This window comes from Thalia democratica, chromosome 9, assembly GCF_965202585.1.
Source record: "Thalia democratica chromosome 9, ktThaDemo2.hap1.1, whole genome shotgun sequence".
NCBI lineage: Eukaryota > Metazoa > Chordata > Thaliacea > Salpida > Salpidae > Thalia > Thalia democratica.
The window spans coordinates 27,434,511-27,506,599 of record NC_139173.1 but is presented as its reverse complement, the minus strand read 5'-3'; the positions used below and the strand labels follow the sequence as shown (position 1 = coordinate 27,506,599).

The window sequence follows — 72,089 nt, the reverse complement described above, 5'->3', positions numbered from 1 at the left end:
TCAAAATAATTTTTTATAAATAGTTTGTTTTAATTGTAGCTTAAATTAACGGCGAGAATGCAAGTAAAATATACAATTCTAATTAGCACAGTAAGTAGTATAAGCGATTTTTATGTTATCAATCTATTTGAATCAAGATTCATTGGAGTGCTTTTTTAAAATGAGCTAAACTGTTTCGTTTTAATCTGCTTTAAACTGCCTTTAGACTTGCACTACTATCTGATCTATTCACTTTCGTTAAAACTAAACTTGTTTGCCTTTCTGATTCAGTCGTATTTTAATGACAGTTTACTATGCAAATTAATCTGTATAATAAAAAAAAGTTTTCAAGTAATCTGACGCATGACTTCGCTTGGTGTTTAAACTACAGTTTTCAAAATATCAAATAGTTAAATTGTTATTTGTAGTTTTAAGTTTTGTATAAATTAAGTAGTACTAACAAGTTGTGTAAACTTTTGAAAAAAAATTACAAAATCTATTGATGTTCTTTTTCAGAAATGAGATATAACAAGGGTTAGTTGCAATATATTTTCCTTTGTACCTGAAATAAATTATCTAAAAACGTTTTGGGGTTCAAATTATTATATAAAAAAAGTAATATGTATATAAGTTATCTATATGTTAAAATCAAATTAGCAATATTTTAACACCGAAGTTTCTAATTTAAGTAAAGTTATCAAAATTATTTTCGGATTAATTTAACTAAAAACAGTGAAAATTTTAAACAGATAACAGACTTACACAACAGATAATAGATTTACATTATAAATTAAAGTCTATACAAATGCTATAAAATGTAATTATTTTTTACTTGAAAATCTTAAAACTAATATGAATGTTACGTTACTATATTATATGTTTTCACTTTTTTGTCCAAATAAAAAATGGGCTGTTTGTAATTATAATATCTACCTGAAAATTTTTATCTTTAATTGAAACTAGTTGTAGAATTTTAAGCAAAATATTATTGCAAATTTCTTTTGTAGTTTTTAAAGTATAACTTTAAAAATAATTTATTACCGATCGAGGGTAAGGGTAACTTAATCGTATATATTTTTTACTGTAATTTTAAAGTTAGGCAAACTTTTAGTAAAAAGCTAAACATTTGAAACTTTGAAAAAAATATCTATTAAAAACACTATGTACAAATGCTTAACGATTTTTTAAAAGTTAATAGTAACACTTACCAAAATGCTGTTTTTCTTTAAAAATATCTTCAAAGACGGTTTTAAACTTTTTTCGCATCTAAATTTTAAGTGTTACCTGATAAATTATAATTCTTACTACAATGTAAAAAAATGTAAACTTTAAAAGGCTCACTTTCAGAGAATAAAAAAATGTTTACTAGTTACTACCTCTGATATTTGAATACATATTATAGAGATATTTTAGACATTCAAACAAATTAAGACAAAAAACGATTATTAATAAAATATGAATGAACTTTGCGTTTTAAAATGTTTACTTGTCTGTAAAATGAAATTTAAAATTACTTATTTAATTGCACTACTGTAGGAAATGTATCATAAATAAAATTAGTTACAGCATTTTATTATAAATGTTGTTAAATAAACAGTGACTATTATTAAAGCAAAATTATCATTAGTTTGATAATGTAAATTGTGCTTTTAACAGTACCCACCAACTGACTAAAACCAGACTGTCATCTAACAACAGTTGTCTTACTAATATCATGTAACAACATGAAATGAACAAAAGTACAATTGATCAGGTCGTACTTAAATTCAATTTATATTGTTGTATGATAAAAACAAGCTAGAAAAAAATAACATCTGAATAGTGTTAAAATATTTTCAACAGAAACGTTATAGAATTAAAACACAAAGATAACAGATTTTAAATATCAAGATATTAAAATCATAGATGCAATCATTAAAAATTATATAAATACACTCTTAAGATTAATCAACAAAATTATTTGTTCAAAGATGTTCACATATAACAGTGTATAAGACTTTTGTAAGAAAGAAACAGATAACTTAAACAGTAAAATTTTCAAAATGTCGTTGCTTGAACTTCAACATTTCTCTTTCATCAGTTTGAAGAATTTTTTAAAGATCATGATACCAAGAAGTCATAGCTTAAATTTTTGAACAATTTATAAGTACAACTATAAGAAGAACAATACAACTTTTCTTATAAATTTTCAACAGAGAGAAAAATTTATAAAGATGTTGATAAATATATAAGGAAACACACATATGTTCAACAAACAAACTAAATTGTTTAAAGAAATTGAACATACATTATCCAAAAGCTTACAATATTAAAGATACTTTCCCTACAATTCTTTTATTATACGTTTATAGTTATTTTAATATGCCTTTGACTCATTCTTATCTATATTACTTAATACTTTTTTTTATTGTATAAGATTTAAGAAAAAGTAAATTAAATAATCATAAACTGTACATGTTATCAACACAACAGCTCTCAAACATATGACTCAAGTGTGAAGAAAATTTTCTCCAATCTTTTAATCTATTGTTTACGTCACAAATAAAAACACAAACTCGTAAGTTACGCGGTCCTGATAGCCAGCCGAAAATGTATGCAATTTTTTCTTGCTTTTTTATAATTATTTAAAAGCTGATGTTTTACTTCTGGCTGAAAAGTACTTTTTCTTTTTAAACATGTCAAAAATAATTGTTTTTATCTTGTTAGACACGTATTTTTATGCAAAAATATGAGAAAACAACATGGTACTTGAATAAAATAGTACACTTTTATTGTTTGTTGTTATGTCTAAAATAATAAAAAACTTATTTAACTTGTCGTGTTCTTCTTTTACACAGATATTAGCCTTATAAAATATTTAAAATTTATTTTGTTATACAGTCAGTTGTACCTTTGAATTACGATATATACTTTGAATATTTCATTAGCATACTCTAGTATCAGACTACAAGCCTTCGGTAGACTGAGACCCGGGGTTCGTTCTTATTTAAGCTTGTCAATCAGGTAACATTTGAAGGATTACGTTAGTATTTTTTTTGCATTAACAAAAAATTAGTCTGGATAAATTGAAAAAAAAAAGAGTTTGAGGTCTTTTATTTTCTTATATATTTAAAAAGTTTCATGTAGTAGCATGGATTCTATGTTTTTTTTTTAACACTGTAACTTGTTTTTTCTTTTTATGTTAGTGCCTTTCAGTTTAAGTGGCTTAGGTTTTTATGCCTACGTCCTTCGTATGACAATAAACTTCAATAATAGTAATAATTACAACAGAATAACAGTTACTAGAACACAGTTTATTATGAGAAAATAAAACAATCAAATAATAGTGTTTCAAAATGTTTAAACTATGTCGGAGAAAATTTATAAAATCTTATTCTGTAAAAAAAAGCTTAAAAACCCTTTCAAAACAAGTTGGAAAAGTTCTGGTAATAGAAAACCATTTGAGTGGCTGCCAGGTGTAGTTTAAAAGTTTTCCGTTTTCTTGCGATACCGAATGACAGGGTCTTTGTTCGGAGACAGAGCTCCCATCATGAAGCGATCTTGTTTCTGGAAAATCTCCTGTGAAGGCGTGACAAGTTCGAAATCGATCTTTTTAATAAAAAGAATGATCGCTTGCTTCAATTCAGTCATCGCCCAGAATCTTCCAGGACATTTGCTGAAAAAAAGTTAGAATTAAAAAAAGTTAAATTGCATAACAGACACATTAGTAGGAATCAGTTTCAATTGTAACAACATTTACAACTTAGAAGATTATTTTTAATTTTATTTATTCTTACTTAACGTTAATTCCAACAATTTTGCTTTTATATTTTTCATTCAGGAGTAAAAAAAAATGTTTATTATTGAAAAGCCAGATTTACAAAAAAAAAACTCACGGGCTGGACTTATTAAAAAAGCTTTGGCGGGTCGCTTAACTTGAAAAAATAAACTACCTACGTAAAGAAGATGTCTAGTTTCATTTTAATATAATGATTATTTAATAGGCACTAGTGTTTAAAGAAAACTAATATAAGGACGCGATTTATGTTATTAAACGTTTGTTTTGTTTGTGAAGCAAATTTTGTTTTCAAGTTAAAAATTATGTCAAGGGCCTAATATGTCTGCTTGACGGCCCTGATCCTACTTTTGGGCCGCACTTGGTTAAACCTAACATAATAAGTTAAAATAATTATTTGTACACTTCTAATTAAACTTTTTTTGATGTGCTTTAACCCCTTAAGCTTTGCTAAAACATTTTAATTTTTTAGTTTATACTCTAATCTTTTCGCAACATTCGACTTAGCTTTGTTATATCAAAAATTACAATAGTATAATTAAACTGTTTGAAGCAAAAAACTATAAGTGTTTAATCAAAGTTATTGATCATATTTCAAAGCAAAAAAAAAAAGATTTCAAGTTTGCAGGTTAAATTACAGTCATCAAACGATAGTACTAGAGTAAGCAGAAGTTGGTAAAGTTTAAAATATGAAATAAAATGTTGGTTTTAAATAAGCGAAAAAAGGCATATTTATAATAACTATTTTTAAATCTTCATTTCAAAACAACCTTAAATTGTTTTTATTTAAAGTTTCAAGCAACTTACGTTGGTCCCATACCAAATGGTTGTAAATATCTCTGAAGTTTTCTTCCTCCCTTGTAAAAATTAGTCTTTTCACTTCCATCTTTGTTCAAAAAGCGGTCAAACTGGAAACTTTCAGGCTGTTCATAAACTTCTTCGTCAAAATAAAGCAGTCTGAATGCCAGCATTACCATATCGTCTTTTCGTATTCTAAAAAATATCAAAGTTTAGGTAAGTACTTTATATTTAAACTATCAGAAAAAAAAGTCAATAAGCTTTTAAAAACAGACAGGCTTCAGAGCATACCAATTTACGACATAAATTCCAACAAAACAGTTTTACTATTTAACATTCAACCTTTTAGATTCACCAGTAGATGCGATTTTTATGCTTGTAGATTCATTTGCTTGCCTTGGAGAAGCAGAACTCATGCTCAACCTCATCGCCTCGTAACTTATGCTATCTGATTGTATTTCACAATTTTTAAATAAAGTTTTCTTTAAGTATTTTATATTCGGTAGTTGCACTTGTTAGCAGTATCAATATCTCTATTGATAAAGTATAAAGTTAATAAAAAGTTTAAAAGTTAATGAGACCGAAATTAATTTCCATAAAAACTATTTAATCAACATTAACATTTAGCTCAAAACAAAAATATAACCAACTTAAAACAGTCATTTCGTCTAACTCTTTGCGTGAAAATTTCAAATCTGTTTTGTTGTATTTGCTTATTATCCTTTCTATTTCTTCTTTTGCACTTTTCAAAGCGTTTTCATGTGAAATCATGTAGAATATGGACCAAAATACATTTAAGTTTGTGTTACCCTAAAAATATTATAAGTTAACTTGTTTACCTAAAATGTTGGTAACTTACCGCTCTAAATACAGTTAAAACAAGAAAAATTTACTAAAAATAAATTTGTGTACAACCGATAACATAAGTTGTAGTATGATATTAAGACATATTTATAACTTGTTTTTTCAAATTTTTAATCAGTAAACAAAGTTTTGCCCCATGAGCTCATCAATTTAGTACTAACATTAAAATCTAGGAAGATATGTTTAACATTCTGATCTTTCTAGATTTTAATGCTAGTACTGATGAGCTCATTGAGCAAAAACTTGTGTACTGATTAATTTTTTTGAACGAACAAAATGTATTGATTATCCTTTTTAAGTAAAGATCTCTGTGTATTTTCTAAACATCTAATATGGCTTTTTTAAATACTTAAAACGAGCTAATAAAAGCGTGTCTTTCAAATTTTACTACCAACATAGCGAATTATGTTTATATCCGAGTTGGTACAGTTTTTATAAATTAATTTCAAATGTAAGAATAATAATTTAACTTAATGATAGTTTTAAGCATAACAATCAATTAGAGTACACACATTAAAAGTTGCATACCTTACTCTTGTTAGGATTTTGTTATTTTTAATCAGTTTAAACATTAATACTTGTTACTATAGGTTCGATTGTTAAAAAACAATTAGAGGTCTCTACTTTACCAAAGACAACAAACATGCATTTTGCTTTTTGTATGATATATAATCTTATGAAAACATAAAAAAGTATACATGCTCCTACTTTTTTTTGAATGATGAAAGTTTCCCGCTCAAATTGGAACTCGATGAAATTTCTGTGTGCTAACAATAAAAAAAACTGTTCCATAGGAAACTAAATCATTAAAAACTAACTCCGGCAGCCCACAAAAGGCCAAGCATGTTTTTGGTTGCATCCGAATCGCTTCCATCATAACTTGTCGTGTTAACAATCGTTTCTTCAACGAACTTCGCTGTTCCGGTCCTCTTCTCTACTTCTTTCACATTCAGAAAATCCCAGCAGCGCTTCCTGGCCTCTAAGAATCCCTTAAATCGATTCGTGTTAAGTTAAAGTCCTTCAAATGATGCTTTTAGAAAGCACTACTAGTTTGATGGTAAATAAAATCAAAATGAAAATTCTATTCGACATCAGTAATGTCAATCGCAATCTAAGCTTTGTAAGTTTGTATTTGATTGTCATGTAAAAACAAAAAAAATACTTATCTGATACTTTTATGTTTTATCTAAGTTTTTAGCTGGATTGTATCACTTTGAGTACGAAGTAAAAAAAAACTACCGACTTTGCACATTGAATGGGGATAGCCTTTTGCAAGAAGCGGAACAAATTTATCAAAAGTTTGAAAATCCCTCATTAGCTTCTCCTTGTTTTCACTCACTGTGGGTCTACCGAACCTGCAGTAAGGCAATATTGTGTTTAAAACATTTAAAAACAGTTGTTATGTCTAGATATTTAAAAAAAAATTATTTATTTTAGAAAAAGCAGTTTTATTTACTGACTGAATTTTCATTTGTTAGTTAATGTAAAAAGATATAATTTTCAGTTTAAATGTGAATACAGAAACGTCGTAGGTAGAATGAAGTTTTATTTAAAAAAATACTGAAGTAATTGCATTAATTTTCAAATAATCTTCACATCCATATTATTAACGACTTACACGAGTGAATAGCATAAATAAATGTTTTTATATACAGTTCGTAACTTTTAAAGTCTTTTTTTTTCTGGGTTTTTAATAACCTTAGTTGTTGTATATTGTAAGTATATAAATATTTTGAAACATAACAACTTACAAAGTATTAGTAAACGATAGGGTATCTTTAAAAAATATTCAAAGAATGTACAATTTTTTATACTTTTCAAAACTTAAGTTCGTTTATATTCATAACATTTTAGTTGCTAACTTTTGTATGTATAGAGTTTCAAAAAATTGTTGTTTTAGAAAATGCAATTTTATTTACTGACTGAGTTTTCATTTGTTAGCTTATATAAAACAAATCAGTTTAATTGTTGAATATATAATATTGAAAAATGTAAATTAATTTTCTCAATGTAAAACTGAAGTAAACAAAGGGTTTTTAACTAAACTTTGTATTAAAACGAAATTAATTATAATCATGATAAAGCAAGTTATGAATGCAGCTAAACAAGTTCTAGCGGAACTAAACTTTATACTGTTTTGCGCTTTAAAGTTCAATATTAGACGCTTGTCGATCTAAGCGCAAAAGCTAATGTATTTTAAAACAGCTAGATTTAGAAAAATTAAATCATGTCTACTGAGGAGAGTTCCAAATATATAGCTTTTTATTTTAATTTTTTCATCAAAACACGCATAAAATATTTAATCTGAACAGTATCATTTTCTACAAACTCAGTTTTAAAAGAATTAAACTGTCAATTTGTTTTAATTGCGTTAAAGAATTAGTAATCTATTTATACTTACTCTAAACAAAATAAAAACTGCAATAACCAGGTTCGTTTTTTTTAATTTTCTTAAAACAAAAAATAGTCGAGATTTTAAACCTTTAAAAATAAAATATTCTCAATAATGTAAATAAGCAAGTTCTAATTAGCACTCAACTTTTGAAACAAGCAGACGAGTTTTTTTAGATAAGCTCTAATAAATGACCTTTAAAATGTTTAATCAAAGTAACGTAGTAACAATTTCAGTTAAAAACCTACAAAGTAGTTAAATTTTCCCAGCAATTGTTTAACAGCTCACGACTTGTATTTATTTTCTAAATTGAAATAGTTACACTTTTATCTCGAAAAGGTGATACTGGCTGCCTTGCTAAGTTTTCAATTTCGCCCTATTGAAGTTCCCAAAATGGCTGTATTTTCTAGTTCTAAAATTCAATAACATTATTCTATCTTTTGAGAATTGGTTTTGTAAACAAAATGCATAAACATATTTCCTATATTTTCATAGAAGCTTGTGTCAATGGAGTAATTTTTTGTCTGATCTGATGAGACAAATGGACATGCAGTGCTGAAATCTGCATCATTATTATCTAAAAGTTAGTTGACAATTTATACTAGTCCTAATTAGTTGACAATTTATACTAATCCTATCTAAAATTATATATTTTTTGTGTAAGTAGCCAATCATTGTATGATCTGTTCTCATGTTTGCCACACACCTGGGCTACTCAAGTTAATTCAGACTACTTGAAAAATTTAGGAAGTTGTAATTTTTTCAGTTTTCTTAAGTTACTTAAGTTAATTATAACAATCTAAAATTGTATTTGTACAGAATATTTTTTTTTATTCAACTGATTATTTTTCTTTTCAAAGATATATATTTAAAGCTTGTTTTTCATTATTTATGTCTTTAAATTCTTCATAATATTTACTACCTAAAATTCTAATACTTTTAAGAAAGTCATTGTGTTTAAAGAATACTTTGACAGTGATAATGCTTCCAAATAAGTTTTTTTTTTTTTTGAAAAGTATTTTATAACAAGACATACCTCTTGTTTTACTAAACTGATCTAAAAGTTTACAACATCATGTTTTATAAATAGTTGTATAGTTACAGGGTGGTCATTTTGTTTGAGACCTGAAAAGTTAGAAAAAAACTTTATAGTTTTTGAAAGTTTTAAAATCTAAAAATAAAAAGTTTTATAGGTTTAATATAAAGCAGATAGGAAATTAACTTATATATTCAATAAAATCACCACGTGTCTTATAAAGTAGAAAATATCATGCAACACTGAAAGTGCAATACTTTTCAAGAACTTATATATTTTCAAACTAAATTATTTTTCTAGTTGTTCTATCATACGAATAATGAAGAAAACTTGTAATTGAATGAATGTATATAAGCAAAACTGTATAAAACTTTTCAAAAAACCATTAGCCACCTTAATTGTTTATAATGTACTTAATTAAGTTTGTTTGCAAAATGGTAAAGTAGGATCAGACTTAATATAACATTAGAGCTGTATTAAGTCTTACACATCATTTAACAACTGCAGTTTTTATTATCAATCAGCTAAGTTTTTTCAAATGCTCTAGCATGGTATTATTTTAAATATTTTCTTAATAGTAGTTGTTTCAAAACTGTAAGTTAAGATGTTTAAAAATAGTTTCTTCTGTTCGAATACACCTTTTTTAACCTTATTTGTGCACAGAAAATTACAGTAAAATTTATTCCATGCAAATTGGAATATCAAAAAAATATTTTATTAATCTCGAAAAACTGCATTTTTTGAATTTCAAAATATATGCTGGGTGGCCACACACTCAGGCCTATAACAGATAGTTTAGAACTAAAATAACAGAACTAAAATATTTAGGGGTTGTTTAAAGCATTTTGTAAACTCAGTCTTATTAAGTCAGTGTTTTTTAATATCTAATAAATATTAACACTTTTGTTTACATTTTGAGATACTCTTGCTTGAACCACATTCTTTTTAAAAATACTTACTGTAAAATTTTAAAATAAAGTAATATTGTGACCACAGGTACAGCACTGAGATGCGTGGAGCCGTACCGATGAACAGTGTTTCGACCAAACATAATTCACTTGCATCCAAACTAAGACGTGTGGCCCTCAGTTGCTCTACTTGGGCAGAAATGGTCAGTTCTAGTTTATACAATTATAACAGGGTGGCCTGGAATTTAAACAATCATATATGTATAAAAATTGAAATTTGATATCATTAATTTTAATTAATTTATTAAAATGTTTTTTAAACTTGTTAGAGTTTTAAATGTTACTAAGCAGATAATATGCAGCTTAAAAGCAACTTTTGTTAAATTTACTATTATCTACCAAGAATTCATATTTTTTTATACTTATAAGAAAATATTTGAACAAGTTTTTAACAAACCAGTAGCCACCTTGTCAAAACAATAAATTTCGTAATTTTTAAATCTTCTTGACAAAACTTAAGTTTATATGTATGAATATTTATAAAAATGAAATAAAAAGGTTGTATGTACGAATGTATTTTCATAAATTATGAAGATAGTAAGATGTTTTGTTCAGTTTAAAGTAGTCAGGGTTGCCACTTTACCTGGACAAACCTGGAAATACCTGAAATTGAGAATTTTTTTAAATAACCTGGAATTTCGATCAGAAAACCTGGAAAAACCTGAAATTTATAATAGTTTTAACATTTACAGTAGTAAAATTTTGATTTGATACAAAAAATCTATAATTAAGAATTTTTGTCATCATAAATTTTTTTTTTTTTTTAAAAACAAATTTTAAGTAACTTTACAGTGAACTTTCAATATTTTTTTACTATGTAACACAGTTTCTTCAATAGAAATTAATTTAAAACTAAAAATAGACCCAAAAATAAGTACTTTTGAAAACCTGGAAGTAATTTAGAAACCTGGAAAAAATTTTGAAAAACTAGTGGCAACCCTGTGTAGTACAACTTGTAACAATTTAACCTCATTGTTTATTTATAGATTATATGTTTTTTAACAAGAATTTTATAACTTTAAATGCCTACTAAATGAACATCATGAATACATGTTACTAAATATGTACTGTTATTTGTTACGGTGGAAAGTAAGTAGTTTTATTTTAGGTTTTTAGTTAATTAATGGGTTGTATCTATTTGCCATAGAAAATAAAAAATGAATAAGGGTTCGTGGTTTTTTGTTGTTAAGTTATACGAAAAAATTATTTAAGTGAAATGTTTATTATATTTTTGTTTAAATTTATCAGGGTTACCCAGAAACCTTGATTTGACAACTAAGGCAAATACAAAAACCTTGAAATTTTTGAAAAAACATGGAATTTCAACAACAACCACTAAAAAACTAGGATATTTAACAATTTAAAAATTGAAAAAAATGAAATTTAGACTCGATACGTATACAATAGCACTTTTTGGTTTAGATTGCAATTTTGTATATTTTAAAACAAATTTAAAGTAAAATTAAATGGTTTTTTTATTATTTTCATCCTATTAAACTTTTTTTTACCTTAAATTTAGTTTAATGCTAAAAATGGACAAAAAAATAGCATTTTCAAAAACTTAGAAAAAAATAAAAGTTTGAAGGAAGTGTTTGATTTAGAAAAGTCAGGAAATTTTTCTTAGCTTGATCTGTGGCAACCCTGATAAGTTGAATTATTAAGTAACAACTGATAACAGCTGAATATAAATACATGAGTTAACTGTAGTGTAATCTAAAGTTTGTTTCTAGTTAGTCAGCTTTTAACAAAATATTTTTTCAAACAGAATCTCCAGCTAAAGCCTGTCTCAACAACAAGTGCGGCACATTGGAGAAACTTTCAGGAGGGAGGAGTTATCGAGAACGGCGGAGGAGGAGAGAGAAGCATCAGCGCGGAGTGCACCGGAGATATTTAACTAAATCTTTGAATAAAAAAAGTGCTTCTAAATTATGTCTATTTTCTCATTATTACGTGAATTAAATCTAACAAATCTACATTTATTTTTAGTATAGTAAAGTATTTCATTTCATTAGTAATTTGCATTAATAATAAGCCTATTGAGCACAATAACTTTTTACAGTGATTACTAAGGTGTACGAACATTTCGGTTATCGTACACCGCTTAAATACAATTAAAGTCTTTCCCATAAAAAATATATAAATAATTTAATTTTACTTATGACCGAAAAATGTGCTTTTACAAGATTATAATAAGATAACAAAGTATTGAAAGTTGATTAGTTTTCATCCAATTATCAACGTCTTAATTAAGAATGGCTGTCCTTTCTAAAGATTTGTTTAATGAAGCCTCAGTATTGAAAACTGTCCGGTTTTCGTTCAAAAAGATTTTAATTTGATGATAATAACAAAAACACGGTTTTAATAATGAAAATTATGGTGACCATAAAATGGTTGTTAGACTAATAAATTCCGTTACACTACTCACATTGTTAATTTAACTTATGGAACAAAATTTAGTTATTTCATCCTATGAGTTGAAAATCATCATTAACAAACTTAATGTAGTTCACGGCAGTTTAAATAGACAACGTATAAAAATTTAAGTATTGCTAATGATATAAGCCTGTCACTTATAAATAATGGTTTACGGTTTTATTTGATGTTTAAAACTGTCCTATAATTAGTCAAAAAATCAATAATATTCACACTATATGCCATGCAGACATGTTAAAATGCTCAAAGTTACTATGGTAATTCAGCAATGATGCTTATAAACTTTGGTTTGTTTTAAGTTAGTAATTTCACGCTCAAGTACACAAAGCAGTGCTTTTTAACATGTTTGATGCCATGTACCAAGTTTGATATTAGTCAATGTATTATATTACTGTATTTTGGTCCTAGGTGTATACGTAATTAGTAAACTTTGGATTATTCATGATTATGTTGCAAAAATCATATTTTACACTGATCGCTGGATACGAAGTTATCATGTAAGATACGTTTTCTTGTAATATATATACTCATCTTCATACCAAATCAAAGTATAAGCAACAAATATAAATTTATTACTGTCTGTTTCAATTACTTAAGGTTCTATTACTTATTTAATTACGCAAGGTCCTGTATCACAGAGTGTACTTGATTTAACCGGCGTAAGCATAACGACGGGGCCTAAAGAACCAATTTCAAAATATCGGTAAAGTCCGGAGCCAGGACACCGAAGGTGTCCGCCAGCGTAGGACTTTACCGATATTTTGAAATTGGTTCGCTACCTATAAGTTTCTAATTTAAATCAAATATATAAAAATTTTCACATTAGGGGATTTTAGAAAAATATGTAACGTTCCCACTAAACGTTAAACAAGACTTCCATAAAGCGTTAAACCTAAAAATTAGTTACAGAGTTTATTATAAATGTTGTAAAATAAAAACAGTGACTATTATTAAAGCGAAATTATCATTAGTTTGATAATGTAAATTGTGCTTTTAACAGTACCCACCAACTGACTAAAACCAGACTGTCATCTAACAACAGTTGTCTTACTAATATCATGTAACAACATGAAATGAACAAAAGTACAATTGATCAGGTCGTACTTAAATTCAATTTATATTGTTTCATGATAAAAACAAGCTAGAAAAAAATAACATCTGAATAGTGCTAAACTATTTTCAACAGAAACTTTATAGAAATAAAACATAAAGATAACAGATTTCAAACATCAAGATATCAAAATCGTAGATGCAATCATTAAAAATTATATAAATGCAGATTTATAAACAAACAAAGTTATTTGTTCAAAGATGTTATAACAGTGTATAAGACTTTTGTAAGAAGGAAGCAGATAACTTAAACAGTAAAATTTTCAAAATGTCGTTGGTTGAACTTCAACATTTCTCTTTCATCAATTTGAACAATTTTTTAAAAATCATTAATACCAAGAAGTCATAGCTTAAATTTTTGAACAATTTATAAGTACAACTATAAGAAGAACAATACAACTTTTCTTATAAATTTTCAACAGAGAGAAAAATTTATAAAGATGTTGATAAATATATAAGGAAACACACATATGTTCAACAAACAAACTAAATTGTTTAAAGAAATTGAACATACATTATCCTAAAGCTTACAATATTAAAGATACTTTCCCTACAATTCTTTCATTATCTGTTTATAGTTATTTTAATATGCCTTTGACTCATTCTTATCTATATTACTTAATACTTTTTTTTGTTGTATAAGATTTAAGAAAAAGTAAAAAAAATAATCATAAACTGAACATGTTACCAACACAACAGCTCTTAAATATATGACTCAAGTGTGAAAAAAAATTTCTCCAATATATTAATCTATTGTTTACGTCACAAATAAAAACATAAATTCGTAAGTTACGCGGTACTGATAGCCCGCCGAAAATGTATGCAAATTTTTCTTGCTTTTTTATAAGTATTTAAAAGCTGATGTTTTACTTCTGGCTAGAAAGTACTTTTTCTTTTTAAACATGTCAAAAATAATTGTTTTTATCTTGTTAGACACGTATTTTTATGCAAAAATATGAGAAAACAACATGGTACTTAAATAAAATGGTACACTTCTATTGTTATGTCTCAAATGATAAAAAACTTATTTAACTTGTCGTGTTCTTCTTTTACACAGATATTAGCCTTATAAAATATTTAAAAGTTATTTTGTTATACAGTCAGTTGTACCTTTGAATTACGATATATACTTTGAATATTTCATTAGCATACTCTAGTATCAGACTACAAGCCTTCGGTAGACTGAGACCCGGGGTTCGTTCTTATTTAAGCTTGTCAGTCAGGTAACATTTGAAGGATTACGTTAGTATTTTTTTTGCATTAACAAAAAATTAGTCTGGATAAATTGAAAAAAAAAAGAGTTTGAGGTCTTTTATTTTCTTATATATTTAAAAAGTTTCATGTAGTAGCATGGATTCTATGTTTTTTTTTAACACTGTAACTTGTTTTTTCTTTTTATGTTAGTGCCTTTCAGTTTAAGTGGCTTAGGTTTTTATGCCTACGTCCTTCGTATGACAATAAACTTCAATAGTAGTAATAATTACAACAAAATAACAGTTACTAGAACACTGTTTATTATGAGAAAATAAAACAATCAAATAATAGTGTTTCAAAATGTTTAAACTATGTCAGAGAAAATTGATAAAATCTTATTCTGTAAAAAAAAGCTTAAAAACCCTTTCAAAACAAGTTGGAAAAGTTCTGGTAATAGAAAACCATTTGAGTGGCTGCCAGGTGTAGTTTAAAAGTTTTCCGTTTTCTTGCGATACCGAATGACAGGGTCTTTGTTCGGAGACAGAGCTCCCATCATGAAGCGATCTTGTTTCTGGAAAATCTCCTGTGAAGGCGTGACAAGTTCGAAATCGATCTTTTTAATAAAAAGAATGATCGCCTGCTTCAATTCAGTCAACGCCCAGAATCTTCCAGGACATTTGCTGAAAAAAAGTTGGGATTAAAATAAAAAATAAACTGCATAAAGACACATTAGGAGTCAGTTTTAATTGTAACAACATTTACAATTTAAAATATTTCTTTTAATTTTACTTATTTTAAGTTAACTTCAATTCCCACATTTTTGCTTTTATATTTTTCATTCAGGAGTAAAAAATATTTTATATTGGAAAGCCAGATTTACAAAAAAAACTTACGGGCTGGACTTATTAAAAAAGCTTTGGCGGGTCGCTTAACTTGAAAAATTAAACTACAAGCGTAAAAAAGATGTCTAGTTTCATTTTAATATAATGATTATTTAATAGGCACTAATGTTTAAAGAGAACTAATATAAGGACGTTATTTATGTTAATAAACGTTTGTTTTGTTCGTGAATCAAATTTTGTTTTCAAGTTAAAAATTATGTCAAGGGCCTAATATGTCTGCTTGACGGCCCTGATACTTTTGGGCCGCACTTGCTTAACCCTAACATATTTAAATTAAAATAATCATTTGTACACTTCTTTTTAAACTTTTTTTGATGTACTTTAACCCCTTAAGCTTTGCTAAAACGTTTAAAACATTTTAATTTTTTTGTTTATACTCGAATCTTTTCGCAACATTTGACTTAGCTTTGTTATATCAAAAATTAAAATAGTATGATTAAACTGTTTGAAGCAAAAAACTATAAGTGTTTAATCAAAGTTATTGATCATATTTTAAAGCAAAAAAAAAGATTTCAAGTTTGCAGGTTAAATTACAGTCATCAAACGATAGTACTTGAGTAAGCAGAAGTTGGTAAAGTTTAAAAATATAAAATAAAGTGTCAGTTTTAAATAACCGAAAAAAGGCATAATTATAATAACTACTTTTAAATCTTCATTTCAAAACAACCTTAAATTGTTTTTATTTAAAGTTTCAAGCAACTTACGTTGGTCCCATACCAAATGGTTGTAAATATCTCTGAAGTTTTCTTCCTCCCTTGTAAAAATTAGTCTTCTCACTTCCATCTTTGTTCAAAAAGCGGTCAAACTGGAAACTTTCAGGCTGTTCATAAACCTCTTCGTCAAAATAAAGCAGTCTGAATGCCAGCATTACCATATCGTCTTTTCGTATTCTTAAAAATATCAAAGTTTAGGTAAGTACTTTATATTTAAACTATCAGAAAAAAAAGTCAATAAGCTTTTAGAAACAGACAGGCTTCAGAGCATACCAATTTACGACATAAATTTCAACAAAACAGTTTTACTGTTTAACATTCAACCTTTTAGATTCACCAGTAGATGCAATTTTTATGCTTGTAGGTTCATTTGCTTGCCTTGGAGAAGCAGAACTCATGCTCAACCTCATCGCCTCGTAACTTATGCTATCTGATTGTATTTCACAATTTTTAAATAAAGTTTTCTTTAAGTATTTTATATTCGGTAGTTGCACTTGTTAGCAGTATCAATATCTCTATTGATAAAGTATAAAGTTAATAAAAAGTTTAAAAGTTAATGAGACCGAAATTAATTTCCATAAAAACTATTTAATCAACATTAACATTTAGCTCAAAACAAAAATATAACCAACTTAAAACAGTCATTTCGTCTAACTCTTTGCGTGAAAATTTCAAATCTGTTTTGTTGTATTTGCTTATTATCCTTTCTATTTCTTCTTTTGCACTTTTCAAAGCGTTTTCATGTGAAATCATGTAGAATATGGACCAAAATACATTTAAGTTTGTATTACCCTAAAAATATTATAAGTTAACTTGTTTACCTAAAATGTTGGTAACTTACCGCTCTAAATACAGTTAAAACAAGAAAAATTTACTAAAAATAAATTTGTGTATACAACCGATAACATAAGTTGTAGTATGATATTAAGACATATTTATAACTTGTTTTTTCAAATTTTTAATCAGTAAACAAAGTTTCGCCCCATGAGCTCATCAGTATAGTACTAACATTAAAATCTAGGATGATATGTTTAACATTCTGATCTTTCTAGATTTTAATGCTAGTACTGATCAGCTCATTGAGCAAAAACTTGTTTACTGATTAAATTTTTTGAACGAACAAAATGTATTGATTATCCTTTTTAAGTAAAGATCTCTGTGTATTTTCTAAACATCTAATATGGCTTTTTTAAATACTTAAAACGAGCTAATAAAAGCGTGTCTTTCAAATTTTACTACCAACATAGCGAATTATGCTTATATCCGAGTTGGTACAGTTTTTATAAATTAATTTCAAATGTAAGAATAATAATTAAACTTAATAAAATTTTTTCGCATAACTATTAATTAGAGTACACACGTTAAAAGTTGCATACCTTACTCTTGTTAGGATTTTGTTATTTTTAATCAATTTATAAACTAATACTTGTTACTATAGGTTCGACTGTTAAAAAAAACAATTAGAGGTCTCTACTTTACCAGAGACAAAAAAACTTGCATTTTGCTATTTTTATGATATAATCTTATGAAAACATAAAAAAAGTATACATGCTCCTACTTTTTTTTCCTTACTTGAGTATGTTTGAATAATGAAAGTTTCCCGCTCAAATTGCAACTCGATGAAATTTCTGTGTGCTAACAATAAAAAAAAACTGTTCCATAGGAAACTAAATCATTAAAAACTAACTCCGGCAGCCCACAAAAGGCCAAGCATGTTTTTGGTCGCATCCGAATCGCTTCCATCATAACTTGTCGTGTTAACAATCGTGTCTTCAACGAACTTCGCTGTTCCGGTCCTCTTCTCTACTTCTTTCACATTCAGAAAATCCCAGCAGCGCTTCCTGGCCTCTAAGAATCCCTTAAATCGATTCGTGTTAGGTTAAAGTCCTTCAAATGATGCTTTTAGAAAGCACTACTAGTTTGATAGTAAATAAAATCAAAATGAAAATTCTATTTGACATCAGTAATGTCAATCGCAATCTAAGCTTTGGAAGTTTGTATTTGATTGTCAAGTAAAAACAAATAAATTACTTATCTGATACTTTTATGTTTTATCTAAGTTTTTAGCCGGATTGTATCACTTTGAGTACGAAGTAAAAAAAAACTACCGACTTTGCACATTGAATGGGGATAGCCTTTTGCAAGAAGCGGAACAAATTTATCAAAAGTTTGAAAATCTCTCATTAGCTTCTCCTTGTTTTCACTCACTGTTGATCTACCGAACCTGCAGTAAGGCAATATTGTGTTTAAAACATTTAAAAACAGTTGTTATGTCTAGGTATTTAAAAAAAAAAATATTTTTGAAAATGCAGTTTTATTTACTCACTGAATTTTCATTTGTTAGTTTATGTAAAAAGAGATAATTTTCAGTTTAAATGTGAATACAGAAACGTCGTAGGTAGAATGAAGTTTTATTTAAAAAAATACTGAAGTAATTGCTTTAATTTTCAAATAATCTTCACATCTATATTATTAACGACTTATACGAGTAAATAGCATAAATAAATGTTTTTATATACAGTTCGTAACTTTTAAAGTCTTTTTTTTCTGGGTTTTTAATAACCTTAGTTATTGTATATTGTAAGTATATAAATATTTTGAAACATAACAGCTTACAAAGTATTAGTAAATGATAGGGTATCTTTAAACAATATTCAAAGAATGTACAATTTGTTATACTTTTCAAAACTTAAGTTTGTTTATATTCATAACATTTTAGTTGTTAACTTTTGTATGTATAGAGTTTCAAAAAGACGAAGTAAAAAAATAACTTACATAACATCTATTTGAGAGAAAAACATTATTCTAAATAACATTTCAAACAAGCCATCTTCTACCCAATCTTCAGGTACTTCTCTTTCTAATGTTTCTTTCAAAGCTTTCATCGTGTTTTGCTGTAACTCTTCTAAGTTTTCATCCTGTGTAAGGTTTTTTTTTGATGATTTTTTAGTGTTTGCTTAATAAAGAAAAAAATAATCGAGATTTTGAATCATCTTTACTTGTGCTCTTTTTGTAACCACCATATAATCACATGACTTTTAAAAAATTAAAAACACAAAAACTGAGATAAATGTACTTTTTACCTGCATATTCTTTCTTATAGATACGGAGTTGCTTTTTGTTTGGTGGTCTAAATCGAACATTTTTTTCATGGGTTTGACAAAAAACTTTTTGAAACACAAATTTTTGCTCTCCTTAGCAACCGCTTGAAAGCTGAAAGGATCGGCCAAAAAGTGCAAATATCGGCCACCTGTGAAAAGTTTGTACACAAATTCAGTTAGAAAAGTAAGAGTAACAATTTCTAATTAGTATGACTTATGTTTGGAAAAATTAAAAACTTTTCATTAAAATCAGTTTTTAAACTAACCCATATATACTGTGAAAATTTCTCCGTATTTCTTGTGACATTTCTTTAAAAACTCCATAGGGTTTCGTTTAAACTCAAGCCCAGATCCTGTTAAAGTTTTTGTTAAGCACATTTTGTTTTTTTAAAAGTAAAACATATTTAAGATGAATAAAAAGCTAAACTGATGATTTTACGTTACTGCCACAAAATTGTGTGTTTAAAGTACTAGTAAAGTACACTATCCATTAATAAATTTCAATATATATGTATGAATAGTATTATATTGGTATGAAAAATAAGTTTACAGTTTAAATGTAAAACAAACCTATAAAAGGAATTATGTACGGGACAATAGGGGGTTCATCTTTTCCAGCTCTTCTTTTTAATAGAACGGAATAAATAAATATTGTTATCAACAATAACAAAACACTCACAACATAAGTTGTACTTAGTATCATTTCAGTTGACTTTGAAAATTTTAAAATTTAAACTCTAAAAGTATTATTTTAAACTTACATAAAAATCAATGCGTAGTACTTAATCAAAATTGACGAAATAAAACGAGATTTTCCAAAATATTGATAAAAATTAAGTGTTCAATAAAAGTGTTATTGAAATTGTATATCTAAACTAGAAAAACCATTGTACTTCTTTTGACACAAACTATGCAATCAAAATACAATTTTCAGTACAATCAATCTTGTTTTGTTTTCAATTACTCAAGTAAAGCTTTATAAAATTCTATGACTAAGTGATTTTAAAGAACTTCTATAAAGTAAGCAAATGTTTAATTAGATACTCAACAATTATGCAATTTATTTTGATTAAAACAAAACTTGAAAAAATGCTATTTTTTTGAAACAAAGTGTAAATAAATAGCTTAAAATTGAGCATACAATAAGCATTGAAGCATGCAAAAGCTAAAAAGTTCTTATAAAACTTGAATAATAAAAGATGGTTTAAAAACTTGCATACACTTAGTCTAAAAATTTATAACTATTTCTTATCATCTCTTATTAATATAAGTAAACAGTTGTCACTGGAAACATGAACTTAAAAATACTACCCATATAATTTTTTCTTGATTTTGCCAAACTAATAGTACTACTATTATAACTTTCCTTTGGAATGCGATTTAAGTGCTACCATCAGGTTTGCAACTCGTTTTTTCAAAATTTTTTCCAGGTTTTCCAAATTTTTTCCAGGTTTTTAAAATTACACATTATTGGGTCTATTTTGAGTTTAAAGCTAATTTCTAAATAAAAACTGTGTTAAATACTATATAAACATTAAAAACATACTTTAAAGTTACTTCAGGTGTGTTTTTTGAAAAAAATTTAATATGATGACAAAAAAATCTTAAGTATATGATAAATTTTTTGTGTCAAATAGAAACTTTACTACTTAAAATGATAAAATTATTAAGAATTCCAGGTTTTCCTGGGTATTTTAATCAAAACTCCAGGTTTTTCCAAGTTATTTTTGCCTAAATTGTCGAATTTAAGGTTTTTCCAGGTTTCTAGGTAAAGTTGCAACCCTGTACTATCCGTTTTTATAAAATGTTTTAACATGTAAATATTTTCTCTAGTTATTGAATATCAGTAATCAACAGCCTTTAATGAGGTTCGGAACAGATTGCCAAAATTTTTTTTATGTGCCAAAAACAAAAGAAAAGACAAATATTTTCTCGGGCCACATTATTTAATTTTTTCAAATTTTTTCCAGGTTTCTAAAAGTACACATTATTGGGTCTACTTTTTGTTTTAAGCTAATTTTTAAATAAGAAACTGTGTTAAATCGTATAAAAACATTGAAAAGATACTGTAAAGTTACTTTAAATATTAAAAAAAAAATCTTTATAATGACAAAAAAATTTTATTTTTATGATAAATGTTTTGTGTAAACTCGAAATTTTACTACTTAAAATGTTATAATTATTAAGAATTCCAGGTTTTGCAGGGTTTTTAGATCAAAATTCTAGGTTTTTTCAGGTTTATTTTTAAAATTTTGAAAATTCCAGGTTTTCAGGTAAACTGGCAACCCTGTACTATCCGTTTTTTATAAAATGTTTTAACATGTAAATATTTTCTTTAGTTATTGTTTATCAATGATCAACAGCTTTTAATGAGCTTCGGAACAGATTGCTGAAAAGAATTTTTATGTGCCAAAAAAAAAAAAGACAAATGTTTTCTCGGGCCACATTATTTAAAATCTGTTTATGTAAAATTGCAAAACAAAACTAAGAAACCAAATCAAGTAAACACATACTAGGCAACAGTTTACTCACAATCAAAAAAAATAAAAATAAGTTAACATAATAAAACTTAAAATTTCTTCCACAGGCTACATTGGCTACTTTTTCTAGTTGAAAATCACTTGGTGAGCAAAAAAAAATTATTTGCACATCTTTTTTTTGGTAAACCCTTATTCTACATCAGGGGTAGTCAGGCAGTTGGTGCTCGCAGGGCAGGCAAACAAGTTTCAAAAATCTTTGCGGGCCGCAGTTTTAGTTTTAGTGACATTTAAATAATCTTTTGGTTTTAGTTTATGTTATTTATTCAGTTTATTATTTTAATTAGCTTTTAGCTACACATAGAGTATAAACTATGTATTTAAATAAAAAAAAGTTTGGAATCAAATTTACATTAACTAATATAATTAAGTCTTAATAAACTATGTACTACTTTACACGGTTAATAAGTTTAACTTAATATTTCATCATTTTACTTGCAACCTAACTTTCTATAAAAACCAAGCTCGAATTACTTTATGGGTCACATAACAAAATAAAACTATAACTAAACAATCATTAACAAGTAAATGTACTTCAAACTAAAATAATAAACAAGCTATTAATTTAAAAATAACTTATTAAATGTTTTTTTTATATCTTTAAAAATCTCTAATCTTCCTTAGGTGAATTAGTTATTTTTTGTGTTTGTCTTAATATTATAAAAACATCAATTATCTTCAAAAAAATCATCAAAGTTATTAATTTATACTCATACTGTTTGGAGTACTTTTCTATATGCATGAAAATTTGTGTTCAATTAGTTTATATTCAACTTGTTTGCTGAAAAAAATTAAATATGCTCCAAAAAATATAAATTTAAAATAAAATATTTGTAGATTTTTTTGAAAATAGTTGTTTTTATATAAATTTACTATTTAAGTTGATAGATTAAATAAAACATTCAGTTTTTACCACATAAATTATATGCTGTCATCAATTATTCAATTATACGTTATAAAACAAAAATAAATTAACAAACCCCAAAAACTTTATAAGTTTCAGCCACAATAAAGTACTTTTTTTTATAAGCACTAACTTTTTTTCTAGTTTATTTTGTGAAAAATGTTTTTCCTGTGTTATACAAACATTACATAAAATATTTGTGCTATTTTTAACCCTTAGAAAGAATGTAAACACTTCCAGGGTTGTCAAATATTTTAAAGAAAATTTTCCCATGTTTTTAAATTCTTTCCAGGTTTTTGAAAATACCATTGTTTGGGTCTACTTGAAGTATAAAATTAAGTTTAAGGTAACATAAAAACTGCTTTAAACAATATAGCAAAATTAAAATGATGATGTTAAGCTACTTTAAATGAATTTTTAAATAAAAAAAATTATATGGTAGATTTTTTGTGTATATTAGAAGTTTCATTACTTTACATATAAAAATTGGTTAAAATTCAAGATTTTTTTAAATTCTCAAATTCCAGGTTTTAGTAGCCGAATTGTCAAATTCAAAGTTTTTCCAGTGTTTAAGGTATTTTGTCAACACTGATTGTTCACACTTATAAATTGATACAAATAATATTTCAAACTATAGCAGCTGCAAGACTTATATTGTAAAATATGTTATAATTATTACCATAACTGTGAGTTTAACAAAACACAAATCATAAGTTTTGTTTACCACTCTTCAAAGCAAAAATTCTTTGAATGATTGCCAAAAACTAGCCTGACGATGCAGATTTAGATTCTATATTAAAAAAAGCAATTTAAGCTAAATACTGAAAAAAAATTCCTCAATTGGCCTAAGATTTTAAGTCTTTAAACTACCCTGACTTAGTCCAAGTTTATGGCAATGTTAAGTTGCTTAACTGCTTGAAATTGAACTATTTTGATCAATAACTTGTGAACTTAATAAGTTCGAAATCAATAAATAAAATATTTTTTAAATAGGTAGTTACAAAAAATATAAATTATGTATATTAGTGTGCAAAGCAAAGAAATAAATTTGATTTGCAAAAAGTTTTAGTTTGACAAAAAAAATTGTATACCTATCAATGTACATATCAAAAAAAGTTTTAATTTCTGCATATATGCTATTTTAAATGTGTTTGTAAACACTAATATTTTTTAATTAGAAAACTAATAATATAAGTATATGAATAAACTTCACTTTATTTAACTTAAGTATTGAAAAAAAATGGTTTAAAAAATGGTTTTAAACATCTGTGTACATCGGTGTGCATAGTAACTAATTTAAAATGCGCACAAAACTTCTAAAAAATCAAAATGTGTCAAAAGCAGAATAAACTAAGCTTTTTTTTCATTATGTTTTTAAACGTTTTTGTGCACACATAGTGATAACTTAGTGTGATAAAACATTTATAAAAAAACTTAGGTATTAATTACATGTTAAACAAAATACCTAAACTGTAAAGAATGACATTTTAGTTAGATACTGTGCATTACTAATATAATGTACACAATAGAAAACATTTGCATTTGGTTTATTTACTAAATCGGTATTATATAAACAACTAGCTGGATCCAAGCTTCTTTTTTCAGCTAATAACTTGCTGGTGTGATATAGAAGTTGTTGCTAAACTGATAAAAAGATTACTTGTAAAATGCTAATCTGTCTTTTTGTCAATTTTAAGTCAAAGCAAATGTTATACAGGGACTTAAAACGATTTTAATCAGTTTAAACCAAATAACCAAAAATAAAATTCACCTAAATTTTAATTTTGCTGAGCGGGCCATATTTACATGCTCGCAGGCCGCAAAATTTATTCTCGCGGGCCGCATTCCATTCAAAAAAAAGAGATCGCGGGCCGCAGTTTGCCAACCCCTGCTACATCTAAATGTTGTGAAAGTGAACTACTGCTTTCGCTTGACTTAGATTGTACCTTTGAGTTTATTGCTCCTCATATACACAGTAAGAAAGATCTTATTATAATTTTTCTGTAAGTGATACTAAATATATACACTTTACATTGTGTTACTTTTTCCAAATAAAAGCCTACTGTATACAGTATTGAAAGTGATTGGCTGGATGCAGTAGAAAAGTTTACTTAGCTGTTATTGTAAGTTCAAACGCCCTAGTTCTAGTTGAAAAAAGCTAAAAACTAGTTGTTTACTAGTGTTTAATTGAAAATAAGTTAATAAATCACTAACACAACTGTTTTTTATGACTTAGCAGTCTTGACTCTTAATCTTACTATGTTTAAATAAAACTGTACAGTTAAACTTTTTATCAGCTTTAAACATATCAAATAAACAAATATAAAATCAAACTATATTACTTATTCCTTGCAAACATAAATTGAATCAAAATAAACTTTTTAAAGAACTTTAGATGTTTTTAACTACCTTTTAAGTCTCATTTAAATCAGTTAAATGTTTGTTACTGTCTAAAGTCTGGTGTAACTTGTTGAATGATTACATGCTAAAAATACTAAACTTTTTGCTGTGTTCACTAATGTTCAACATTACTTACATTTTTACAGCAAAATAAGTTTTGTAAAAAATCTTTAAGTGCTTACTTAAGTCATTCAAATTAAGCCAAAATATGTTATAGACTCACTTTTGCCGTTAGACAAAAATAATTTTGATTAAAAAAACAAATATCACAACCAGAAATAAATACTGGCCGTTATTCCATCAAAATATTTTTATTTTTACTGGCTGTTACAAAAAAAACAAATATCTGAATTTTATAATTAAATAGTAACAATGTAAGGAAAACTATCAATAACAATAATTTAATTACTTAATTTACTTAATTTAATTTAATTACCTAGGCTAATAATATAATTTAATTACTTATTAACTTACTTAACTTATTAATTACATTTTTGTTTAAGCAATGTTTACTTTGAAAATTAACTAGAAGAAAAAAGAAAGCTACATACAGTTATTATTATTATTATTATTGCTACATTAATTTTAAAGCTTAACTAAAATTTATACTTTACCTTAAATTCAATCTTAATAATAATATTTGTTTTGTTTAGTTTTGTAAGTAAAAATTTTGAAAAAAAAAAACTTTTTATTTTAATTTAATTGTTTATATGCTATTTTCCATGACTGTTACATATCTTTTTAGATTTATTTAAGCACTGACGAGATCTTTGACCAAAACTTAGTTTGTAAAATAAATTCTTGAAAGAATAGATTTATTATTTTTCCTCCAGTAGTTAAGATCTCTTTATTTGTATTCTTCAAACCGAAACAGATAATATAACAATAGCTTAAATGAAAATAAACTAAATGATGCAATACGGTAATGTGAACGGGTCTAAATTGCATGAAGACAAAATCGCACAAGGTTACTAAGTTGCACGAGGGAACAAGATTGCACGAAAACGATTTTGCACCAAGTATCAATTTTGAACTAGTTACATTTTTGCACTAAAGTAAAAAAACAAAAATAAAACAGAAAAAAAAACTACTAAAAAACTATAAAAAAAAAATTACTAACCGAGGGTGAGGGGTAGGGGTAACAATGATAGTAAAAACAGAATTATTACATAAACAAAATTAAAAAAAAAAACTACCGACCGAGGGTAAGGATAAGGGGTAACAGTTATAGTAAAAAAAATAAAAATAACTTACCGACCGAGAGTAAGGGTTAGAGGTAACATTGATAGTTAAATAAAAAATAAAACAAAATTAGTTAAAGAACTAAAAATTAAATAAAAAATAAATTAACCCGTGCTAAGATTTCTCCGTCCAAAAGTGACCCTTCGTGCAAAAGTATCTTCGTGCAATTTTGTACGCTCGTGCAAATTTGACAGCTACCAAATAATACATTTCCTAAAACGCTATTGGATACGTAACTCAAACCACATGTGTATGTATTGCTATTTAAATTAAATAATATTTAAAAGTTTTAGTAAATATCGACATGTTATATTTAAATATAAGTAATTATAATTATAATAAAAGTATTTTGTCTCATTTATTTTCAATTATGAATAAGTATAAATTTATTTATACTTTAGGTATAATTTTTTTAATACAAATACTAAATGTTTTAAAGCTTTATTATGAGCAGTAATAAAACTTTTATCTCAACTTTCAACTGCCCCACAGACAAAAATAGTTGTAATAAAACTAAGAAGTGAACTTTATTTAATTTATTTTAAGAGTCTGCAAACCAAAACGACCAAGAATCTTCTGTGTTTAAACAACAAACACGTTTTATACAGCTTACATCTATTATATAAGCAATCAGAAATAAAGATGTTTAAAAGAAATATATCGGCTCAACTGGTATTTCATTTAAAACTAGATGGAAACAAAACAAACACACTGTCAAAAAAATCTCGAGCATTATTATAATTTTCAAACTATATTAAATAAAATTGAGTATTTAGAAACTGGATAGCATATTATCCATAAAGTTAATAATTCAATACTATGAAAAGTGGAAAATTGTTCAAACCGCAAAGTAGAAAATTGTTATTGCCGAAACGGATAGAGTAAATCATTGAATATTAGAAAAGGAATAGCTACTGTGTTTACTCACTTTAAGTTTATTTACTTTTAATTGCCAATTATTCTTTTGTTTTCGTGCTTTGGTTTGTGCATGTTTTTCAATCCATTGTTCTATTAGGTTTCTGATATGTAGTATTAAGTTTAAAAACCATTATTTTTTCCATTAATTTAGTTTTCTTCTGATAAACTTCATTAAAAATTTTAACGAGTTTTATACATATATTTGTCATTGTAGTACTGTTTATTAAACGACAAAAAAAAAGGTCAAAATGTTTGGTTCTAGGACCTTGTGTAAGAAAGAACCTTTCGGTTATCGAGTCGTACACTATATTGATGCAGTTTAACGTCATAGTCTATGACATAATATATGTATTACTTATTAATTTTTTTTTCATAACTGTTCATTGCTATCACACTTTCTTACTACTTTTTGATTAATAGTTTGCTGTTGTAATCGTTTATATCTGTACTTCAAATTTACTTATTGTAACTTTTAGGTTCTGATGAGCGACCTCTAGGAAAATCTTTGCTAATTTCGTGATGTTGTTTTACAAAACTATTAAATATACTTATAACAAAAAATCAAATTTATAATTGTACGGTTTATAGTTCTTTTAAGTTTTTTTTATTATATTCTCACTGCTATATTTTTTAGAAAAGTGTTTTAACATTAATTTAGTATAGTAAATAAACAATAAAGATTAATACATTTCTATTCTTAAAATTATAAACTCACCTATATAAAACACTGAGTTATAATTTAGTTGGTTCAATACAGAAGTCTTTAAAAAAAATTGTTTTTTATTTCCTTCAATTTCTACAGATTAGAAGCAATTTGTGTCACTTAAATTTCAAAACAGTATTTAAACAAATTAACTGTTTAAGCTTGTAACCGTTATGTTGTTCGGTAAACCAAAGATTTAGTTTGTAGTAGTTTTTACCTACAATGAGTTGACAAAATTTAATTCAATAAAAGTAAAATGTTTCAAACGATTTCAATCAAGAGTATTGTGCTAATTGTTTGTATCATGATAACCAAATTTGCTGTAAACATGCTCTAATAGCAACTATTTAATGAACACAAAAACACAATCTTTGTTGAGCCTTTCCTTTATTGCAGTTTTGTTGCAAAACCAAGAATAAAAAACTGTTAAACATCACGAAAAAAATATATAGGACGTTTGCCTTTGCAACACCCAATTTTTCTAAAGTCTAATTTTCCGTTTCCACCGCGTTTTAGTTCTCAAAGTCCCTTCTAACCTCTTCAATGATCCTCGCCCGCTCCTTCGAGATACAGTTCATGTAGAAGCCCGCTTTCCGCCGAATTTTGAAGCAGAGCTCGTACCAGTAGTCGTAGTGGACTTCGTACGAGAAACCTGCGAGGATTGCGGATTTATTAAATTGTTTGTTGGCGTTTATTTTAACACTCGTTTGTTATGCCTAGTCTGTGTAAAGTAGCCTTAAGTTTCATTTAGTTATAAGTTAAGTTAAAGAGTAATAATAATAATTAAGTTTAAGTTAATCATGATTTATAGTTGGGATCTAAAGTATTCTTTACTATCACCGTAAAGTTTTACTTTAATTTATTAAAGAAAAATTTGATGTGTTAAGTTAATTAACTTAATTCTATATATTTATATATGTAGATAATAAAGTGATTATTTAAACTACAAAATCACTTTCTATAGAGCCCACTTGAAGAAATTTTAAATAATTTTAGTTGTTTTTTTTTGTATAACTTTTGCATTTCTGTTTGCCAAAGTGTTTTTTGATTTAAATTGAGCTGAGCTGAAGATTTAAGACAATTTTTCATTGTCTTTATGAAACATATGTTCTGGAACTTTTGTAATTGCATTTTTCTAATAAATTATATACATATGATATAGTTTAAAAGATGATCAAAAGTATACACGACTTAATACCTATAAACTTCAACTATTCATTAAAGAGCATACCAATAAGTAGTAGTAATAAAGAGTTCAAAATTGAATGTACGAAAAAGTAGATAAACTGATAACTAAAATGAGATGGAAGGCATTCCATTTAAGGAATGAAAAAGCAGAAGCTAAAATTTCAGATTATGACGGCTTATTTCCAACAAAAAACGAGCTCCCGGAATAAACTCTTAACTAAATTTGAAAATGACCTTTACGAGTTAATAAATAATTTAAAATTTCGTGTATACCAAAAATAGTTTATCCGAAAATTTAAAAAAGACTTAAAAGAAATAAGATCCACCATTTTTTTTTGCTTTTGCAGATAAATCTCACAGCTGATACAAAATTAGTCTGGATAAATATAAACAATTAATTTTAGAAAATATTACATCTACATACAAAAAATCGGAAAATAGTCTCATCGAAAAAATTAATAATGAAGCAAAAAAAACAGTTATGAAGAACAAAATAAAAGGTAAGATTCCCAAGCTATCACAACACCACTGTTACATCACTTTAAAAGATCATAAACTAAACTTCCCAAACAAATTAAGGTGTAGAATAATTAGTCCGGCGAAAACTTTTATTGGTAAACCTGCTAAAACAAATTTAGATAAGTTTAGATAAATTTATAGATATAAACGATTAAGGGTCTAGTCTTATGAAACATATGTGCCAGTATTTTTAAAGTCGTAATTTTTCAATAAATTATTTAAAATCCCTTTAAGTGGGCTCAGTAAAAGGTGTTCAAGTTTGAATAACACTATTATTCTATATATATGTATATATACATATAGAATATATAGTATGCATATATATACATAGATTTATAATATAAAAAACAACTAATTTTCGTATCGTTTACTCAGTTTCAATGTTTAACGCATATCTTCAAAACGAAATAAAGTACATAGCAAAATTTTTAAAGAATAACACAAAAAAAACATTATAAAATTTAAAATAAAGTTGACTAATTTTAGTTAGCCTATTTTTAAAAACAACTTATGTAAAGTCACCTTCTTTTTGCTTTGTTTGTTCTTGTTTTTGGTTTTATTTTACTGTCATTTTTTGTTATTAATTAGTGTTTTTTTTTTTTTTTAATAGATGTTTTGATTGTTTTGATTGTGGAGGCAGGGTTGCTGCCTTTCTTTTCTTTTATTTAATAATAAAACCCTTTAATCTTTTCGATTACGTACTTTGTTGTTTTTACTCGTTTAAGAATAGAAGCGTACTAATCTTTATGTTGATTTACCGTACGAAATTAATGTTAATACACTTTTTTTCAAACTATGAAAACAACTGAAAAAAAATTATAAACCGTACAACTATAAACTTAATTTTTTGTTATAAATATATTAAATAGTTTTACTAAAAAACAAGTCATGAAATTAGCAACACTTTGCCTAGAGGACGCTCATCAGAACCTAAAAGTGACAATAAGTAAAATTTATAAACAAATATAAACAATTACAACAGCAAACTAATAACCAAAAAGTATTAAGAAAGTGTGATATTAATGAAAAGTTATGAAAAACAACAAATAAGTAATACATATAGAACTACAATGATAAATAAATGTGTAAAACTCGATAAAGTTTTTAATGAAGCTTAATCAGAAGAAAACTTAATTGATAGATAAAACAATGGTTTTAAACTTATTGATACACAACAGAAACCTAATAGAACAATGGATTAAAAAATATGCACAAATCAAAACAAAAGAATAAATGGTAGTTAAAAATAAATAAACCTAAAGTGACAAAACACATTAGCTAGTTCTTTTCTGATATTTGATGATTTACTCTATCCGTTTCGGCAATAACAATTTTCTCTGCATTGCGGCTTGAACAATTGTCTGCTTTTCTTAGTATTGAACTATTAACTTTATGGATAATGTGCTTTTCAATTTCGAAATACTCAATGTTATTTAAGCTTGACAAAGCTGTTGCTCGATTTTTTTTTTTACACTATGTTTGTTTTGTTTCCATCTAGTTTTAAATGAAACACCAGTTGAGCCGATATATTTTCTTGAAACTTCTATTTATTTCTGGTTATTGCTATTTAAAATGGTAGCTGTATAAAATGTGTTTACTGTTTAAAAATAAACAAAACTTGCTGATTTTGTTTACAGATTCTTAAAGTAAACAAAACAAAATTCACTTCTTAGTTTTTTTTACAACTTTTTTGTCAGTGAGGAAGTTGAAAATTGAGATAATAGTTTTTTTACAGCTAATAAAAAAGTTTGAAATAATTTAGTATTTGAATTAAAATTATTATACCTGAAGTATAACTAAAAGTATACTTATTTATAACTGAAAACAAATGAGACAGAAGAATAATTACTTTTATTTAAATATTACATGTTGATATTTACTAAAACTTTTAAAACGTATTTAATTTAAATAGCACTACATATACATGTGGTTTAAGTTACAAAGCCAATGGTGTTTTAGGAAATGTGTTATTTAGTTTGTTTTGGTTAAAGTTGTCCTTATTGATAATTTTCCTAACATTGTTACTATTTATTTACAAAATTCAGATATTTGTTTTTTGTCTAACGGCAAAAGTGAATCTATAAACATTTATTTTGCATACTTTGGGTGAATTAAGTAAGCAATTAAAGATCGTTTACAAAACTTATTTTACTGTAAAAATGTAAGTACTTATAACATTAGTAAACACAGCAAATAGTTTACTATTTTTAGCATGTGATTATTTAACAAGTAACACCAGACTTTAGACAATAACAAACATTTAACATTTATTTGATTTAAATAAGGCTAAAAAAGTCTAAAGTTGTTTTTAAATTATTTTTCTGTTCAATTTATGTTTGCAAGAAATAAGTAATAAAGTTTTATTTTTAACTTTTTTATTCAATAAGTTTAAAGCTGATAAAAAAATTTAAACTATACAGTTTTGTTTAAATATAGTAAGATTAAGACTACAAAGTCACAAAAAAATTACTGTTTTAAAATTTACTTATAGTGATTTTTGAGCTTATTTTCAATTAGACATTAGTAAATTTAAAGTTTGTTTAACTAGAACTAGGGCATTTGAACTTACAATAACAGCCAAGTAAACTTTTCTACTGCATCCAGCCAATCACTTTCAATAATGTATACAGTAGGCTTTTATTTGGAAAAAGTAAACAATTTAATATATATATACATTGTATCGCTTACAGAAAAATTACAATTATATCCTTCTTACTGTGTATATAAGATGCAAGTAAGCTTAAAAATTCAATCTAAGTCAAGCGAAAACAGTAGTTCACTTTCACAACATTTAGATGTAGAACAAGGGTCGGCCATAAAATATTTCCAAATAATTTTTTTTTGCTTGACATTTGCTTTTCAGCTAAAAAAAGTAGCTAATGCCGTAGAAGTAATTTGAAATTTTATTATATTAACTTAAAAATATATTTTTTTATTGTGAGTAAACTGTTGCCTAGTATGTGCTTACTTCATTTGGTTTGTTAGTTTTGTTTTGAATTTTTAAATAAATAAATTTTAAATAATGTGTCCCGAGAAAACATTTGTCTTTTTTTTTTTGGCGCGTAAAAAAACTTTTGGCAATCTGTTCCGAACATCATTAAAGGCAGTTGATCACTGATAAACAATAACTAGAGAAAATATTTACATGTTAAAACAAATTATAAAAACCGATAGTAGCATTTAAGGCGCATTCCAAAGGAAAGTTTTAAAAGTATTATTAATAGTTTGGCAAATCTAGAAAAATTATATGGTTAGTATTTTTAAGCTCATGTTTCCGGTGACAGCTATGTACTTATACTAATAAGAACTGATAAGAAATAGTTATAACTTTTTAGACTAATTGTATGCAAGTTTTTAAACCATCTTATACCATACAAAGTTTTATAAGCATTTTTTTAGCTTTTGCATGCTTCAATGCTTATGGTATGCGCAATTTTTAAAACTATTTGTTTACACTTTGTTTCAAAAAAATTTTCAAGTTTTGTTTTATTCAAAATAAATTGCATAATTGTTGAGTATCGAATTACACATTTGCTTACTTCATAGAAATTCTTTAAAATCACTTAGTCATATAATTTTATAAAGCTTTACTTGAGTATTTAGAAACAAAACAAGATTGATTGTACTGCAAATTGTATTTTTTTAATGGAAAGTTTGTATCAAAAGAAGTAGAATAGTTTTCTTTGTTTAGATATACAACTTATTTTAACACTTTTATTGAACACTTAATTTTTTTAAATATTTTAGAGAATCTTGTTTTATTTCGTCAACTTTGATTAAGTACTACGCATTGAATTTTATGTAAGTTTGAAAAAATACTTTTAGAGTTTAAAATTTAAAATTTTTAAAGTCAACTGAAATGATACTAAGTACAACTTATGTTGTGAGTGTTTTATTGTTGTTGATAACAATATTTATTTATTCCGTTCTATTAAAAAGAAGAGCTGGAAAAGATGAACCCCCTATTGTCCCGTACATAATTCCTTTTATAGGTTTGTTTTACATTTAAACTGTAAACTTATTTTTCATACCAATGTAATACTATTCATACATATATATTGAAATTTATTAATGGATAGTATACTTTACTAGTGCTTTAAACACACATTTTTGTGGCAGTAACGTAAAATCATCAGTATAGCTTCTTATTCATCTTAAATATGTTTTACTTTAAAAAAACAAAATGTGCTTAACAAAAACTGTAACAGGATCTGGGCTTGAGTTTAAACGAAACCCTATGGAATTTTTAAAGAAATGTCACAAGAAGTATGGAGAAATTTTCACAGTATATATGGGTTAATTCAAAAGTTGATTTTAATGAAAGTTTTTTAATTTTTTCTCACATAAGTCATATTAACTGAAGAAATTATTAATTGTAGTTTCTATTTGAATTTGAGTGCAAACTTTTCACAGGTGGTCGATATTTGCACTTTTTGGCCGATCCCTTCAGCTTTCAGGCGGTTGCTAAGGAGAGCAAAAGTTTGTGCTTCAGGAAGTTTTCCGTTAAACCCTTGAAAAAATTGTTCGATATCGACGACGGAGCAAAAACAGAAAATAACTCCGTATCAATAAGAAAAAACTTGCAGGTAGAAAAGTACATTTGTCTCAGTTTTTGTGTTCTAAAGTTTTAGTTTCAAAAAACGCATTTGATCATGTGGTTGTTACAAAAAGAGCACAAGTAGAGATGATTTGAAAAACTCGATATTTTTTATATTTAGTAGCCAAAAACTTGAAAATATATTATTTTTAATCTTAAACAGGGAGAAAACTTAGAAGAGTTACAAAAAAACATGATGGATACTTTGAAAGAAACATTAGAAAGAGAAGTATCTGAGGATTGGGTGGAAGATGGCTTGTTTGAAATGTTATTTAGAATAATGTTTTTCGCCCAAATTGATGTTATGTGAGTTTGTTTTGTTATTTCGTCTTTTTGAAACTCTATACATACAAAAGTTAGCAACTAAAATGTTTTAAATATAAACGAGCTTACTTATTAAAAAGAATAACAAATTGTTTTTACATTCTTTGAATATTTTCTAAAGATACCCTATCATTTACTATTACTTTGTAAGCTCTAATGATTCAAAATATTTTTATACTTACAATATACAATAATTAAAGTTACTTATAAAACCCAAAAAAAAAGACTTTAAAAGTTACGAACTGTATATAAAAACATTTATTTATGCTATTTACTCGTATAAGTCGTCAATAATAAAGACATTAAGATTATTCAAAAGTATTTTAAACTTTAAACAACTATTTCAGTATTTATTTGAATAAAAGTTTACTCGACCTACGACGTTTCTCTGTTCAAATATAAATTTAAAATTATCTTTTTTTACATAAACTAACAAATGAAAGTTCAGTAAGTAAATAAAACTGCATTTTCTAAAACAACTATTTTTTGAAGTATCTAGACATAACAACTGTTTTTAAACGTTTTAAATAAAATATTGTCCTACTGCAGGTACGGTAGATCAGCAGTGAGTGAAAACAAAGAGAAGCTAATGAGAGATTTTCAAACTTTTGATGAAAATATTCCGCTTCTCGCAAAAGGCTATCCCTATTCGATGTGCAAAGTTGGTGAATTTAAACTTTGTGGTTGTTATTAAACAACTTAGCTTAAAAATTAAACAAAACAAAAAGTATAAGATAAGTAATTTTTTTGTTTTTAATTGGCAATTAAAAACAAACTTACAAAGCTTAGATTGTGATTAACATTACTGATGTCAAATAGAATTTCCATTGTGACTTTTTTTTACTATTAAGCCAGTAGTGCTTTCTAAATGCATCATTTGAAGGACTTTAACTTAACACGAATCGATTTAAGGGATTCTTAGAGGCCAGGAAGCGCTGCTGGGATTTTCTGAATGTGAAGGAAGTAGAGAAGAGGACCGGAACAGCGAGGTTCGTTGAAGACACGATTGTTAACACGACAAGTTATGGAGGAAGCGATTCGGATGCAACCAAAAATTTACTCGGTATTTTGTGGGCTGCCGGAGTTAGTTTTAAGTGATTTAATTTCCTATGTTTTTTTGTTGTTAGAACACAGAAATTTCATCGAGTTGCAATTTGTACGGGAAACTTTCATTATTCAAAAAAAGTAGGAGCATGTATACTTTTTTTATGTTTTCATAAGACTATATCATAAAAATAGCAAAATGCATGTTTGTTGTCTCTGGTAAAGTAGAGACATCTAATTGTTTTTTAACAATCGAACCTATAGTAACAAGTATTAGTGTTTAAAATGATTAAAAATAACAAAGTCCTAACAAGAGTAAGGTATGCATCTTTTAACGTGTGTACTTTAATCATATACTATGGTTAGAACTATCTTTAAATCAAACTATTAATCTTACATTTTTAATTAATTTAAAAAAACTGTATCGATTAGGATATAATCATAACTCGCTAATTATGTTGGTAGTAAAATTTGAAAGACACGCTTTGACTAGCTCGTTTTAGTATTAAAAAAAACCATACTAAATGTTTAGATGTTTTAAAAAATACACAGAGATCTCTACTTCAAAAGGAGAATCAATACATTTTGTTCATTCAAAAGTTTAATCAGTAAACAAGTTTTTGCTCAATGAGTTCATCAGTACTAGCATTAAAATCTAGAAAAATCAGAATGTTAAACATATCTTTCTCGATTTTAATGTTAGTATTAAATTGATAAGCTCATTGGGCGAAACTTTGTCTACTAGTTAGAAATTTAAAACAATAAATTATAAAAATGTCATAATATCATATTACAACTTATGAATGACGTATACACGAATTTATTTTTTAACATTATTTAATATAGAGCGATAAGTTATCAAAATTTTTAGGGTAACACAAACACAATAGTATTTTGGTCCATATTCTACATGATTTCACATGAAAACGCTTTGAAAAGTGCAAAACAAGAAATAGAAAGGATAATAAGCAAACACAATAAAACTGATTTGAAGTTTTCACGCGAAGAATTAGACGAAATGAATGTTTTAAGTTGGTTAAGTTTTTGTTTTGAGCTAAAGGTTAAAGTTGATTAAATAGTTTTTATGAAAATTAATTTCGGTCACATTAGTTTTTGAAGTTTTTAGGAACTTTATACTTTATAAGAGATATTGATACTGCTTAGAAGTGTAACTACCGAATATAAGAAACTTAAAGAAAACTTTTTTTTTAATTGTGAAATACAATCAGATAGCATATGTAACGAAACGATGAGGTTAACAATGAGTTCTACATCTTCAAGGCAAGCAGTTGAATCTACAACCATAAAAATTGCATCTACTTGTGAATCTAAAAGGTTAAATGTTAAATAGTAAAATTGTATTGTTGAAATTTATGTCGTAAATTGGTATGCTCTGAAGCTTGTCTGTTTCAAAGAACTAATTGACATTTTTGTTTTCTAATAGTTTAAATATAAAGTGCTTACCTAAACTTGGATATTTTTAGAATACGAAAAGACGATATGGTAATGCTGGCATTCAGACTGCTTTATTTTGACGAAGAAGTTTATAAACAGCCTGAAAGTTTCCAGTTTGATCGCTTTTTGAACGAAGTTGGAAGTGAGAAGACTAATTTTTACAAGGGAGGAAGACAGCTTCAGAGATATATACAACCATTTGGTATGGGACCAACGTAAGTTGCTTGAAACTTTAAATAAAAACTATTTAAAGTTGTTTTGAATTGAAAATTTAAAAATTGTCATTATAAATATGGTTTTTTCGCTTATTTAAAACCAACACTTTATTTTATATTTTTAAACTTTAACAATTTCTGCTTACTCAAATACTATCGTTTGATGACTGTAATTTAACCTGCGAATTTACAATCTTTTGTTTTGCTTTAAATTGTGAATAACAACTTTAATTAAAAACTTAAAGTGTTTTGCTTAAAACAATTTAAATTTTTCAATTTATCTTTAATTTTTGATATAACAAAGCTAAGTCAAGTGTTGCGAAAAGATTAGAGTATAAACAAAAATACTAAAATGTTTTAAACGTTTTAGCAAAGCTTAAGGGGTTAAAGTACATCAAGATAAGTTTAATTAGAAGTGTACAAATGATTAATTTAACTTATTATGTTAGGGTTGAGCAATAAGGCCCAAAAGTAGGATCAGGGCCGTCAAGCAGACATATTAGGCCCTTGACATAATATTCAATTCAAAAACAAATTTTGCTTCACAAACAAGACAAACGTTTAATAACATAAATCGCGTCCTTATATTAGTTTTCTTTAAACACTAGTGCCTTACAAATAATCATTATATTAAAATGAAACTAAACATCTTCTTTACGTTTGTAGTTTAATTTTTCAAGTTAAGCGACCCGCCAAAGCTTTTTTAATAAGTCCAGCACGTGAGTTTTTTTTTTGTAAATCTGACTTTCCAATAATAAACATATTTTACTCCTGAATGAAAAATATAAAATCAAAATTGTTGGAATTGACGTTAACTAAAAGTAATCTTTTAAGTTGTAAATGTTGTTACAATTAAAACTGATTCCTACTAATTGTCTACTATGCAATTTAATTTTTTTTAATTCTAATTTTTTTCAGCAAATGTCTTGGTAGATTCTGGGCGATGACTGAATTGAAGCAAGCGATCATTCTTTTTGTCACAAAGATCGATTTCGAACTTGTCACACCTTCGCAGGAGATTTTCGTGAAACAAGATCGCTTCATGATGGGAGCTCTGTCTCCGAACAAAGACCCTGTCATTCGGTATCGCAAGAAAACAGAAAACTTTTAAACTACACCTGGTAGCCACTCAAACGATTTTCTATTACCAGTACTTTCCTAACTTGTTTTGAAAGATTTTTAAGCTTTATTTTACAGAACAAAATTTTTATAAATTTTCTCCGACATAGTTTAAACATTTTGAAACACTAGTATTTGATTGTTTTATTTTCTCATAATAAACTGTGTTCTAGTAACTGTTATTTTGTTGTAATTATTACTTTTATTGAAGTTTATTGTCGAAAAAAGGACGTAGAAATAAAAATCTAAGCCACTTAAACTGAAAGACACTGTAACCTATGGAAATAGGTACCTTTAATAATAAACCTAACTTGTACTAAATGCTTATATTCAATAATGCTTAGGGCTACTCTTTTAAAAACTAAGCATGACATGAGTCAACATATTTTATATAAAGAACAATTGCAAACACTAACAAATATATAAATAACATCAAACTTAAAAAATCCTTTATATGTGGTCAAAACGTTTACACAAGATTTAATCTAGCAAGAACATACTTTAAGAATGTATAAAACAAAATAATATTTAACTACTTACAATATAAAAAACAAATAACACTAATAAAAAAACACTTTATAAAACACAAGAAAACAATATAAATGTTTATTCTTTATTATCACATTTACTTCAGCAGGCTGTGGCTAGAATCCCCCCACTACTTTCTGTGGCTGATTTATACATCAGCGTTCTTAACTTTTTTTAACATTACATCAGTATTTTCTGGTCTGCATTTTATTTTCTCCTTTTGTCAATTGTATTAAACTTGCATCAGTATAAAACTTGACCATGAAAGTTTTCTCTTAACCGCATCAATGAACTTTTAGCTCAAAACTTCCAACCAAATCTAAACAGTAATCAAGTGCAACTTGATATCCTGTTACAACACTAACATAAAAAGAAAAAACAAGTTACAGTGTTAAAACAAACATAAAACCCCACACAAGGCACAAACTGAAAAAACTCAAACTTTTACAACCAAAGTATTCAACGATTCCAAAGACACTAATCTCCAATTATACATTCCAAAACAACAGTTCTTTGAAACAAGCATCTCTTCTCAAAATTCTTCAGAACCTGGCTCAAAATTCTAGGAACCATCTTGAAGACATAAGTCAACCACTCTTCATCAAATAAGAAATTAAATCATTTTCAACTTTAGACTTAAAACTCTATCTTGCAGAACATTGATCTCAACAACTATTCGCGATTCATCATGTCTTCAAAGGCAAATTCAGTCAAAAATCCCTTCAAACATGTGGCAGCAACAACTCACAAGTCTAGCTTACAAATCAACTGAACATCCAATAACTTTAGAATCTAAAGCCAGAGCACATTAACAATAGACCGGCCAAAAAATCAAAATTAAAAATTACTTAAGATCTATAAGGGGAAGGTGTTGCTTACAAATCAAGTTATCAGTAAACTACATACCATATACCAAATCAAAGGTTAAAGAGATGAAAAAAATAACTACTTATAAATTTTACTAGTAAATATTTTATTTAAATCAATTTTTTTTAACTTTAATCGAAAGTGTTCAAGATTTTTGCAAGATACTAGTTCATTTGGAAGTTCGTTCCACATTTTTACCGAACGATAGAAAAAATATTTTTGTCAACTAACATTGTTGAAATGATATTTGCATGTATATTTTCTATTATTACTTCTGAGTGAGTAATCATTTTTATAAAGTTAAAAAAAAAATTTTGGGAATCAGTAGTACTTTCATTGTAAATTAGTTAAAAAAAAGTTTAGGAATCAATAGTATTTCATTGTAAATTAGTTTAAAAAAGTAATGAAATCAATTTCAAGTCTTCTGTACTCTTAAAGTTTTTATATTAAGCTTTGTTAGTCTGTCTATGTAAGACGTATATGAAATGTAGCACCGATTAAAGATTGATCTCGTAAATTTTTTCGAACAGATTCTAGTTGGTTGATGTCTTTTATAGAACATGGAGGCCATAAAGGTGTATTGTATTCCATCTTAGAACGGATGTAAACAAGGTACATTTTTTAAGAATTTCCATATCCGTAGATATAATGCTTTTTAGAATTTAAAAAGATAAAATTGATTAAGTACGGTAAATATAGTTAATGTGATGGTTCCATTTTAATTTACCTGAAATAAAAATTCCAAGGCCTTTAAACACTTCAGTTTTAGGTAAGATTATATTGTTTATTTTAAAGCCAAAAGTAGGAATAAGTATACTTAATGAATGTTGTTGTAACCAAATGACGTGTGTGTTTTCCAGAAGCGTTGTTTTATCTTTTAATTATTTAAGTTTTAGCATGACTAGTGGTTGTAATTGATTTGCCTTCTTTAATCTGTCATGCATTTAGTCGGAAAAAGTTAATTGCATAAAATAATTAAAAAGGCCATAAGAAATTAAAAAGGCTTTTTTTTTGCTCTTCATCTGCAACTCAAGAATATCTAGTGTAAGTATCAAAATTTTAAAATCGCCCCCAGTGTATCGTACACAGGGTACCGTCGGTACCGCCCACTTCGGAAACCCTGATCTAAACACAAAACTACACAGCCTTCCTTAAAGTGAGCAAAATAGGTTGCATAACATTTTTCTAAAGAGATTTAGATGGCTGTTTCTTAAATAACTGAGCATTTAAAACATCTTTGTTTTTAAGACTGATCATATTAGCGTTTTTTAACAGGTCGTATGCAATTAGAGACAATTAAAATATATTTCTAACTGTTCTAGCTATAAAAGGCCAACCAATCTAGCATACAATCATTTTAAGTAAGTTACTTAAGTTACACACTTTTCATAAAATCTAAGATATAAAGTAGGAGTGTCAATCTTATGTATTTTATTTAAATTAAGTCTATAAACTTTTAAAAGCCTTATAACTCAATAAAACAAGCATTTTTGTAAAATAAAAAGAACAGATTATTGTACATATTATGTACAATATTAACTACTATTTAGTAGACTTATTTTATAAAAGTATAATTTTTTTATTAAGTTATATCATCTTTCATTGGGTAAGTTATCTAAGTAAAAATCTAAATATAGTTTTAACAATGTCATAAACTGAGAAATTGTAATAAATTATTATAAAACCATAATAGTCGAATTCTTGAAACTTCAAAATTTAGAATTTAAGCATCACATGAAAACAGATGTGATTATTTTAATTTGTGATTATTATATAGCTACATTTATACTAATTAAATAATAGCTGCACATAGTTAGTGTATTAAAGTACTTTTCTAAAAGTGTTTACAATATATAAATTTTTTTAAACAAAAATGCAAGTTAAACGGAAAATTATTTCTAAAAGGCAACCGGAATTTTTTTTAGTTTTACGCAAAAAAACTACTTTTACCCATTAAAACGTAGGTGTTATTAGTAACTTTAATCTTATTTGCCAATGTTGTTTTTTATGATACAAACTTTTTAAAGTTGCAGGAAAAAATAACACACATTTTTTTATTTTTCAGCTAGGTTAATAACACACATTTTTTAATTCTTATGTACTATTTATGACTAAAAAATGCATAATGAATACTTTTTATTTTTAAACTGTTAATAAACTAAGAAACATTTTAGTTAGCTAAACGTTCAAAAACATATAGTACTAAAGTTTTCAACTCACTCAACTTCAAAGACATCTATAGAAAAATTATATTTTAAATATTATTTTGCTTTTAGGCAACCTAAAAGAAGCTTTTACACAATAAATCTTGACGCAATGATCAAAAACAATCATCCTTTTACGTAAGCTACACGTGCAAAAACAAACGTATATTGATATTAGAAACTGAAAATTGATTACAAGAGTGTAAGCTAACAATAATTACTTAACCGTGTGACGGATTTAGCAGAAAGTCATTTCGAATAAATGGGCGTGAATCCTCTACAGAAGTCACTTTGGTGTACTATGATGTTCTCTTACGCTAAAAAATTAGTTATGCTAACCTTTACTAGCAGTTACTTTATATATGCTAGGTATTTGTTAGAGAAAAAGGAAATTAAGTTTGCTTTAGTGTTAGGTTCAAGCTTGTTGAGTTTTTGTTTTAAATACAGGTTTTTTTGAGCTTTGTTAAGAAGGACAAAAAAAATTAAGTTAAATACGGTGTAAACTTTAATTACCAAAAATATGTCATAAAGGTTATATTTGGTTGAAAAATTCATACTTGGTTTGAAGTTTTCACAAACTAAAATTTTTTTTAAAGTATGTGTACATTAACAAATTTTAGTAAGTATATGTAGCAATTTAAACGCTAATGTTGTTTTGCACACAAGCGATCACTTTTATTTATTTGATAAGCGGTTTAAAAGTTACGAAGTGAGTTGGATTAGTATTTATTTTAATATATGGTATTTTATAGTTTACCTTCATTAAATAATCTGATTTTAAATGGTTTAATTATAAATATTGTTGTGAAAATTAATATTTAAAGTTGCATAGTAAAAATTGAGGTTTAAAGTACAACAAAAGCAAAAACTGAAAATCGTCGGAAATAAATAAAGTTCTTTTTTAATTACCTTTAAGCTTTTTGTAAACTAGAGAAAAGTTACTCTTTTGTTAAGAAATATTTTTCTAAGAAAATAGTAAAGTATCTTAGAAAAATAACGTAAACTCAAAAATAATAAATAAACATTTAATGCATACAAAAACTATTTTGTTTTATACTATCAATTGAATGAAATTCCATTCGAACATTATAGTTTTTGTAAAAATATTAATCACATGCAAATAAATTAAACAAACAAGTTTTTGAACCAACACCACGCTAACAGTTTCGAGAAAAGCTCTTAGATTTTTGTATATCACTGTTTAATTTTATGTTATTTTAAATTTCATTAAACTAGGTACAGCCTTAATTCTGTTCCTAAAACTTGAATTTAGTTTTGAAACTTTTCTTAGGTCGACAAAAATAAGTTTTTATTGTAGTACTAATTTTTCTATGGTGTATGGTTTCATTTATACAATTCTAAAACGTAGAACTCTGTTTTTAATTGCTGGAATTACTCACAAAGTGTTTAACAAATTAAATATATCATAACTAAAATTTAGATAATCTTGTTCTAAATTTTCAAAAGTTTTTAATCAAACTATTATTATTAATTTGCATATTCGTCAAACCTTATATTTGAAATATTTGATAAAATAAAGTTTGTATATATTTGAAAGCGACTTTTTTCACCAATAAGGTCTTAGCTGCAATAAGTTTAAATAATGCATTGCCTGACTAATTAATTATCTGTTTCGTTTTCTCAAAGTTACTTTTCACCTTTTTTAAATACTCGAAACAGCTTAAGTCTAAAAGCTTTATGAAAAAATTTCATATACTTGTTGTTAAGTTGTTAACTTTGAATGCATTATGAAAGTATAGTTATTTACATGAAAATAAAACACAGTTAATCAATTAGAGTCTAAATACTTTTTGGTTTTCAAAAGCTATTTAAAGAAATCAAACTTTTTTAACAAACTTTTTGTATTTCTATCAGATTACTTTAAATGCATATATAAAAGGTACTTTAAAAGTAAACGTAAAATTTATTTTAGCTTATGTAAATCAAGTTTGTGAAGGTGTTTGTGATGAATATTTTTATAAAATTTCTGTGACAGTTTTATTTTTGCAAGTAGTCACTACTAATTTGACTTAAATTAACTCTACAGTAGTTAAGATACTTAATCATTGTTTTAGATTAAACTATGCTTTTACAAGTTCAAAAGTTACAGATAGTTGTTAAGGTACTAGTCAGTTAGGAAAGATCGCATAAGTTTTTACATATGAGACAAAATATAAAAAATTATATCAAAATTACTTAGATACACCTACAAATGTTTTAGTGTAAAAATTTAAAGTAAACACACTTAATTACAGCGCTTTACTTTTTACCCAGAATAATTTATTATACTGTGTTAAAACTAAAAACTGTAGAATACTTTTTGTTTTGATTTTTAAAAGAACTTGAACAGTTCAGTTTCTAAAACTTATTCTGGAATTTATAGCTCTAGTTTTATTATGCTGCACATAATTAGAAAAAGCATTTCTACTAAAACAAAAATGTTAACCATCATACGTCATAATAAGCAGTATAAAATTAAAACAATAATTTATTCGAGTTTAACGATCAATTCAAACGAAATGGGTTGTAAAAAAGAAACAAGCAGAGCCGTCATAGGATTGGTGTCCTCTATATTTTTAATCGTCCTTATCACCTTGGTCCTCGTTTTCTGGGTCGTCCCGTACGCCACGCAGGAGGCGGCGCCGTCCGCGGACCAGGTGCTCGAGGTACAGGGCAAGGACAAGGAGAACTGCAACTACACGGGGGAGTTCACCAGGGACCGGGAAGGCAGCGACTTCGCGCACTGGGGGGAAGGGGAGATATGCGTCGCCGACGATCTGGTCGTTTTCACCGGCAACCTGGCCGTCGGCCCCGACTACTACCTCTATTACGTCACAAAGTACGTCGAGACGCGGCAGGAGTTCAACGAGATCAAGGCGGAAAGCGTCAGGGGCGACCAGATCAAGGGCTTCAAGGGGTTCATTCAGATGATTCCGAAGAAGGTTGCTGAAGACTTGGAAAAGTTTCCCGCCCTGGTGGTGTGGTGCGAACAGTACGGCGTGTACATCACTTCGACGAAGTTGACCAAAAACGCAAAGTTGACAAAGAAAGAGTAGGACCGGGAAAGGAACGATTTGCCAAGTTCATTATTCATTGTCTAGATACTTTTTTATATAAAGTTTCTAAAAAGAGAACACCAGTTCATATCTTTTTTTTGTTGCTAACAACTTTCTATTAACTTTGTCCTGTCAAAACAATTGTAAGTGTTGAAGTTATTAAGCAGTTTTAAAAAGATAGTTTTAAAAAGTTAGACAAAGTTTTAAAAGGATGTGTATTAAATCGAACATAATCATGTTTAAATTTGTTAATATAAGTTTTGGTTAATACTTAATAATAAAATAAAAAACTTAAAAAAGTTAGCAACAACCGGTATTAGAGTAAGCAATATATGTTATTAAACTTTCATTAGAAATAGTACAAGACAAAAAATGGAAAAAATCATAGTTTTGATATTATTAGTCAAAGTGACAACTATAAAAATATGAAGAGTTAATAAAAAGAATATTAATAATGTTCAAACTTTACGAAATTGATTTATAAAATCAAGAAAAAAACACGCGCCAATATATTAGTATATAACAAGGTCAAACTGGTCAAGCTGACATTCTTTGCTTTTTTATTTCATTTATTATTCTCAGTGACGTCACAATGAACACCATCGTCAGCGGCACGTGCGCCAGTTTTTGTCGAGGCGCTTTCATTGGGAGAACGGTTGCAAAACGAGACAGTTTTAAAAGTAAAAAAAAATCGTCGCGAATTTATAAATGTTTACCAGAACTGACAGCCAATCGTTCCGTTTGAGTTTTGTTTATCGAGCAATCAGATTATGTCATTCTTTGATAGTTTGAAAAAAAATTGTTCGTAAAAGTTGTTTAACTTAAAGCAGAAATTTTGTTAACTATAGTTTAATGTAGTTTTTAGATAGATAATAGTTTTTGTTTTTGTTTCTAACAAGCAGTTTTTTCATTTACAATATAAATAGTAATGACCTGTTTAATAAGTTTGTATCACAAATGTTTTTTTTTTTGAAATTCACATCGAAATATGTTTTAAAATTTTTATTTTTTAGACCATTTATGATTTAGAACGTTAACTTGTTGTTTATATACAACATCTACAACTTTATTGTGAAACAAGGCAAAAGTATTCTACCATTATTAATATTTCATTAAATTACAAACAACAAAGTGTTCAATGAAGGTTACCAATGACAAGTAAATTTAACATGAACATAAAGTTGTAATTATTTAGAAATTTTACTATTAAAGCTTACTATTTGTCAACGCAGAAAATTTCAACCCTTTGTTGCTTTTTCGCGTGTTATTATACAAACTAAATTGCCCAACCAAACCGTTCCAAGTTGAGTCAATATTTTCATAACCACCGAACAATGCAAGTGGGACCAAACAATACCGAACAAAAAGAAAAAGTCAAAGCGAACAAAAGTTGTAGAAAAACGACAATCACACATGAAATAAAGAGCAACACTTTTGTAAAAGTTATACTATGTTGCCACCTTTATTTAAAACTATTCACTTTTAAACGAAAGCTTTTCGGTATTTGAGATTTGTTTACTCAGTTTCTTTGTTTGTGCATTAGGAGAAAAAACGGAATTTTGATGTTCTGTAAACAAACTTTAGAGTTTGATAAAAAATATATAAAACAAAGTTTTAAAGTATTGTACTTAACGAAGTTTAAAAAAGTTATTGATAATTATAGATATGCTATAAATTTCGTTCAAGTTTTGTTGTATCTGTTTTTAAAACTTATATTAGTAAGACTGTAAAAAAGCTTGTGAAAAGGTTAAATAATAAAAAAATACTACTAAATTGCGAAACTAATAAGAAAAAAACAATTTCTTCGGAGCTTTTTAATTATTTTTTATTAACTTTTAAACTTGTTAATCAGTCAATAACCATTTTTTTAAGTCAAAAAATAAAAATTATTTATTATTCAAGGCAATTATTTTTTCTAACCATAATCAATCGAAAGTTATATGCCCACCTTTGGCATCTTTAAGCTTAACATGAATAATTTTAAAAGGCAGATAATGAGAGAGAAGTTCATAAATATTTATCAACAGAACTTGAAAATACATTTTAAAGCTTTTATGAGCTTAGGAAGGCAGCTAACATCATTAAGATTGAATAAATAAAGCACTTTTTAAAAACTTATTTAAAATAATAAAAATAAATTATAGAAACAGTTTTAAAGTATTTTTTAAAATATAAACCTCATAGTTAAGTAAAATAAGCTAATAAGTATATTTGACTACTTATGTTTTAAAAATAAACAAAAGTTTTGCAAATTTCTTGAGCTTAAAAAGCTAAATACTTAAAAACCTAAATTCAGTAGATTGTTTATTTTTAATAAAATCCAAGCAATGAACCAAGAAAATCATTTAAACAAACGTTTTTTTATTGAAGACTCAAAAAAATAGTTCATTTTTAAAAGAAAAACTAACGTTTTCTCTAAAGCAAATCGAGCACCAAAATAGCTCAATTTTTTTCTTGTGACGTCACACGAAAACGCGAAGCGAAATTAAATCAGATTGGATGAGGAGAGCGCTCTTCTGAGAGGGGGGATCTGAACCTTCTATATAAAGCATTTAATTGGATGAGCAAAACTGTCACGTGACTCGAATTAACCCGCCGCATTTTCCGTCTGCCTGCAGACAACGATTCGGATTGATAATTTCGCGCGTTGACAAATGCGACAGATTTCGACCTTTGCGCGACCCCGGCGACTTGCGTTTGCATGCAAACGAGATTAAATTGATCGAGTCATTATTTGAAATTTGCATGGAAGATATTGGTATAAATACAGTGCAGTTGTTTATGACGATGAGCAGTAAATTAAATTTGGTGTTTTTTGTAGCATATTTTTAGTTAGGTTGTGTTGTTTTTGAAGTGTTTACATTTGTTTTCTAGGTATTTTATTAGTAGTTGTAAACTTTTTAGTGCATAAGCTAAAAACAGTTCGGTTTTATTTTTAGTAGGTTTTAGGTTAAGGTGTCTTTTTAGTAAAGCAGCAAAGTTTTCTGGAGCTGACTTTTAGCACAATTTAATTGCATGCTTAATTATTTTTGGTTTTCGTTGTGAAATTGATTTAAGTTTTAAACTTCTTAAACGCTTTGACGTCAAGACAAAGTTTCTAAACAGTCAAAATAAAAATAAAATAATGCTTTTTCAATGAAATTATTACTACTTTTTATTACAGTAGTAATAATTTTTGTAGGTTATAAGTATGAGAGAAAACACATTACAGTTTACTGTTTTGTGAAACTTGAAAATATTTACATATTATAGTTTATGGTTGTTACTTAACAAAGATCAAACAAAAATGTTAACTTACATACAAGTTTACATACAAGTTACAACAACAAACCGTGTCAGCTCACGCTCCTCAGAGAGGAACAAAAAAAAAATTGAACCGAGCAACTCGAATTTTTACCAACCAGTTACTAGCGGCGGTTGAAATGTAGCAACAAACTTGTCTACTCCCCATGCTAGAGTGTGTCTGCGTGCAAAACAAGCCAAAACAAAAATCAATAAACATTCTCTTGATTTATAAGATTTTAACGCTGCGGCAAGTTTTTTTTCCACCAGTTTCGACTGCTGAAAGCGTCAGTCACAGCCGGGTTCCGAGAAAGTTTAAACGAGTTTTTGTTTCTAAAGATAAAAATACAACTGTTTAGTTGTATTATTTTAAACTTGTATTTCTTTATCTTTGTGTCATTTGCATGCGCGCCAATGCTAGTCACTTTGCGCTTTATAACCAATAGTTAAAGCAGAAACATTAAAAATGTTAATTTGTTCGTTTCAAAATTTGAAAAGAAATACTGAGTAAACAATAACGTAGTAAAAGCGAACAAAGAAGCAATATGAGAAACTAAAGCAATTGTTTAACAATAAAAAGAACATTCTCTCTTTTGATAAATGTGCATTGTTGAACTTTTGCAACTGAGTTTAACATACCTCCCTAGCTAATTTAATTTTTACAAGATATTTAATTACCATTAAAACTCCCGAGACTCCATCTCATGACTTATTGTATTTCCTGCTGGTAATAATTTTTATTTTGTAAGAAAAACTGTTTCATAGTTCGTTCACTTTCACAGTTTGTTTTTAGAGTGACTTTTTATTTGATGCTAGGCATTTTTTTTCTTTTTGTTTAATTGGCCTTAACTTTTTCCATAGTCTTCAATGAAACTTTTTACCTAAATTACTTATCAAAAAAAGTATACTTGAAATTTAATAAAATTACAAATACATTATTTTTTTAGTTTTGAATCACGTTATTATAAGCTTAGATTTTATCAGTTCCAGGCACAGTGCCTTAAATTTTTTTAGAATATTTATCATTGCCGTACAAGTGTTGGAAACTAAAAAACAGACTTGTCTAATGAAGACTTTTAATTTTTGACATATTTTAAATTAAACAGATGTTGTATGAAACTTAAAAAATTGAATTTATAAAAAATATAGAACGAAAAAAAAAGATTAATCTAACTGTTATAATAGTATGAAAAAGCTTAGATATTTTGTTTGAGATTTGTTATTAAGTTTACATTTTTTAATTTTAAATTTGTTGCAAAATATTTTTATAAATTTTATTTTTGAAATTCAATTTTATTTTTTTGTTAAAGCTGTTAAAAAATTTTGTTTTTAAGGTCACTTATAAAACTACGTGTCTAAGTAATCGATTAATTTAAAAGTATATGTTAAACTAGTCAATACTTATTAATAAAAGCATTTGAAACTATTTGTTTGAGTCAAGTAGGCTGTAGTTTAATTTGTTTGAGCTCACCGTTTAAAACTAAAACTAGTATCGATCTTTTAAGTTAAATGCCAAATTGCATATACTAAATAAAGGTAAAAAAAATAACAAAAATTAGCTTCTTTTAGAGAAATTTTTAAGACACTTAGCAAGAATACATTAATAGCATTCTTTATCAATCATAATTGGTTCAAAAATAGCAACATAACTATAAAAAAAACTGTTTAAACAGCATCAATTAATTTCACTTTACATGAAAACAGCAGTTGGCAACGAGCATGTTGACAACACAGGCCAAATGGAGCGGAAACTCGAAAATGCAACGGAAATTTCGGCAGGCAATTGTTTGTTTTTTGTTGCTGATGATAGTTCACACGTCGTCGGAGAAAACTAATTATCAGAAAAATCAAGCATTCCAACCTGAATGTGTTCTCGATGGGTTTCCTGGAGTTTATTTCAACTATTCAGTGAAACAAATTCTAAAACAGTATATGGAAGATGGAGTTGATAAGCATGTTGAGGTATTTATTGCAAATTTTCAAAACTATTGTCTGTTTGAGATTTTTTGATTGTCAATTGGTTAGATAGTTATCTCAAGTATAAAATCTTTGATGTAAACAAAAAAATGTCAGAGAAAAATTATATATACATTTTTAACTTTCAAAAGTAGTTTGTTAACTAATTTAAAAAACAAATTTATTATTTTTGACAAGTTAAAACAACACAAATAAAAAAAGCTAATGTTTACACAAAATATATAAATATATTAAATTAAAAAAAAGCTAATGTTTTTTTTTTAATTTAATATATTTATATATTTTGTGTCAGGTGATTAGAGGGTTACATATTTCAGCAAGTCTTTAATAATTTTCACCAGTTTTGATTATTGTTAATTTTTAGATTAAGTTTTAAATTGGTAAATGCATTTTTTTTTTGTTTTCTCAAATATAAAACTAACTATTTATCTCTCACAATACTAAAAAAATTTCTAGTTACAAAGTAAAAAAAATTGTGTAAAACGAATTTTGGAATATAAGAGTCCGTTAAGCTAAAAAAGTATTAGTACAACAAGCATCTTTAAGTTTTTGACATTTTCTAAATGTTTAGAATTTCTAAAAGATGCTAAAACAACATCTTCTAAATTTATCTTATAAATTTTTTTGCTTCGAAATACTTGTTGCATTAGTCATAGCAAAGTTAAATTTTTATTTTTGTTTGCATTAAAATTGACATTAAACATTCTGTTTACAGCAAAAAACAATAAACGCATGCCAAACGACAAAAATACCTTTTTCAATGTTTAGAAATGTTTAAAAGTAAAGTATTCATTCATTTGGGTTTGGTTCAGTTATTTATTATTTGCCTTTTTTATTGTTCGGTGTTTTTAATAGCTAATACTTCATTTTTTAAAAAAGTGTGACACAGCATTCAAGATATGTTAATATTATATGATAATTCTGTGATTTTATTATTTTTACAATGAAGCCTATTATAATATAAAACAAAACTAGTATGAACTAAAACTTTTAAATTTTTAATTAAATTCTAATATTTTTCAATCAAAATAGAAAATAAATCACATTTATAAAAATTTTTATTTTATTTAATGATTATTAAAGTTTGTTACAAAAGTAACCATTTATTTTAAACCTCATAAAAATATTTTTTTTAAAATTAATATATATTAAACAAAGCTTATGTAAGAAAAAAAAAAGTAGTTTGAAGCAGGTAACATTATTATCGCGTTCACTTTAATGTAAAGGTTATGCTTGTCATAAAGCCAAAAACTTAACATAAATGTCAATTTCAATCTCAAGTTAAGAAAACAAGTTTTGTTTATTACAATGTTTTCGGCTTTTAAACGATCTATAAACAACTTATACCTGTCTAATTATTTTAGCTAATTTTAGAGCCATGTTAGTTTTTATTATTCTGTTACTTGTTGCTTTCATAACAAGAAAGAAAAATTATACTTCAATTTTTTTTACTCTAGAAATTCAGTAGCCTTTTCAAGTACAAAATATAATGATCTGAATTTTAGCGCATTATAGCTCATTTTCTTTTCCCTTTTTTGTTCTCCGATTACTTTAAATTCATTAAAAAGAACTCAATCAAGTTCTATACTTCTATGTCACCATGCTACAATTTTGTGGTCAAATGTTTTGTTTTAAAACAGAGCAGCTAATACTAAAGCTTTATTAGATCTAAAGTTTTAAAAACTTATATATTTTTAATGTTTTCTGTCAAAACTAGACACATAACGATCTAAATGTAATAACCATAGCATTTAAAAGCTGCCATTATGGTATAAAAACAAAAAATCAAACATGTTAAATGCTGCTTAAGCTGTATTTTTTAATCATTTTATCCTATAAGAGAAAAACAATGCTTTTTATCTAAAACTTTGTATCTAAAACTATCATCACCACATTTTATTAATGTTGTGTTTAATATAAATTTACAATTTTTTTTCGGTGTGTTTTCATAAATAAGCTTTTAACGTACTTGTATGTATTGTTAATCGTGTAGCTTATGTTTAAAAGATATTGAAAATTTTCAATTTGTTTTGGTTTTGTGTATGATAAAAATTATTTAACTTTATGATAACTTAATAATTTTTTTTCAGTTTATAACTTTTTACAAAAACTATGACAAAAAACTCAAGTGACTGAAAATAAGTACTGTTTAAAATCAATATCTTATGCAAGTTTATATTACATAAAACAAATATAAACAAAATTCTTAATGCTTCTGAAACTTATAATCGATTTTTAAGGGCTCACTTCGATACAACTTGAACTTAATACATGCTTAAAATAATCGAATTTATTGACAATAAGCTTTCAGAGAAACATCATAAAACTAAAACTTTTTTGGTTTAAAAAATTAGTTTGAAGTTTAAAGTTTTCATATTTTATCAGTATAAAACACGACAGGTTTCTTTCATTGATGACGAGCTCAAAGAGTGGCTCTTTTTGGAAGGGGATTTTTTAGTTGGAATACCAGAGCGGGCAGCAACAAAGAGAGTAAAAATAACTGCGATAAAAAATATTTCTATACTCTGCGATATAAGAATAAAAGAAAGCTTTGACAAAGTTCCAACAAAATTTCCACGCAAAATTGCAATAAATCCTTCATCTTTAAAATGCGCGTCGTTCGAGCAAGTGACCATTTTCTCCGTCCACTTCGCGCGACTATTGCCGGGAAAGTCCCGTTTAAGAATCTTCAGGAAAATGGGCGACCTGCTGCGAGATAAGATCTCATCGTGCCGATCTGTAGTCATCGAAAGCGGCGAGAGCTTCAAATCATCATCCGTGTTGCAGTCGGGCAGAAATAGAAAAAATGACGACAATAACGACGTGACACCTGCGATAAAAAACAAAAACGATGATGACGTCACAATCGTTTGGTGGCCGGTTTCGTGCTCGAGCGAGCCTCTTGATTCTACTTCGCTGCGCTTCGTCAAGAAGCTCGTGGAAAGCGGCGAGTTGTCGCGGGTCGTGGACGCGAGGGTCGACGGCTGGAAGGTTGTTGACCGGGGCGACGACAAGGCCAGGTTCGCTGCCGGGTCGCTGCAAAAATCGAGCAGTCAGTGAGTTTGAATTTTCTGTTTATTGATTTTCAGTCATATTCGACTTTCAATTTGCGAGCGCTTAGCCTCGTATGGTATTGGATTATTTGAAGTTTCGGAATTGATTTTTTCAAAGCGGACTGTAAAACCGATTATATGCATATAAAAATAAAAATTTATAATAAAAAATGTTTTTTATTCTAATTCAATAAATCATTTCTACTAGTTTGCAGTAAGCTCATATAAAATAACGTTTGTAAAATAATCATTAAAACAACTAAACATTACAATTTTTTAAGTTTTCTCACAACTTTTCAGGCGATTCTCCCAACAAGTTTCCAAACGGATACTGCGGCGGCTGAAAAAACGAAGCGATGCCGTCGCGCACTCCTCGGGCGACGGGGAAATCCCCAACCTCGAAACCAGCACGACGCAATCGACCAGCTCCGAGTCCAACAGCATCTTTCAAATAGGGGAAAACCCCCAGGACGACCCGCCGGACGTGAACGTGGCGCAACTGAACGTGGACGTGGCGGAGGGGATTTTTCTGAGGTTCGACATTCCGAACGACACTTTCTACGACAAGGAGGACGGCGGGATGCGGAGGCTGAGGATGAGGGTGGTGGAGATGCGGGGCGGGGGGAACGTGGTGGTGGAGGACACCTGGTTGAAGGTGGACGGGGAGGAGCTGGTGTTGTACGGGATTCCCCCGAAGCAGGACAAGGACAAGGTTCTTAGAAAAATGTTTAATTTTTGAGAGAAAACTGTGTTGAATATGTTTATTTTTTTTACCTAAACTCATATATGTTTGTATAAGTAGTTTAAATATTATTGGGAATTAATAAGTTTTAACCTAAAGTTTTATTAAAGCTATCATAGTTTTTGTATACTCCATCTATTACTTTAAGTAGAACAAGTTGTTATAACTGCTTAACTTTAATTGTAATCTTTAAGCCAATATTATGTTGACTCAATCATTAAAAAATTACTCTACAGATTTATCTGCTGCAAGCCTTCGACAGACGAGACTTTTACAGCACGTCGACAGTAGAGTTGAGGTACGTAGCCGAGAGAAAATCCAAAAAGTCTCTTAAATTTCTCACCACTTTGATCGTGGAAAACAGCAAGCTTTCGCCTCAAACGCTCAAGTCAAACTTTATGTACCTTTTGTCAAAGTCCTTGGCGCCTTTCCTGGACAACTTTACTTTGGTGGATTGGCAACAAAAAGGGAATACTGTTGAAGTGACATGGACGGGTAGAAAGCAGAAAAATTTTAAAGTTTGCGAGTACAAACTGATGAACGATTTGTGGAAAAAATTTTATGAGGATGCTGACTTGTTCGAGTCGATCAACAACCAATCGCTAAGCACGAAACGAAAAATTTCACAACCTTTCAAGCCTGACTTCACTGCTGTTAAACATGAGATAATTTTCACTGAAAATTGCAGTAAAGACAAACTTTTTAGATCTTTTTCTTCGAAACTAACTTCACAGCAAACAGAATCAACTACTAACACTCCTAGCTTGAACTCATTTGAAAAAATAGTGGAAGACGAATTGAAAATTGAAGTTCAAATGGGAGTTTTAACAGCTGTTCCAATAAATGAGTCATTCTTCCGATCAGACTCTCAAATAACATACAGACTGGCTCCCAGAAGCGGCTACAAAATGCCGAGTTGGGTCAAAATTGACGCGGAAAGCAAGCAGCTAATAGTTCTCGCGTTTTCAACGGATTTCGACATGACAATCAACTATAAAGGAGAGTGGCATGGATTCCTGGTTGCTACTTCGGAAAGCAGCAAGCTGAAAGCTTTGAAAGTTGTTATAACTGCGACCAAAAACAACGATTATTATGAGAGCAAATACAACTACAGGGTCGAAATGAGCTTCACCAACAAACAGTCCAATGTAAGTACTTTTTGTTGATAAAAATAACATTTGTTATGAACATATGTGCCTAAGTATTTAAGTGAAACAACAATAATTAATAAATTAAAGTCAGTAATTTTTTTTTTACAAAAATTTTTTCGAACAAAACAAAAATTTGTTAAGTATTTTTGTTTTATTTAAATTATTAAGATTGTTACAAATAAATTTAGTATTTTAATTTTTAGACGCTCACATTAAATGACTACAACACAATCTTGAACGCAATCAAAGAAGAGTATGGTGACGACGACACTTCAAATATTTACACTTTTCTTCCCCAACCAGGAGTCAAACAACTTATATGGACGAACGTGACGAACTTTGCAGATCATAGGTGCAACAAAGGTTTCATCGAAAGTCAAGAAAGTGTATTAAAAAGTCCTAAAAACTTTGTTCGCACTAGTTTTAAAGACAGGTTAGTACTTCAAATTCAACATTTAAAAACATAGCAACATGTATTTCAAAAGTACTACGATTATTAATAACCAACAAAATTTATTTGAATTAGTAGTGGTTTTACTGATATACTTTATTCGTTCAGACCTTTTATTGAAAAATATCATTAGTAGCTTGCTTTTTAAATATATAAAAAAATTAAACATCAAAATAGTTCACTTTTGAAAAAATTTTTACAGTTTGGAAATGTCAGGTTACTTAATAGAGCACTTGGAGTTTTTCGTCAACAAAAACTGTGCGAGGAACATCCGAAAAACCCCCGACTTTGAAACCACGGCCGCTTCCACGCTGATGACGAACAACGTGTCCGATGACGTTGCAGCCATGACGTCATCGTCGGGCCTCGTCGTCCTAGTGACGCTCATCGTCTGCTTCGTCCTCCTCCTCGCATTTTGCTGCTTCAAGCGTTTAAGCGCGAAGAAGAAGAAGGGCAAAAAACTAGGGAATTCCCCTTCTAAGGAGGCCGTGGCGAGCCGCATGGGTTCCTACAAAAGGGGAACTCCCATCGTGTTCGACGGCGAGTCGACGACCACCGACCGGCTGAGCACTCCGAGCCCCTTGTTGGTCGCCACCAGCGCCGCCAAGCGGAGGGAAAGCGGCGAGCTGGCGCGCCTGTTCAAGTCGGGGCGGGAGGAGGTTGTGGACCTTCGGGCGGAGGTCGGAGGTCGGGAAAGGGGTGAAAGCGACTATCAGGAGATAACCAGGCCTCCCCCGCCCCCCTACCTGATGAAGGGCAGGGGAGGAAGCTGAGAGGTTGATGGTGGTTGTTGAAAGCGTGAGTGAAAAGTCGCGGGAGGTTGTTGGAGGTGGTGGAATGCGGGCATGGCCTGAAGAAAGCAGAAACCTAGTTTTCAAGCTCAACAGTGTTTGTAGAAATTAACAACAACTTTTTATAGAATAATCAGCATTTTTTTTCAATGTTTGTAATTATTCAAAGTTATGAATATCATGTTTTTTGATATTCTTAAATAATTCACATCGTTTTTCAATAGAACCTATGTCTGTTCAAACAATTGTCATGTATTACCTGATACTTTTACTAAACATTCAAAAAATATGTTTAAGCAGCAATACTAAATTGTTTTTATTAAATTTACAGGTTTAGCTTAATTGAAAGTTTAAGTAAAGTGTTTTATTTTTAAACATACTTTCTGAAAAATTTAAACTGAATATTGTTTATAAAAAGCTTATTCAAATTTTAAGAAATTATTTTAGATAGTGAATTAGATAGTATCTAATTTGTAAAAATTGTCTTTTATTAGTTTTCTTTTGTCGTTTAAACCTTTTTTAATCGTAAGAAATTAGAAAATTTAAAAATACAATCTTTTTCATTTATGTAACAATTTAGGTCGATACAAGGTTGTATTTAATCTAAAAACTATTATCTTTAAATTGAGCTTTAAATTTTTGAAATAAGTTTCTTAATGAACCTTATACTTTACTATATAAGTCTTATGTTAAAAATAACAGTTAAAAACTTATTATTAAATTAATTAAATTTAAACTTAAACGTATTCTTGTCAAATTTATGTTTTATTGTTAAACTGAAACACTTTAAATTGAATGTTATGTATAAACTAACTTTGAAGATGTTTACAAAAAACAATTGTATTAAGTTAAATTAAATAAGATAAACATAGTAGCTTAACATGTAAAAATGTTTTAGCTTTAGAATTGCTACAAAATATTTTATTCAACACTTTAACTCGTCCACCTTAAACAAGCATCATGTGTACTGTAGTTAAATTTATAATTGGAACAAAATATTTTATACACAATCCGTTCTTTTAAAAAACAAGTCTGTCTGAAAAATTAAAACTAACTCATTCAAAAATAAACTGTAAACTTTGCAATGCCAACATCTTAATTTACAGAAAAAAAAAAGTTTCTACAAACTACACAATAAATCACTTTTTGATTGCAAAAGCTAAAAATTTTAAGATCGATTAAATTAAGTTGTCCATTTGTAAATGCCAAATGACTAGTTGATACAATAACATGCTTTTTAATTACTCGTTAGTTTCAAAGCCATCTTTACAGGTCCAACTTTTTTGTGGTCATTATGCAGTTGATTAATTAGCTATTTGGCTGTTTTTTGGCATTTGCTTAACATATAATTCGAAGCTTATTTTTTGAGTTTGTTGAATAGTGAATTGGATTATAACTAATAGTTAAACAAGGATTTATAATAGTTTTTTCTCTTAATTGAGTACTGTAACAAGTGACTTTGTTTTTGAATATAAGTTTGGACCCGTTCTATTGCTTTAGGTTTAAACAGAACATTAAGGAAAACATACTTTTTCTAACGTATTTTGTGTAAAATGCATAGTGTTTTTGTTCTATGAATAAAAGTTATATAAAAAGCTGTTTTTAAAAACTCATTGTAAAGAATTTTCCAAGTTAAGTTTAAAATTTTTGATATGTCAAAAATACTTCATAAACTTTTTAAACTACAGTTGTTACTTATAGCTTTATTATTTCATTAATTTATTTATCAGTATCTTGCCATATACTTTAAGCTAGAAACTAATTAATAGCATATTTTTATCAAACAATAAAAAAACATACTATTTTCATGAAAAAAATTACTTAACTTTATTATGTATATGTTTTAATAAGATGTTGTACAGCTCAGATTATCAAATGATTAGATACTTCAAAGGCATTTTTTGGCTGGTATACGAATTTTCTTATGATAATTGAATTGTCGTTTTCAACAATGATCCTCGTACAGAATATGATCCAATAAAACATTAGTTTTAAATTGAGCTTAAGGTAAGGATAGAGCTTAAACTAATTCTAGGGAAAAGAAAACTTTTATACATTTTTTCGCTAAGTATTTACAAAATACATTTATGTTCAAAACTTAATACACATAAATTTGCTTTATAAAAGTTTTCGTGTAAATTATGGAGTACTATAACTTATCAAAGAACGAGAAAAAATGGCAAAAGAAACAAAATTTTCCAAAAAATATTGTTTGAAAATAAAAATATATACCTAACAATAACTATTCTAACTTATTTCATATTTATTATTTTGAGTGTGTTTATATGCACTTAGATAACTTATAGAATCAATAATAAAAGAAACTTATTTTTAAACTTAACTTAATCTACCTAAATATTGAATAAAAATGTGGTTCAAAAATGAGCATCTGAGTACATTTGTGTGAATAAGAATTAATTTAAAGTGCACACAAAAGTTCTGAAAAGTCAAAACGTGTCGAAACCAAAATATAATAAATCTAAGTTTTTTTTTTGTAATTTTTAATGTGTTTGTGTACACTTAAATACAACATATAGTTATAAAACATCTATATGAGAAACATAGGTATAAATTACATGTTAAACTATATACTTAATTTGTAAATAAATGAAAATTTAGTTAGTTACTGTGCATTACTCTTGTACATAATGGAAAACATTTGCATTTAGTTAAATAATTAAATAAGTTATATATATATATAACTTACTAAATCCAAGCACTCTTTACTTTCTATTTCAGATAATAATTTGCTGTTGTTAGAAGTAACTTACTATGAAACTGTGAAAAAATACTAGTCGAATGTTAATTAGTCTTTTTAACATTTTAAAACCAAATCAGTAATATATTTTTTGCTTTAATGTAATACAAGGACTTAAAATGAAATTAATCAAATTAAATCAAACTACCGAAAATAAATTTACTTTAAATATTTTTTTGCTCAGCGGACCAGATTTACATGCTCGCGTGCCACACAATTTTTATTCGCGGGCCACATTCAATTAAAATATTAACGTGCTCGCGGGCCCCAGAATTACCCTTCGCAGGCCGCATTTGGCCCGCAGGCCGCAGTTTGCCGATCCCTGGTCTAAAGTCTGGTATTACTTCTTAAATAATCACATGCTTTAAATACTAAACTTTTTGCTGTGTTTACTAATGTTCAACATTACTTACATTTTTACAGCAAAATAAGTTTTGTAAACGATCTTTAATTGCTTACTTTATTCACCCAAAGTTTGCATTTATAGATTCACTTTTGCTATTAGACAAGGATAATTTAAATTTAAAAAACAAATATCACAACCAGAAAAAAATCCTGGCCGTTATTCCATCAAAATTATCTTACTTTTACTTACTATTACAAAAATAAAACAGATATTTGAGTTTTATAAATAAATAGTAAAAATGTAACGAAAGTTATCAATAACAATAATTTAATTACTTATTAACTTATTCTAATTTTAATTTAGTTTAATACTTATTTTAATTTAACTACTTAATTTAATAATATAATTTTTTACTTATTATCTTACTAACTTATTAATTACATTTTTGCTTAAGCAATGTTTACTTTGAATATTATCTTATATGGCTATGTCATACATACTTATTATTTGAACACTTCTCCGCAATTACTAAAAAATCCTCAGTTCAATATTCTTTAAATACTTTATCTTTATTAAGTACATATTTATCTAACTCTATGTATTTTTAGTAATCTAAAAATTTCGTTCACCTCTAAAAAATTGCGTGCACCCCAAAAAAAGTTTCGTGTACACTAGTGTGCACCTTGACGATTACAGATTTATAGTATGAGTAAACCAGGTTCATTTCAGATAATTTCATTTAAAAAAGTATTTCTTTTTATTTGCAAAACCATAAAGTGTTGTTAAAATTATTCAACTTGAATTCAGTTTAAGTTTTTTTTTGAGTTTTTTAAAAACACTTGAACTTTTCTCAAACATGAAACTTTGTTAATTGGATTTTTTAAATTTTTTATACTTCTTAAAATAATGCACACCTATTACGTTCAATTACTATTAATTTAAAAGCTTCTGTACTTTTGGTATCAAGTGTAACAGTTAGAGTTGTTAACTAGCGATCAAAGAATTTAAATGCAAATACTACATGACATTGAATTCAATAGGTGTTATAAATCTATGCTTCACTAGTAGAGAAATTTTTCAGATAATATTGAACTCTTCAATGTAGTAATTCATACAACGCTTTATAACTGAATTCTTTAAAATACAGCCTTTTACTTGAAGTCTGATTATTAACTATCCAAAAACATGGTATGACTAATGTAGCGACTGAGTAAAAAGATAGTTTACATGCATAAAATGAAATACAATAAGGCTTATTTTATTGAAAAATTAGATTTAGAATAACTTTAGCTCTGTCGAACCTAAGTCTCTATTGACTAAGTTTTCTGAAAATTGTCGAGTAATTATAAATAGAAAATTTAATCTAAATAGTTTGTTTTAATTCTTACCTGTTTGTCTATCAAAAAATAAGACATCTATAGAATTTTATTAAAAAATTAATTTTGACAAAGTGCTTTTTTGGGTGTAGTTAAAAATTTATATTTTACTTGTTTACTTAAAATTTTAAGAACAGATATATTCTGCTTACATATGTAGCAAACTCTAAAATTTAATGACTAGTAAGATTCATGTGAAACTAAAAAAAATAAGAACAATTAGTTGGTTAACAAGTTTATGAGCTAAGCTAATGGTATATAAGTTTTATTAGTTCTGTTTAATAAAAAAATATTTTAAGTAGTAAGAGTTATACTACTTTTGAATTGCATTATTATTTTTTTAGATTGACTCAATTTAATGCATAGTAAATCTTTACTGTTAAATTGTAAAATTAATATTACGTGTATTTTTTAAAGCAATCTATCATTAGTGTTTTACGTTAAGTTTTTAGTTAATACTTATTAAACAGACTGAAATATGTTTTCGTATAGTTTTTAAGAGTTTTATCACCTTTTTACTTATAAGATAGTAGTTAAAGATACTCCTTTGTTCTTGAAAAAAAAGTTTCAATAAGGTTCCACTCAAGTAAAAAAACAATTTTTGTAACTAGCCAGACTTAATGTGAAAACTTAAGAAGGTACTGACTACGTTGAACTGAAAACATTTACTGATAATCAAGTTTGAACATACAAAAATTATTATAAGTACTAAATAAACAGTAGTACATATCTTGAAACAAATATATCATATTGTTTTCAGTTGATAAAATAGTCTGAGATGTAGCAAAACAGTCTAAAGAAGTCGGTGTTATACGAAAGCCTTAGTCTGTAGCAACCCTGTAGTAAAGTAAAGCGCAACTAAATTAAAGGTTGTTTTAAACTTGTTTTTTAGTTTAAGTATTATCTTGGAGATAATAAAATAGTTACATATTTATCTTTAATAAACTCTAGTTTATAATCGCCATAAATACAAAAAGCAGAGGCTGATGATGTTTTTAAATAATTTTAATGAAACGAAGGATAGTATGATACTAACAACGAAAATAAAAGAATGTTTTGTATATACATTTCTATAAATTTGCATTACACCAATATTAATCGTCACAACAATCGATGAACAAAAACTGCATTTTACTGGTTGTTTCAGGTATTGTTCAATAATTTCAAACTAAAACATACTATAAGTCAGTTTAAAATAATTTGATAAACTCACCTTGTACTATTTTTACACATAGTTCAACAAGACGTAAAATAGTACTTTAACTTAAAACTTAAATATTGACTTTACATGTGAGAAAAATGAATTTGAAAAAATTAAATGTTGAGAGAATGAGGCACTTTAAAAATCAACTAAAACTTAACCGAAATAAATTAAATTTAATGAACTTTAAACAGTGATTAAACAGAAGTCTTTTACAATTAATTGCTTTTACAAATAAATCTAAAATTTTTACTAATAAATTACATAACTTCTGTGGTGTTTAAAAATACAATCATTTTATCAACTTGAATAAAAAAACAACAAAATTTATTTTTATTTTAACAAACAAGCTTTACGACATTTTTATCACAATTCCTAATCAAAAACCTAGTTTGTTTGCATTGAGTATTTACATCACAACTTAACTCTTAGATTTCAAACTTATACTTACAGAAAAAAAATCAAACTAGCTTAATCGTATAAAGTATGTGCTAACACATAAAATAGCAATAAATACTTGTTGACTACCAAGTGTTTAGTAGCAGAACTACACATAACATGCTGCGAGCAAATTTGTGAAGTCACCAAGTTCACCATAATTGTAGAGTTCTTCCACTCCACTTATTGGATTTACTTTAACAACATAACGATCACAGGTCTTCTTCCAAATGTTTTCATAACTACTGTATGTATCATTTTTATGTAGATATTGAAACCTATTAGCAACTATCTGTTCACGACTATCTGATGATGCAACCGTGTAGAACCTATTGTTTTTTTCTGTAAAAACACAGGACCGGCAACATTTGTTGTATGCCAAAATATATTTGTCAAAGTAATAAATTTGCTTTTTGAGATCAAATACAAATGTAAGGCCGTCTATCTGTGAAAAAAAAATAAAAAGTTTGGAACGTTTTTCAGAGTATATTATGTCCCTACTGTGGGTCATTTTGATGCTTGAAAACTCTACTTCATAATTTTTCAGGTATTCTGTTGGATTTGTAGGTACATCTAACAACTTTCTATTCTTAACCACGTTCAATGTTTTAAGATCAATTATCATCAGGTACAGTTCGTATACATATACTTCTGTATTTGAGTCAAATATTGTATAATATATATATAAGTACTCATCATAACAATGCGAGAAAAAAAGTTTTATTGAATTATTTTCTTTAAAAAATTCAGCTGAATTTAATAGTTTCTTAACACTTAAGTGTAATTTCCCTTTGTTAGACATTGTAAATATTGATAGTTGTATTGAATCTTTATTTCCACTTTTGTTGACAACAATAAGAAAAAGGTTTTTGCTGTCCGAAGTAGCAATTGGGTACTGACAATTTCCTATTTCGATTTTCTCAAAATCACCCTTAATGAGATCATACCTTAATAACCATGAAGAGGAACAACTTTGTACAGAAATTATTAAGCCATTGCAATAGTAATGCAGTTTACAGTGACTTACCTTATAATCGTTAACAAACCCCGTTAGAAAACTAGTGTGAGTACTAGATTTGTTAAAGATGTGCCTAAGGTATAAACTGCCATACTTTTCTTCAACAAAAAATAACCCTCCAAATGACAATCTACGACCTCTTTTGAAGGCAAATGCATTATCTTTAAACTTCTTATCTAAAAACGAATAATTTTCAATGAGAGACAATTTAGTATCTATGTTGTTTATGTTTAGATTGTATGTGAAGTAGTCAAGACATTTGCTGTTTAAAGTATCAATTTGCAAGTAGTCGGCAAGTTTAAAAACTTCGTATAAATTGTCATCATCAAGAGTTATGTCCCCAGTTTTGATGAAAAACATGACCTGCTTAAATATTTCATCACTCACGGCGAAATTCACTTCTACAACATTTTCTTTCAAATCCTTAAAAAAAGGATCAACAATTGATTTAAAATAACCAGAAATGCCAAGTAATTTTTCCTTTAAAATTTCAAAGAAAGATTGACCATTGAAGCAAACTTTCAAAGTTTTATCACATTGCTCATTGTTTACTTCTAGCTTTTCAAATTCAGCTTCAAGTTGTTGTTGAGATAACAAACTTTCTTTCACATTATTCAGTTTTATGTCATCATCTTTTACTGTTGACTGAGTACTCACTGGTTCACTATCTACTGAAAAGTACTTAGACGCCTTTGGATCGTGGCGAATGGTAAACTTGTACTCCATAACTCTATACAAGAGCAGACTTTTATAAGTAACGAATTAGAAAAATATCTGTAAAAATTTATATGGCAGTTAGCACTGGATATTTTTCTAAGGGGTTGCAGAAAATTAACAAGTACTTAAAAAGGCCTTTAAATTGATATTTTTAAACTAATTAGTTAAGATACAAATACTACAATTACAAAAAAAAAAATGTAAACTGAAACTTATTAGTTTAATAAAATACTTATTAGTTTAATTTAACCAGTTTTAATAGTTTCGTAGTATTACTTTATTTTTTCAGGTTTTAGGCGGAGTGTCTGCTACAATGCTCCAACCCATGCAACCCCTTTGTAATTAGTGTTACTATTAGTTTAGAATTTATTTAAATTAAATACTAATAAAACAAATGATAAAAAAAATTTAAACTAAATAATTTTCAAAATTAATTCTTGTAAATTTTCAACTAGTGTGTGGTCCTATATAAAATATATTTAACTTGATCAGTCTTATAAAAACTTAGAAATATTATGTTGAATAATGTGTATGAAATATTCATTTTAATAAGTATTCTAACCACAACTTAAGAAATACTATTTTCACTCGTATTTCTCAACTTGAAAGGCATATATTTACTCAAGTGTTTTTTTTTTCAAACTTAAATTTGGTATGCTGTGGTAAGAATAACACTGTTAGTTGCATTACAACAACAACACCGTTTTTAAATAAAATCAAAACTGGAAAAGTAGAAATTAGTCAAACTATTTTTAGGCCAATGTTAACAAAGTTTCAAAATATAAAATGAAGTTGACTTTAAAAATATTAAAAAAGGGTATAACTAAATGTATTAATTATGCTTACATATAACTTTTACCTACTTAAATGCTTTATATTTTCAATAAAATTATTAGTTAATTCCGTAACAAGTATTAATAAGGCACTTTTCTCTTTTTTTGTCTTATTTTTTACTTTAATGTTCAATTGCATTATACTGTTTTTAGAATTTTAAAGTATTTTTAGAGATATACTAGCAATAAAGTTTGAGAGTTGAATATTTTCCTATTGGCAAGCTCAAACTAAGATGGTGAAAAACAAACGACTACTTAAATACTTCTGTTTAGTTTATGTAAATCCTTATTGTTAGCTCTTCACACATAAAACATAGCTGTAGTAAGCAAAGTATACATATTAAGATGATAATTAAAAATCACTATTTCACTATATTTTATATCCTAGAATATTTAAGCAATGTTTTAAAATTTTCTAGTCAAATACTATAATATCAAAAAAAAAAATTCCTAGAGAGTTTTTTTTTATTTTTATGCATAATTGTTTACAAAAAAAAAGTTTATTTTTTATTTTTTTGCATGAAATTTTTATTATATGTTTTGGTTTTAAGAAAACAGTAGAGAGATCTCAACTACTGAAGGAGAAATAATGAATTTATGCTTTCAAGAATTTATTTTACAAACTAAGTTTCAGTCAAAGACCTCGTCAGTGCTTAAGTAAATCTTATTCAAATAGAATACACAAAACATTCTATTTGAGTAAGATTTATTTAAGCACTGACGAGGTCTTTGACCGAAACTTAGTTTGTAAAATAAATTCTTGAAAGAATGAAATTTATATTATTAATAAGTTTTGATTTCTGTTTTTTCAGCACTTATTACTATTTTTAATTAAGTATAACTAGCCACAAAACTAAAAAAAACACCAAAAATTTAAGACAAACTATATGGTAGAACATAGTTAGAACTTAAAACAGAATCAAATCATTCTTATTAATCGCTCTTGTTTATTTTACAATTAAATACCAAAAACAGCTTGAATTTTCAGTTTTTTTAAATAGCTTGACTTTTGATAAAACAAACATAAGAAAATGTTCAACTATTTTGAGTTTTTCAGAACTTATTTCCTGCCCTTAATAGGTAGTTGCAGAGTGTTTGGAAAGCAAGTAAAAAATACTAGCCCAAGTAAACAAAATTGTATTAAATACATTGCAATTCATTATGATATAGGCAATTAAAGAATATTATTTATAAGAAGATACTAAGAGACTGACAGTAGACATATGCTTGCACACTCAAGTAGGGTTGCCACTTTTTGAAGCAAAAGTACTAGCCTCAACCTGTAATAATAGCTGATTTAAAAAACAATACTTTGAGCTATAAATGTTTTTTTAATTTAAAAAAACACTTCAAATAAAGCTTAAATATGTAAAATTATCTCAAAAGCTAAAAGAAATAAATATTTTTAAGTAAAACAATAGATAAAAAACTAGGCTTAAATTTAGGAAAAATATCCAAACTAGCCTAAATCAGCCTGAGGTTTTTCAAAAATTTACACTACTAAAAGGCCTAGTGTGTGGCAAATTAAAATTAACGAACCCTCAAATAATTAACAGAAATTGCATAAAAAATCATACTGCTGCACACCAAACGTTATGGCCCTTATAAATTTACACAACAAAAAGCTTATGAAGAAATCAGATACAAACAAAAAACTTTGCAATTGTAGATCAAAAATAAACTTCCCCTTGGATAATAAGTGTTGCCTAAATTGCCTAAATAACGTCATATATCAAGCTAAGGTTTCCACGTCCAAAAATAAACACAAAATTTACATAGGTTCAACCAAAAGAACATTCAATTCTAGATATAATGAACACTAGGCCTCTTTCCTTAAACCCTCTAAAAATTGTACCCAACTTGCAAACCACCTATAGAATTTAAACAGTAACTAAATAAAATACTCAATTAAATTAAAAATAGTAGAACCAATAAAATCTAATACAAACTATACTAACATGTACACCTTATGTAACCTAGAAAGACTCCATATAGCCCTACGAACAAAAAAAAAACATTAAACAAGAGAAACAAACTGATAACCCAATGCCCGCATTACTCAATGAATATTTATAGATTATAACTACATAGATAAAAATGTTATTAAGATATTATACAATTTTTGCATGTGCGCATCATAATATTTCCATTTTCAGTTTTAAGTTATTATGATATTTTAGTTTTTTAAGTTAGATTATAACTATAAGTATATATTTTTTGTTAAGACATCAAATAATTTGTTTATGCATTATAATATACCCATTTGTTGTTTTAAATTATTATGATTTTTCTTTGATCAAGTTAGATAACTAGTATTATACTTCTACATTTATATAGTTAGTGGTTATTACTTAATTAAAGTTTTTTTTTTATATATTGACTTTTTTTTTATAAATTTAATATTCTAAATTTAACCCTCTTTCTTTCTTTTGCTCAACAAACATTTTTCATAAAAATTTTTCATAAAATTTTATTCTATATCATAATATAATTGTGGTAACAACAACAATATTGCTTTTAAAAAAAATCTGTGTTTACTCCTTTATTTATTTCAAATAATATTACATTATAAATCAACTATATGAACAACTTATTTAATATTAATTTTCAAAACTATAATTTCCGATTTTATAAAGTTAAGTCTTCTTAAATCCATTGAATTTCAATACCTTACAATATACAACGTTCAATTGTTTGTGTTTATAGATTATAATTTAACAAACATTATTTTAAAGGATTTTTAACATTGATATTTTAAACAATTACTTATACCAATGAAGCTAATAAACAAACAACTTTTCTTTAAGTAAATTTAAAATAAGACTAAAGAGAAACTAAGATGATAACTTGATAATTCAATAATCAAATAGAAACTTTTTTTTTCAAGTTTTCGTTAATTTTTTATTTAATTCTTGATCATAAATAACATTAAAAGAATTATTAATTCACAAACACTCATCAATTAGTTAACCAAACATAGTGACCAACTCAAGACAGGGTTCACTGTAAGTCATTCTCAAAATTGTTATCAAAGAAATAACATTTCATTTAGTTTGTAACACAAAAAAAAACTATAATTATATAAAATAAGTTTAACACAATCTTAACATAAAACTTGACTTTGTAAAAGAGTTTTTAGACTAAACTTTAAAAATTATTAGTAAATTAAACTTAAACAACTTACATTGACTTGAAATCTTTATTAAAACTTCAGGTATAGAAGTAACTTAAAATTAAAATATAAACAGTTTATTGAATTTTTAGTTTTATTTCATTTTAAAGGCAGAAATTTACTAATCAATACTAAAAAATATTTGAACAAAACTATTGAGTGTTTACCTTTTAAATGTCATTACTACTTATTTTAAACGTTTTTTTTTTTAACAATAAATTTTTTTAATAAAAAACACTTAATAATAATATATATTATAAAATATTTCTTCAAAAACTTTAGGTTGCTTTGAAATTTAAACACATGAAATAGTTGTAGAAGTAACACATAATATCGCTTACTTGGTTCTTTTCTATTTTAGATGAGTGAATTTTCTGTATTTTCAAGTATCTACATGAGATGAAAACGCTTTATATAGCTGTAGTTCATATTTTGACCTAACAATTATGCTAGTAATATTTATGGTTGATAAAATTTCTACCCACTCAATACAAACTAATAGCTCATAAATGTTCAATTCAACTTGACATGAATTTGTTATTTCAACTGGGTATTACCCTGAAAGTAACTGTGTTTCACTATCAACTATTTAGAATTTACAAATACAAAGTATGTTCGTTAGTTAGATCTTAGAAGTACTAAAAAATAATAAAGTTAAGTTTAATTTGTTTTCTAAACAGTTACTTTCTTAATTTAAAAGCATAACATTCATTTATTTCTTATTTATAATCTCTCATTCGAAAAGACATTTAGTAAAAAAAAGTGTTATAAGTATTTACAAGTATTACTGAAAAATTAAGCGCTGGGCTGGGCTATAACAAAAAGACTGACTTCATATATTTTTTGTGTTTTTTCATGCTTATTATTTATTATATTATTATATTTCTTATATTAAGAAAATATTTTAATGTCTTAAACAGTATAAAAACATGATAAAAAACGATGAAAGTTTATTATAGTTTACTAGATTTTTTCTTCTTAATTCTATTTGACTTTTGTACTTGAAATTAGATTTTAAATAATTACAAAAACGATTTACTCAGGCTTTTATTTAAGGTTTAGTATTTTAGTTTTCGTAGTTCTGAGATATAAGTTATAAAAAACCTAAGCAAAAATATCCATGTTAACACGTAATTTTGTAATCTTCGCTTGTATAACACAAATACAAATTGTTTACATATAGTGAAGTATAAAAAGTTTTTTTTAACATAAAACATTTACACACAGTGTACTTTTTTAAAACTAGCATGAATAAATTAAAAAAAGTATACATGAAATAAATAACCTTTCAGAAACTTACAGTTTAAAACAAAACATTTAAGACAAACTCACTATCGAAACACGCTGAAAAAAAAGAGTACAAAAAATTACATCAGGTAAAAGTTTTCTAAATCTACATTTTATAGCAATTCAACAAAACTAAGCTTAAATGTTTCTCTAGTAGTTTTTTTAGATTTCAAGAGATACAAAACAAGTTGGTTCTAAACAACAAAATAAGCGAAAACTTCTAAACAAAACTCTTCTTGTACCAAACTTCTTTTTTTTTAAACAATCAATATGCTAATGAACAAATCAAACCAGTTTGAAATTTGCAAGTTTCAAATAAATCACAAAGCACTCAAATAGAAAGCTAATTAGTCGTACTTAGTACTTTTAAAAAACTTAAGTTGTTTAGTCAAAAAAAGTTCTTAGAGACTTACACAACCATCAATAGTTTAAATTGATATTCAGTTTTTTTAATATATACACGAGTCAAAAACAAGTATAAAATGGTATCTTGAGATATTTTTAATGTTTTAATGTTACTCGTTTAGAAACAACAATGTTTTTAACAATATATCGACTTACACATTTTGAACAAATTTTAGAATACTTACTATAGAGCAGGGTTTCCCAAAGTGGACCATGACAGATACTCAGGGGGCCATGAGCACCAAAGGGGGAAGAGGGGGGCCATGAGCAGTAAAGGAGCCACAGGGGGGCCATGAGGCCATAACTTGAAACTTACACTAGATATTCTTGAGTTGCAGATGAAGAGCAAAAAAAAAAAAAAAGGTCTTTTGTGTATTTTATGGCAGTTTAGAAACTTACACTAGATATTCTCGAGTTTCAGATGAAGAGCAAAAAAAAAAAAAAAAGGTCTTATGTGTATTTTATTGTAGTTTATGAGTAATCTATATGTTGAAGGGGGCCATTACTTTTTCAAACTCTTTAAAGGGGGCCATTAGCAAAAAAGTTTGGGAAACCCTGCTATAGAGTCTCTCACTTTGCATGATTTTATAATTAAGGATAATTGAATAAATTTTAAGGGTACAAACAAAAGTTTCTAAAAGTAATCTAGTTTGAAAAAGCTAATCTTTGTCTTACATTGTTACTAAATTTTGATAAAAAAAATTACTTTTCTTTTTAGCGTCGGTTATAACTGGTTATCACAGTTCAGCAAAAACTTACTTTTGTAATATTTAAACTAAAAGTGTTACTGTTTCCTCCTTTTGTTGAAAAGAAAAAAAAATATTAGCTCAAAAAAATATATAGTGTTATAGAAAATAGTTCAAATGAAAATTTCATTTCTATTTTTACAGTATTAATTTAACCAACACTTTTTATTATCATGTCAAAACAGAAACATACTTCATCTAATTTTGTATACAAACTATCACAAAAATAAGTATTCAAGTACTCAAAAAGTTCAGCGTGATATTTTTTCACATAAACTAGTTGACAGTTTTTAAATTGTCAAAAAACTCCTGCAGTTAAAAAGATTTTGTAATTTATACATATTTTTTTAATTTCTTTAATTTGTTCAAGTTCTTAACACTTAAAACTTTGATTGATAATTAAACTTAAGAGTTCAATAACAGAAGTAGAAATCAATTTAAGTTTTAACTCTTATGTTTAAATTGTCTCTAGAGAACACTTGTAAAAGTAACATAAGGAGTTTTTAAACAAATTTGATTAAGTCATATGAAGGTTAAATATTGTTTGTAATCAAGGTTTTACAAACTAAGTATAAAAATCAAGTTTAGATCAATATCGATAGCTTCATTTAGCTCAAAAATAGTTTTTATGTGAGCCAAATACTTAAAGTGTTTATGTTTTGTTAACAAAAATCAACCATTATGACTTAAACAACTGTTTCTTAAATTAAAAAGTTAAAAGCTAGCTGTTAAATTTGGTTGAATTTTAAAAAGTATCCAACAAACTTAGGAAATATTGCTACTTGATTAACTTATCTTTTGACTAATTTAATCTTACATATCAAAAATATAGATTATATTCTGCGATAGTTCTAACTTTAAATCTTTTTATATTATTACAAGCAAACTATTGTACTAAAAACTATAAATATTTTAATTAAATCTATGCATTATACACCAATTTCATATATATATATATAATATATATATATATAAATATACATTTATCTAGTTATATAAAAACTATAATTTATACAGCTGTTTCACACATGAAATGTAAAATTTCATGTGATCGTCAGTAAGTTACAGTTGATTATAATAGTGAACAGAAGATTTGATTTTAAAATTTTCATAATAATTGTGACGTAGTAATGGTACAGTTTATTGTACGATTAGCTGAATTTGAAATAATACGCTGTGAATGTTAATTTATGCTTTTAAGGAAAGTTTAGAAAGGTTATTTTGGAAAAATGTTTTAAGCTATTAGAAAAAATCTTTTAC

The 72,089-nt window shown here is 27.1% G+C and overlaps 2 protein-coding genes across 2 annotated transcripts; one reads left to right on the top strand and one right to left on the bottom strand.

Annotated features, from left to right (window-relative positions):
• Positions 1 to 15,036: 15,036 nt before the first annotated feature.
• Positions 15,037 to 29,100, bottom strand: LOC145845145 (cytochrome P450 7A1-like). The gene is made up of 13 exons (XM_082952566.1): positions 29,073 to 29,100; positions 28,506 to 28,621; positions 27,549 to 27,598; positions 19,836 to 19,888; positions 19,532 to 19,618; positions 19,248 to 19,414; positions 18,988 to 19,082; positions 18,277 to 18,388; positions 17,852 to 18,022; positions 16,797 to 16,956; positions 16,489 to 16,594; positions 16,156 to 16,341; positions 15,037 to 15,229 (listed from the first exon to the last, which is right to left on the bottom strand). Exons 1-13 carry the CDS (start codon positions 29,098 to 29,100, stop codon positions 15,037 to 15,039), a joined length of 1,524 nt encoding a protein of 507 aa, XP_082808692.1.
• A 4,435-nt stretch (positions 29,101 to 33,535) lies between these two features.
• Positions 33,536 to 39,770, top strand: LOC145845144 (cytochrome P450 7A1-like). Its single transcript, XM_082952565.1, has 11 exons — positions 33,536 to 33,668; positions 33,885 to 33,971; positions 34,090 to 34,262; positions 34,437 to 34,579; positions 35,147 to 35,258; positions 35,510 to 35,680; positions 36,513 to 36,672; positions 36,871 to 36,976; positions 37,126 to 37,311; positions 38,230 to 38,394; positions 39,614 to 39,770. The coding sequence occupies exons 1-11, from the start codon at positions 33,536 to 33,538 to the stop codon at positions 39,768 to 39,770; spliced, it is 1,593 nt and encodes a 530-aa protein (XP_082808691.1).
• Positions 39,771 to 72,089: the final 32,319 nt, after the last annotated feature.

What these genes read in the sequence shown, in the direction of transcription:
- LOC145845145 (XM_082952566.1), bottom strand. Translation starts at nt 29,100, where the DNA reads ATGCAATTACAAAAGTTCCAGAACATAT. An exon ending in GGGCGAGGATCATTGAAGAG is followed by an intron (nt 27,599 to 28,505) that starts GTTAGAAGGGAC and finishes ATTATGTCATAG; the next exon opens with ACTATGACGTTAAACTGCAT. An exon ending in GTACATAATTCCTTTTATAG is followed by an intron (nt 19,619 to 19,835) that starts GTTTGTTTTACA and finishes AAACTTTAACAG; the next exon opens with GATCTGGGCTTGAGTTTAAA.
- LOC145845144 (XM_082952565.1), top strand. Translation starts at nt 33,536, where the DNA reads ATGATACTAAGTACAACTTATGTTGTGAGTGTTTTATTGTTGTTGATA. An exon ending in GTACATAATTCCTTTTATAG is followed by an intron (nt 33,669 to 33,884) that starts GTTTGTTTTACA and finishes AAACTGTAACAG; the next exon opens with GATCTGGGCTTGAGTTTAAA. An exon ending in AGACGAAATGAATGTTTTAA is followed by an intron (nt 36,673 to 36,870) that starts GTTGGTTAAGTT and finishes AAATACAATCAG; the next exon opens with ATAGCATATGTAACGAAACG.